The sequence below is a fragment of the Rhinoderma darwinii genome, unplaced genomic scaffold (assembly GCF_050947455.1).
Source record: "Rhinoderma darwinii isolate aRhiDar2 unplaced genomic scaffold, aRhiDar2.hap1 Scaffold_729, whole genome shotgun sequence".
In the NCBI taxonomy this organism is placed as follows: Eukaryota; Metazoa; Chordata; class Amphibia; order Anura; family Rhinodermatidae; genus Rhinoderma; species Rhinoderma darwinii.
In genome coordinates, this window is record NW_027464290.1 from 275,092 (window position 1) to 346,228 (window position 71,137).

The window sequence follows — 71,137 nt, forward strand, 5'->3', positions numbered from 1 at the left end:
GACGGGCACTGCTCCCTCCGTATTATCGGACACCCTGCCATGCGCACAACCTCCCCCTCTAGACCGGCCTTCACGGGCCCAGGGGGGAGAGGCGGGGCCCTTGGGGGACCCACCAGACATGGACCCAGTCGGTCAACCGAGAGAGACCCAGGTGAGGCTGTGCGAGTCTGGGCTCCCCGTGTACGAGGTGAGTGTTGCTGGCTCAGCTCTCAGCGACAGTAGTTCTTCTCCTGCCTCGTCCCTCTTTTCAGTTGAGTCGGATGAGGGCGGGGCCATGAGTTCAAGTGAGGTTTCGGGTATTGCTGGTGGAGGAGCAATCTGATTTTAAGTACGCCTATTATTTATTATTTTAAAATCAGAATTTTGCTTTAACTCTCCACGATGTCTGAGCTCATGGGAATCTCCCTCAACGTGAGGGGCGCCAAGTCAAAAGTGAGAAGGGTTGCTCTCTTCAATTTTTTATCTTGCCTGGCAGCCTCTGTATTTTTCCTGCAGGAGTGCGGCATTCCCCATACAATGAGATATGAAAATTACAAAAAGGATTGGAAGTATGGTCCATCCGTCTGGTCTGGATCCAACGAGTCCAGATCAGCAGGGGTCGCCATTCTTTTTAAGGGAAACGTTTTAATTGATTTTATTCAAGAAATCTTACCAGGACGTATTTTAATGGTTAAAGCTTTTATTGATGGTGTAAAGTGGCAGTTTTTAAATTTTTACGGATCACCAGAAAAGAGCGAGGATGCTGGAGATTTTACCGCTTTTTATCAACACATCTGAGCCTTTTATCCTCGCAGGTGATTTTAATTGTATCCTGAGAGGAGAACGCCGGCTTACCAACAGTACGAGTAGGAACTATGACAAGACCTCTGGACTGCTCAAGGATATCGTGACTGATTTTAAATTAAAAGACATATACAAAGAATGTAACAGGAGCAGTCCAGAGGAAGCCGGCGTTACCTGGAGCAACGCCACCTGTAGCTCCAGGATTGATTTTATCTTTTGTTCTGAAAATTTACTGCCTTTTAATTGTGAAGTTTTAACCAATGTGTTTTCAGATCACAGGCTTTTATCTTTTAAAGTAAAGCATGATCTTAATAATATTGTATGTAAAAAGTCCTGGAAGATGAATGTTTCCCTTTTAGACGATCCACAGGTTTTAGCAGATTTTATTGAATTTTACCAAGAAAGCAGGCGGGTAAGAGACACACGTACTCCCATCAGTGCATGGTGGGAGAAAATGAAAGATTTTTTTATTAAGAAAAGCGTGGCGAAAGCCAAAGAGAAATACGCTTTTTTTAAAATTCTCAATACCCGTCTGCAGACCCTGTACAAAATGCAAGATCATGACATAGACGTTAAAGATGACATCACCAATTTGAAAAAGGAGATAGCCCAGTGCCTGGAGCAGAAAGGTAAAGAGATTATATTCCGTTCAAAAATACAACATGTGGAGGAGAACGAGACCTGCTCCAGGTACTTTTTTAAGAAAATAAATAACAAAAAGGCAATTATCAAAAATATAGAAGGGGTGTCAGATGTACAGGGTCTTTTAAGTAAAGTTCATGAGTTTTACACTGACCTTTTTAATGTTAAGACTGTGGATCATAATTTTATGCGTGACTCACTGAAGGAGATTACTACTGTTTTAGACCCTGTCTCCCAGAATTTTTTATTACAGGAGCTGACGGAGCAGGAGGTTTTAGAAACTGTTAAGAGTTTTAAAACAGGGAAAGTTCCCGGACCGGACGGTATACCCAGTGAGTTTTATGTAAAATTTTATGACATTTTAAAAGAGGATCTTTTTAACCTTTTTTCTGATGTTTTTAATTCCAAGATGCTGCCTAAGTCCTGGCGGAAGGGTGAGGTCTCCCTGCTGTATAAGACGGGTGACATCGCAGTTTTAAAGAATTGGAGACCAATAACCCTTCTAAATAGCGACTATAAAATTATGGCTAAAATATGTGCAAATAGATTAAAAGCCATAATACCCCACATTATACACTCTGACCAGGTGTGTGGGGTGCCAGGCCGCAGCATCTGGGATAATTTAAACCTAATAAAAGACGTGATTGAGGACACGAGGTCTAGAAAAGGTAAATTAGCCATTTTATCTATAGACTTTGAAAAGGCGTTCGACCGTGTCTCTCATTTTTATCTTTTTAAGGTTTTAGAACGTATGGGTATACCTGAAGGATTTTTATTATCTATTAAAGCCTTTTACAGAGAATGCACCAGCAAAATTTTAGTGAATGGTTTTAAGACACAGGACGTATTTTTAAACTCTGGGGTGAAGCAGGGGTGTCCCTTGTCCCCACTGCTTTTTATATGTGCATTGGAGCCTCTGTTATGCGCAATTCGCCGCGATAAGTGTATCCGTGGAGTCCCCCTGCCCGGGGGAGGCGGCGTAGAGGCTAAAGCAGTGGGGTACATGGATGATGTGGCGGTTTTATGTAGGGACGCCCTGTCGCTTCAGAGAACCCTTAGGCAAATCGAGTTTTACTGCTGTGCTTCCGGTTTTAAAGTAAACTTCAGCAAGAGTCATATTTTAAACATAGGAAGCATGGCTCTTAGAGATATACCGGTTCCTGTGTCTGATAATATTAAAATTTTAGGTGTCTCCTTCAGTGAGTACGACAATGGTTTTATCAGTTGGGACATGGTGGCGCAGAAGGTAAATCAAAAAATATGCATGTGGAACATGAGGAAGCTTACCATGGAGGGAAAAATTTTAATAATTAAAATGATAATTTTACCTTTGCTTTTATACTTAAGCATGGTTTTCCCTCCTCCCACGGTTTTATTAAGAAAAATTACTAAAGCTTGTTTTACCTTCTTTTGGAGTTCCAGAATGGAGAAACTTAAACGTGAGACGGTAATGAAAATCAAACCAAAGGGTGGCAAAGACTTTCCAGATTTTAATAGGTTTCTTTTAATCAAGTACTTTTGTTTCTGTCTTAATTCTCTTTTTAAACAACATCATTGGTCTTATTTTCTACGTTTTAATACTGGGTTTTTTATGCGAAGGATGGGGTGGTTTGAAATTGTTTTAACCTCACCTTATGCTTTTAATCTACCAGCAAATTACGTGATTTTAGAGAAAATAGTGGCCTTGTTTAATTTTAAAGGGAAAAATTTTAATGACATGATAAACAGTAAGAAACTTATAAAAGACATAAGAGGAAATGAAGTCGTCACTAATATTGAAAATTTTAATAATGAACGCTGTGCTTTTATCTTCAAAATGGTTAATGTGTTTTATCTTTTTAATACACAGATGGACCTGGCCTGGAGCTGCGTTCATCAATGTCTTCCATGCCGGGCATTCCAATTCAGGAGAGGATTCACGAGGTCTGCTGTCTGTCCGAGGGAAGGCTGCCAGGCTGAGGAGACAGTGCGTCATATTTTTTGGACTTGTGATTTTACAAAACATATTTGGATAAAGATATTCCCTCTAATGAAGAAGATGGCAGACCTAAAGGACTTGAGTTACGAAATGATTTTATATGGACTCTTTGGATGCCCAACCGCGAACCAAAAGACTATTGCATGGAAGACGATGAACTGCGTAAAAGAAGCTCTGTGGAAGGCCAGGAACATCCTGATTTTTAAGCACGATGTTTTATCTGTTGACGATGTTTTAGGTCTTTGTTTTAGCGAGATGTACATTTATTATTTATTAGATAAAAAAAGAAATGCCACCCTTTCAAATAAATGGTTTGTAAAAGAATGGAACTCCAATATATAAGAATTTGCCACCATGTCCCCTTTTATGTGTTTTTATGTAAATTGATTTTATTACTGTAATTCATTGTAAAAAGCTGTAATTTATTGTAAATGTTTTTGAATTTTAAGTAATAAATCATTGACACCCCCGCGAGGGGGTAGCCAACTGAAAAAAAAAATCTGTTCTTATCAGTTTAATATCTGATACGTCCCCTATCTGGGGACCATATATTAAATGGATTTTTAGAACAGGGAGATGGAAATAGAGCTTGCTCTGTCCACTCCACGCATTGACCTGGTATTGCAGTATTTCCAGGACCGGTGCACCCTTTCCTTATGTGTTGACTAAAATCAGATTCCAAAAGTGTTTTTTGTGTTTGCCATTGTTTCTGTCTTTCTGAAGGGATCTCCCCTTTTAATCCCATTATTTCAACACCTGTTGGACAATGCATGAGTGATAATGAGCTAATTGATTAAATGCAATTAATGAATACATTGCCACCTCTTGTTTTGTGTCGTCTGTGTGTCTGTGTTTCCGGCATTTCACATTGGAACAGCTCATTCACCTTCCTTGTCTTCTCTCCGCCCTCCCTTTTAGGTAAGTTAAAGAGCTGCACCTGAGCCAGTAACTGATTGATGCAGCACCACAGTCAAATAGTGGAGTGGAGTAGGGGAACAGCAAACAGCCATTAAAGCCGCCCGCCCGCCACAATGGACCTACCTGTGTACACTAGATGGATGTGATGGAATGTACTGTTGTCCCTACATTTCAAGAAGGAGTAAGAATTGCAGTTGCAACAAAGCCTTGCTTGCCTACAAAGAGAGCAGCAATTTGGATTTGTTACTATGTTACCTAGAAGAATAACAAACTGTGCAAGGATGGAGGTTGTAGGAGCAAGGAGAAGTTGTCTGTAAAGTTGGTGGATGCTTATTTTCCATTTTGCAGTCCCTTGTCTCCCTCTTGTGGCCTCCTGGAGGCAACTAGCTGTGCAAAAAAAGACAGCCTGGCGGCCGGCTGTTGCAGTGTTGCCCTCTCAGGCAACACTGAGTGACTGACTGAGCCGCACCGTCTTATATAAAGTTCAGACGGAACTTTGCACATGTCATAGTGGAGCCCTGAGGAGCCAGAGCCAGCTTTCTGACATCATAATGGGGCCTCAGAGATAAAAGCCTGGGCCCAGGCAGTGTTGGTCAGTGCTGCTCAGCAGGCAGCACTGGACTGGACTGGATTACAGCTGATACAAGGTGTGAAGGAACAAGGGGTGGCTGTGGGCATGCACTTGCTGCCGCTGCCAGTGTTTATCTGCATGGCAGCAGGGCATTTGGCCGTTGCCAGGAAGGCGTTTTTATGTAGATTCCTCCTCTTTCAGCACTGCATTGTGGTGCAAGCAAAAGAAGCAAATCCTGTCTGGCTTCCTCTCCGGCCTTTATTCACCTCCCGTGTAGCTGTGAGTGTGTGAGCCTGCAGGGCCCCATGGAATTGCCTAGAAGTAGGCTGAATCGCTGCAAGGGCTGAACAGCAGTATCGGGCAGGCTCGGGCAACGCGCGGCCCGTTCGGGTTATCGCTTCTCGGCCTTCTGGCTGAGATCAAGTGTAGTTCTGATTACTTGTAGTCAGTGCTGCCTGGTCTTGGTTAGGAGGTGCTCGGGTACCCTCTCTCTCGGCCTCGGGGGATCGTCCAGGATCGGCCTGGACTTCACCCCCGTGCTGCTATTTGGGAGAGAGGCTTAGTCCTGAGCAACGGGTTGCGATCCATATACCCCCGTGTAGGTTTCGGCCGAAAAGGGGAGTTGCGCCTACTACGGAGTAGCGCAACAATACCTTACTCACCATGGACGAGGATCCATGTGAGATACCGGCTTATGCCCGGATTAAAAACACGATTCGTGTAGTTCTATCGGAGGAGAAGGCGACGACCTGCGGCTTAAAATTTGTGGTGGAGACCGTACTTGTTGGTATCTTCAACATCCAGAAGCGAGAAATTTTGGCGGTGCAGGATTACCCAAGAAGGAGGACATACGATGTTACTTTCATACAGAATGGAGTATTCAGAGATCTGCTGGCGGCTTATACGGTAAAAAATGACCCGAGACTGGACGGTGTTGATTTTTATGAGCACGTTATGGACATCACTAAAATGATAGTTATAAAGATGTACTGCCCTTTTGCCGACTTAAAAGAAGTGATGTCCTTTTTATTCCCTTATTTTAAAACTGTGAAATGTATTGGCAAAGTCATGAATGAGGTTGGTGTATGGACCTCAAAGTGGAGATTCAATGTAACATGTTATAAAGATGCCAATTTTACAGGAGGGATAATGTTGCCGCCAGCACGTTTTAAAATAGGTGATATGGCCGGAGACTTTTATTTTTCAGGGATGCCTCCATTCTGTAGGAAGTGCCAAAAGTACGGTCACACCAAGGAGTCTTGCGACAGCACCTGTAGGAACTGCGGCAGCTCTGAGCACGAGACCAAAACTTGCCCTCTGGGGAAAAGGTGCCGTTTTTGCAGCCGAGTTGGTCACCTCTATGCTACTTGTCCCCACAGATCTAAAGAGTTGGAACAACCCGAGGACCGGCCAAGGCGTCCCGAGCGGCCCGCAGGCCAGATCACCCCTGTACAAGGAGAGGAACCCCAAGGAGGCGAGCAAGACGATATGGATACCTCCAGCAGACCCCCCCAAACAGGTGACCCTAAAGAGCAGAGGCGACAAAAACGCAGAGCCAGTGATCAGCGGATGAAAGAGCCCCCCCAGGAGACTGGGGCACAGGGTAGTTCGGATGAAGCTGATCCTACTGGCCTGCAAGAGATGCTGGGTCAGCCTGTACCTGAGGCAGAGGTCCCGGGCGGAGCGGCAGCGCTCACTAAGAGACGTAGGGCGTACTCGGAGGTGGCAGCGGGGGTGCCGATGGGAGTACCTGCCAGGTTGAAGGCAGGGAAACCAGTTGACGTGCCCCCGGAAGCGACAGCTAAAGGTCCCCCCCCTTCTAGACAGTTGGGGGATATAGGGACAGCTGCCTCCGAGGTAAGCGTGGTCCCTGAGACGTCCGGAAGCGCGATTCCTGCCCCTATAGAAGGGGAGGGCGCTGCCAAAGATTACCAAATCTTACCCGTTGAGTCCGTCTGGGACCCATTTTCAAGAAGCGCCTTAGGTATGGGGGGTCAGCTGAGTGATGGGTCTTCCTCTCAAACCTCGTCGATGCGTACATTCGACTCGAGGAAAGATGACGATGAGAACTCGAGTGGGGTGTCTGGCGACGCGGAGGACTGCTGAGGCCTCCTCGGGTAAGATAAAAATAGACTGTCTCTCTCCCTTTTCCTCATGGCTGAGTTATGTGGTCTTTCCCTTAATGTAAGAAGCGTGCACTCACAGACAAGAAGAGCTGCCCTTTTCAACTACCTTTCTGTTTTTACCGCCTCAGTGTTTTTCCTACAGGAATGCTGCATACCTCACCACATGAATTATAAAAAATATGAGGAAGACTGGAGACTCGGACCTTCAGTGTGGTCCGGGTCCAATGAATCCAAAGCCGCAGGTGTCGCCATTTTATTCAAAGGGAACGTTTTAATTGATCGTTTTTATGAAATTTTACCAGGCAGAATTTTAATGGTCAAAGCTTTTATAAACGGTGTTAGATGGCAGTTTTTAAACTTTTATGGTTCTACAGACAAGAAGGAAAGAGCAAAAATGCTAGAAATTTTACCCCTTTTTATCAATGATTCAGAACCACTTATTTTAGCTGGTGATTTTAATTGTATTTTAAAGGGGGAACGCTGGTTCTCGAATTCAGTAAGTCGAAACTATGATAAAACCCCGTCTATTTTAAAAGATATTACAGTGGATTTTAAACTTACTGATGTTTTTAAAAAATGCAATAGGGATCTACCTGAAGAGGACGGCGTCACCTGGAGCAATGTAAACTGCAGCTCCAGGATTGATTTTATTTTTTGCTCTTATCAAATACTGCCTTTTAAATGTGATCTTAATTCTAACGTGTTTTCTGACCATAAACTTTTATATTTTAAAGTTAATTTGAACGATCAAAGGAGAACTCCGAAGAAAGCCTGGAAATTAAACGTATCCCTTTTAGAGGATCCGCAAATTTTATCCGATTTTATCACCTTTTATAAGGGCTGCAGACGGGTAAGACATCCCAATATGCTAATTGTTTCCTGGTGGGAGAAAATGAAAATAAAGATAAGAGATTTTTTTATTAAAGCTGGGATAAAGAAAGCCAAAGAAAAATTTGAATTTTATGCTAATTTAAATACCCGTCTGCAGACCCAATACAAGTTCAGAGAACAGGGTATGCAGGTGGAGAAAGAGATCACCGAAATTAAAAAAGAAATCTCCCAGTGCCTGGAGCAGAGGGGAAAGGAGATAATCTTTCGCTCTAAGGTAAAACATCTTGAAGAAAATGAGACCTGCTCCAGGTACTTCTTCAAGAAAATAAATGATAAGCATACCCTGTTAAATGAGATAGATGGGGAAACAAATACCCAAAACATTTTAAAAAAGGTGCACGGTTTTTATGCGGATCTTTTTAATACAAAACATGTTGATGTTGATTTTATGAACGACTCATTGAAGGAGGTGGATGCTGTTTTAGATCCTGCTTCCCAAGTGTTTTTATTACAGGATATTACGGAACAGGAGATTTTAGAAACTACAAAGAGTTTTAAAACAGGTAAAGTCCCTGGCCCTGACGGTATACCTATAGAATTCTATGTTATATTTTATGGTATTTTAAAAGAGGATCTCCACCCTCTTTTTACCCAAGTTTTTAGAACAAAAGCCCTCCCGGGGTCCTGGAAGAAAGGCGAGGTGTCCCTGCTTTACAAAAAGGGGGACAAAACAGACATTAAAAATTGGAGGCCTATCACTTTGCTAAACTCTGACTACAAAATAATGGCGAAGATATGTGCGAACAGATTAAAAGCAGTGATAGGCCAGATCATACACTTCAATCAGGTCTGTGGGATACCCGGGAGGAGTATATGGGATAATTTAAACCTTTTAAAAGATGTGATCAGTGACACGAAAGAGAGAGGAGGTAAAATGGCAATTTTATCTATAGATTTTGAGAAAGCCTTCGATAGAGTGTCACATTTTTATCTTTTTAAGGTTTTAGAAAAAATTGGGTATACCGGAAGGTTTTTTACAGTCTCTGAAGGCCTTTTATGAAAATTGTACTAGTAAAATTTTAGTAAAGGGTTTTAAGACACAGGATGTCCTTTTAAATTCCGGAGTGAAGCAGGGGTGTCCCTTGTCCCCACTACTTTTTATTTGTGCGATCGAGCCTCTACTCTGCAGGTTAAGAAAGGATAAGCAGATAAGCGGAGTCCCCCTGCCGGGCGGGGGGGGACTAGAGGCTAAAGTGGTGGGGTACATGGACGATGTCGCGGTCCTTTGCAGGGACACCCTGTCATTACAGAAATCCTTTAAACAGATTTACCAATTCTGTTGCTCCTCCGGTTTTTTAGTCAATTTTAATAAAAGTAACATCTTAAATATCGGCAAAATGGTTTTAATGGACATTCCAGTCCCTGTGTCAGAGTCTGTACAAATTTTAGGAGTCTCCTTCAATGAGTCAAATAATGGTTTTACCAGTTGGGACTTGGTGGCACAAAAAGTTAATCAGAAAATTTGCATGTGGAACATGAGAAAGTTAACAATGGAGGGAAAGGTTTTAATTACAAAAATGGTGATTTTACCTATTTTATTATATTTAAGTATGGTATTCCCTCCCCCTGAGATTTTATTGAAAAAAATAATTAAAGCATGTTTCACATTTTTATGGAACTCCAGGATGGAAAAGCTCAGGAGAGAGAAGGTAATATTACCCAAACCAATGGGGGGGAAAGATTTCCCCGATATAAAAGCATTCCTTTTAATAAAATTTTTTACTTTATGTCTTAATGCAGTTTTTAAGGAACATTACTGGTCATATTTTATACGTTTTAACACAGGTTATTTTATGAGGAGGAACGGTTGGTTCTCCACGGTTTTAAGCTCCCCGTATGCTTTTAACCTTTCTGGCCAGTATAAGATTTTAGAAAAAATTGTAAACCTTTTTAACTTAAAAGACAAAAATATTAACGAAGTAAAAAATAGTAAAGGAATTTTAAAAAAGATAAAAGAAAATGTTTTAGTAGCTCCCATCAGTAATTTTAATGAACAAAAATGCAAAGAAATATGGAAGATGGTGAGCGCTAAATATCTTTTTAACCCACAGAAAGATCTGGCCTGGAGCTGTGCCCACGAGTGTCTTCCATGCCGGGCATTCCAGCATCGAAGGGGACTGACCAACTCGGCTGCGTGTCCAAGGGGAGGATGTAGAGATGACGAGACAGTCTACCACCTATTCTGGGAATGTTTTTACGCGAAATCGATATGGACAAGAATCCTCCCCTTGGTACAGAAGATTACAGGACTTCGGAGATACACAAGTGATGGCGTTTTATATGGATGCCTGGAATGCCCAACACAGACTCGAAAAATGATGGCATGGAAGATCACCAACTGCGTAAAAACAGCTCTGTGGGCGGCCAGAAACATTTTATTATTTAAGCATGAAGTTTTAGCTGTGGAATATGTTTTAGCCATTTGTCTTAATGAAATGTACAAATATTTTCTTTTAGATAAAAAACTCTCTCCTGTTTTATGTAGAAAATGGTTTTTAAGTGAATGGAGTTCCATAATATGATGCCACCAAGTGCCCTTTTATAAATTGTTTTTATTTGACAATTTGTATTTATCTGTATTAAAAAACCATGATTGTAAATTTATGTAAATTTTTGTTGAAATGTATTGATTTATTGTAAATTTGTTCAAAATTTTAAATAAACGGTTACCTCCTTTGTTGGGGTAGTCAACTCAAAAAAAAAAAAATCTGTTCTTATCAGTTTAATATCTGATACGTCCCTTATCTGGGGACCATATATTAAATGGATTTTTAGAACAGGGAGATGGAAATAGAGCTTGCTCTGTCCACTCCACGCATTGACCTGGTATTGCAGTATTTCCAGGACCGGTGCACCCTTTCCTTATGTGTTGACTAAAATCAGATTCCAAAAGTGTTTTTTGTGTTTGCCATTGTTTCTGTCTTTCTGAAGGGATCTCCCCTTTTAATCCCATTATTTCAACACCTGTTGGACAATGCATGAGTGATAATGAGCTAATTGATTAAATGCAATTAATGAATACATTGCCACCTCTTGTTTTGTGTCGTCTGTGTGTCTGTGTTTCCGGCATTTCACATTGGAACAGCTCATTCACCTTCCTTGTCTTCTCTCCGCCCTCCCTTTTAGGTAAGTTAAAGAGCTGCACCTGAGACAGCCACTGATTGATGCAGCACCACAGTCAAATAGTGGAGTGGAGTAGGGGAACAGCAAACAGCCATTAAAGCCGCCCGCCCGCCACAATGGACCTACCTGTGTACACTAGATGGATGTGATGGAATGTACTGTCGTCCCTACATTTCAAGAAGGAGTAAGAATTGCAGTTGCAACAAAGCCTTGCTTGCCTACAAAGAGAGCAGCAATTTGGATTTGTTACTATGTTACCTAGAAGAATAACAAACTGTTCAAGGATGGAGGTTGTAGGAGCAAGGAGAAGTTGTCTGTAAGGTTGGTGGATGCTTATTTTCCATTTTGCAGTCCCTTGTCTCCCTCTTGTGGCCTCCTGGAGGCAACTAGCTGTGCAAAAAAAGACAGCCTGGCGGCCGGCTGTTGCAGTGTTGCCCTCTCAGGCAACACTGAGTGACTGACTGAGCCGCACCGTCTTATATAAAGTTCAGACGGAACTTTGCACGTGTCATAGTGGAGCCCTGAGGAGCCAGAGCCAGCTTTCTGACATCATAATGGGGCCTCAGAGATAAAAGCCTGGGCCCAGGCAGTGTTGGTCAGTGCTGCTCAGCAGGCAGCACTGGACTGGACTGGATTACAGCTGATACAAGGTGTGAAGGAACAAGGGGTGGCTGTGGGCATGCACTTGCTGCCGCTGCCAGTGTTTATCTGCATGGCAGCAGGGCATTTGGGCGTTGCCAGGAAGGCGTTTTTATGTAGATTCCTCCTCTTTCAGCACTGCATTGTGGTGCAAGCAAAAGAAGCAAATCCTATCTGGCTTCCTCTCCGGCCTTTATTCACCTCCCGTGTAGCTGTGAGTGTGTGAGCCTGCAGGGCCCCATGGAATTGCCTAGAAGTAGGCTGAATCGCTGCAAGGGCTGAACAGCAGTATCGGGCAGGCTCGGGCAACGCGCGGCCCGTTCGGGTTATCGCTTCTCGGCCTTTTGGCTAAGACCAAGTGTATTTATACAGGAGGTTTTTAGTCAGAAGGTGCTCAGGTACCCTCTCTCTCGGCCTCGGGGGATCGTCCAGGTTCGCCTGGACTTCACCCCCGTGCTGCTATTTGGGAGAGAGGCTTAGTCCTGAGCAACGAGTTGCGATCCCCCCCCCAGCCCTTTGGTGTGTCTCCGGACCCCATAGGGAGCAGCGCAAGCTGCGCGGTTCGACCCGGCTAGGCGATGGCGGGCGAACCAGATGCGGTGCCGGTATATGCCCGGCTGAAAAACTCTGCAAGATTCGTCTTGACAGAGGGTGGAGGCGGTCCACGTGGGATTAAGTTTTTGGTACTCGATATCCTTGAGAAACTACTGGCAGTCCGCAAGCATGAGATTATGGCGATCCAGGACTACCCGAAGCGTGGAGTTTTTGATGTTACATTTATGGGAGAAGGAATCCTCCGTGATGCCATGGAAAAAGCTGAGAGGGAGAAAGCTCAACTCACGTCTTCGGGCGTCAAGGTAATCGAACATGCATTTGAAGTTACCAAACTCGTAGTGATTAAAATGTACTCCCCATACGTAAAGGATCAGGAAGTGGCGGCGTTCTTAGCTGCTTACTTCAGAAACGTTAAACTGTTGGGGAGAGTAATGAACGAGTGCGGAGTGTGGACTGTCAAGTGGAAATTTATTGTGACGCTGATAAAGGACCCCTCCACCCAAAATACGAGATTACCACCGGCTCGTTTTAAAATAGGGAATGTGAATGGCGACCTCTACTTTTCAGGGATGCCAAACTTCTGCAGGACCTGCGGTACCTATGGGCACACCAGTTTTAGCTGCGATGTCACCTGTAGGAACTGTGGAAGTAAAAATCACACCATGAGAGAATGCACAGAAGAAAAGCGATGTAATTTTTGTCAAAAAACTGGTCACCTGTATTTTTCCTGCCCTCATAGGTACCGAGGAGAAGAAGAAGAAGAGCAACCCGAAGCGCCCCCACGTGCTCCGCCAGCAGACCAGGCCCGTCCCCAAGGAGAGGAACAGACCAGCACTCAGATAGAGGAGCGAGGTACCTGGGCTTCCAAGGTGCGAAGTACGGGAGCCAAAGCAGGTACCTCGAGGCCAGCAACCCCAGAGGAAAAAAGGGAGCCCAGTGCAAAGGAAAAGCGGCAGTCAAAGCGGAAGGCCGATATGGAGCAGGCCGGGAAAAAATCGGAGGCGCCCCAGAAGGCTGGTAGCCAGGGGGATGCTGGGCCTGCTCCAAAGCCTGGGTCTCTAACGTCCGACTCGGATGAGGATGATGAGGTACCGGTGGGTCCCCGTAAAAAGGGAAGACAAGGCCGAGTCGGTAGGAGGGAGTCAGGGGAGGAGCAGATGGATATATCAGTGAAGAAAGATGCGGCTCCTCCTAGGACCCCCTCCTCGCCGCGACTGGTGAGGAGGGCGGGCACTGCTCCCTCCGAGAATACTGACACCCCGCCTTGTGCACAACCTCCCCCTCCAGAAAGGCCATCACAGCCCCAGGGGGGAGTGGCGGGGCCCTGGGGGGACCCACCAGACATGGACCTCAGTAGAGCGCCATATGAGACCCAGGTAAGGCTGAATGAGTTTGGGCTCCCTGTGTACGAGGCCGGGGTTGTTGGCAATACCCTCTCTGAAGGTAGTTCCTCTCCCGCGTCATCCCTTCAGACGCTAAGCTTGGATGGGGGCGGGTATATGAGTTCAAGTGAGATATCTGGTGTTGCTGGTGGAGAGACAGTCTGATTTTAATTACCAATATTATTTATAATTTTAAAATCAAGACAATTTTTTCTCCCTATAGTTACAATGTCTGAGATAAAGGGAATCTCCCTCAACGTGAGGGGCGCAAAGACAAAAGTGAGAAGGGTTGCTCTTTTCAATTATTTATCTTGCCTGGCAGCCTCTGTTTTTTTCCTGCAGGAGTGCGGTATCCCCCACACAATGTCTTACCAAAAATACAAAGAGGATTGGAAGTGTGGTCCATCCATCTGGTCTGGATCTAACGAGTCCAGATCAGCAGGGGTCGCCATTCTTTTTAAGGGAAACGTTTTAGTTGATTTTATTCAAGAAATTTTACCAGGACGTATCTTAATGGTTAAAGCTTTTATTGATGGCACAAAATGGCAGTTTTTAAATTTTTACGGATCACCAGAAAAAAATGAAAGAGCGAGGATGTTAGAGATTTTACCACTTTTTATCAATACATCTGAGCCTTTCATCCTCGCAGGTGATTTTAACTGTGTTATGAGAGGAGAGCGCCGGTTGACCAACAGTACGAGCAGAAATTATGATAAGACCTCTGGAATGCTCAAGGATATCGTGAATGATTTTAATTTAAGTGATGTTTATAAAGAAAGTAACAGAAATAGTCCAGAGGAAGCCGGCGTCACCTGGAGCAATGCCACCTGTAGCTCCAGGATTGATTTTATTTTTTGTCCTAAAAATTTACTGCCTTTTAGTTGTGATGTTTTAACCAATGTTTTTTCTGATCATAGGCTTTTATCGTTTTTAATAAAGCATGATCTTAACAACTCGGTTGGTAAAAAGTCCTGGAAGTTTAACGTTTCCCTTTTAGACGATCCACAGGTTTTAGCAGATTTTATTGAATTTTACAGAATGAACAGGCGGGTGAGAGATGTGCGTACTCCCATCAAGGCTTGGTGGGAGAAGATGAAAACAAAAATCAAAGACTTTTTTATTAAAAAGAGCGTGGCGAAAGCCAAGGAGAAAAAAGAGTTTTTTAATACCCTCAACACCCGCCTGCAGACCCTGTACAAAATGAGAGAACATGGAATAGAGGTAAAATCCGACATCATCAGTTTAAAGAAAGAGATAGCCCAGTGCCTGGAGCAGAGAGGTAAAGAGATCATTTTCCGTTCAAAAATGCAACATGTAGAAGAGAACGAGACCTGCTCCAGGTACTTTTTTAAGAAAATCAATAATAAAAAGGCTGTCATTAGAAACATTGATGGGGTGTCGGATGTACAGGGTCTTTTAAGTAAAGTTCATGAGTTTTACACTGACCTTTTTAATGTTAAAACTGTGGATCGTGATTTTATGCGTGACTCACTGAAGGAGATTACTACTGTTTTAGATCCTGTCTCGCAGCAATTTTTATTACAGGAGCTGACGGAGAAGGAGATTTTAGAAACAGTAAAGAGCTTTAAAGCAGGTAAAGTTCCTGGTCCGGATGGGATACCCAGTGAGTTTTATGTAAAATTTTATGACATTTTAAAAGAGGACCTTTTTAGCCTTTTTTCTGATGTTTTTAATTCCAAGATGCTGCCTAAGTCCTGGCAGAAGGGTGAGGTCTCCCTAATATATAAGAAAGGTGACATCGCGGCTTTGGAAAACTGGAGACCAATAACCCTTCTTAACTGCGACTACAAAATTATGGCAAAAATATGTGCAAACCGTCTGAAAGCCATAGTACCCCACATCATACACCCTAACCAGGTGTGTGGGGTGCCAGGCCGCAGCATCTGGGATAATCTAAATCTTATTAAGGACGTAATTGAGAACACGAGGTCTAGAAGATGTAAACTTGCAATTTTATCCATAGACTTTGAAAAGGCGTTTGACCGTGTTTCTCATTTTTATCTTTTTAAGGTTTTAGAGCGGATGGGTATTCCTGAAGGATTTTTATTATCACTTAAAGCCTTTTATAAAAACTGCACTAGCAAAATTTTAGTAAATGGTTTTAAGACACAGGAGGTAATTTTAAACTCGGGGGTGAAGCAGGGGTGTCCCTTGTCCCCACTGCTTTTTATTTGCGCGTTGGAGCCTTTACTGTGTGCGATTCGCCGCGACAAATTAATTTGTGGAGCTCCCCTTCCGGGGGGAGGCGGCATAGAGGCCAAAGCAGTGGGGTACATGGACGATGTTGCGGTTTTATGCAGGGACACCGTGTCGCTTCAGAGAGCCCTCAGACAAATAGAGTTTTATTGCTGTGCTTCCGGTTTTAAGGTGAATTTCAGAAAAAGTAACATTTTAAACATAGGAAGCATGGTTTTTAGAGATATACCGGTACCTGTGTCAGATTCTGTTACTATTTTAGGTATCTCCTTCAGTGAGTGCGACAATGGTTTTATAAGTTGGGACATGGTGGCGCAGAAGGTAAACAAAAAAATATGTATGTGGAATATGAGGAAACTAACCATGGAGGGAAAGGTTTTAATTATCAAAATGGTCATTTTACCCCTTCTTTTATACGTAAGCATGGTGTTTCCTCCCCCAACTGTTTTATTACGTAAAATAATAAAAACGTGTTTTACCTTCTTTTGGAGTTCCAGAATGGAGAAATTGAGACGAGAAACTGTCATGAAATCCAAACCAAAGGGTGGCAAAGATTTTCCTGATTTTAATAGGTTCCTTTTAATAAAGTTCTTTAGTTATTGTTTTAATTCCCTTTTTAAAGAACATCACTGGTCTTATTTCCTACGTTTTAACACTGGTTTTTTTATGAGGAGGCTGGGGTGGTTTGATATTAATTTAACTTCCCCCTATGCTTTTAATTTACCAGCCAACTATGAAATTTTAGAGAAAATAGTGACCTTGTTCAATTTAAGAGGGAAAAGTGTGTCAGAACTTAAAAACAGCAAAAAATTAATAAAGGACCTAAGAGACAAAGAGCTAGTCTGCAGTATTGAACATTTTAGTGAAGAACGTTGTGCTTTTATTTGGAAGTTTATTAATGTGTTTTATCTTTTTAACACACAGATGGACCTGGCCTGGAGCTGCGTTCATCAATGTCTTCCATGCAGGGCATTCCAACACAGACGAGGATTTGCGAGGTCTGCCATCTGCCCGAGGGAAGGCTGCCAGGCGGAAGAGACGGTTCGACACATTTTTTGGACTTGCAACTTTGCACAGGAATTTTGGATAAAAATATTCCCTTTGTTGGTGAAGATGGCGGACCTGAAGGACTTAAGTTATGATAACATTTTATATGGACTTTTTGGATGCCCTACCCCGGATCAAAAAAGTATAGCATGGAAGACGATGAACTGCGCAAAAGAAGCTCTTTGGAAGGCCAGGAACATCCTGATTTTTAAGCATGATGTTTTAGCAATTGATGACGTTTTAGGACTTTGTTTTAGTGATATGTATATGTACTATTTATTAGATAAAAAAAGGAATGCCACCCTTTCAAGAAAATGGTTTGTGAGAGACTGGAACTCCAATATCTAATGTTTCACCACCATGTCCCTTTTATGGATTTTAATGTAAATTGAATTTTTCTTGTTGTTTTTATTCAATGTAAAAAGTGGAAATTATTGTAAACTGTACTTTTTTATAATAAATCATTGACACCCCCGCGAGGGGGTAGCCAACTTAAAAAAAAAATCTGTTCTTATCAGTTTAATATCTGATACGTCCCCTATCTGGGGACCATATATTAAATGGATTTTTAGAACAGGGAGATGGAAATAGAGCTTGCTCTGTCCACTCCACGCATTGACCTGGTATTGCAGTATTTCCAGGACCGGTGCACCCTTTCCTTATGTGTTGACTAAAATCAGATTCCAAAAGTGTTTTTTGTGTTTGCCATTGTTTCTGTCTTTCTGAAGGGATCTCCCCTTTTAATCCCATTATTTCAACACCTGTTGGACAATGCATGAGTGATAATGAGCTAATTGATTAAATGCAATTAATGAATACATTGCCACCTCTTGTTTTGTGTCGTCTGTGTGTCTGTGTTTCCGGCATTTCACATTGGAACAGCTCATTCACCTTCCTTGTCTTCTCTCCGCCCTCCCTTTTAGGTAAGTTAAAGAGCTGCACCTGAGCCAGCCACTGATTGATGCAGCACCACAGTCAAATAGTGGAGTGCAGTAGGGGAACAGCAAACAGCCATTAAAGCCGCCCGCCCGCCCGCCACAATGGACCTACCTGTGTACACTAGATGGATGTGATGGAATGTACTGTCGTCCCTACATTTCAAGAAGTAGTAAGAATTGCAGTTGCAACAAAGCCTTGCTTGCCTACAAAGAGAGCAGCAATTTGGATTTGTTACTATGTTACCTAGAAGAATAACAAACTGTGCAAGGATGGAGGTTGTAGGAGCAAGGAGAAGTTGTCTGTAAAGTTGGTGGATGCTTATTTTCCATTTTGCAGTCCCTTGTCTCCCTCTTGTGGCCTCCTGGAGGCAACTAGCTGTGCAAAAAAAGACAGCCTGGCGGCCGGCTGTTGCAGTGTTGCCCTCTCAGGCAACACTGAGTGACTGACTGAGCCGCACCGTCTTATATAAAGTTCAGACGGAACTTTGCACGTGTCATAGTGGAGCCCTGAGGAGCCAGAGCCAGCTTTCTGACATCATAATGGGGCCTCAGAGATAAAAGCCTGGGCCCAGGCAGTGTTGGTCAGTGCTGCTCAGCAGGCAGCACTGGACTGGACTGGATTACAGCTGATACAAGGTGTGAAGGAACAAGGGGTGGCTGTGGGCATGCACTTGCTGCCGCTGCCAGTGTTTATCTGCATGGCAGCAGGGCATTTGGGCGTTGCCAGGAAGGCGTTTTTATGTAGATTCCTCCTCTTTCAGCACTGCATTGTGGTGCAAGCAAAAGAAGCAAATCCTGTCTGGCTTCCTCTCCGGCCTTTATTCACCTCCCGTGTAGCTGTGAGTGTGTGAGCCTGCAGGGCCCCATGGAATTGCCTAGAAGTAGGCTGAATCGCTGCAAGGGCTGAACAGCAGTATCGGGCAGGCTCGGGCAACGCGCGGCCCGTTCGGGTTATCGCTTCTCGGCCTTTTGGCTAAGACCAAGTGTACTTGTACAGGAGGTTTTTAGTCAGAAGGTGCTCAGGTACCCTCTCTCTCGGCCTCGGGGGATCGTCCAGGTTCGCCTGGACTTCACCCCCGTGCTGCTATTTGGGAGAGAGGCTTAGTCCTGAGCAACGAGTTGCGATCCCCCCCCAGCCCTTTGGTAAGTCTCAGGACCCCATAGGGCGCAGCAATTGCTGTGCGGTTCGGCCTGGCCACGGAAATGGCAGGCGAGCCTGATGCGGTGCCGGTGTATGCCCGGCTAAGGAACTCTGCCCGATTTATCGTGGCAGAGGGTGGAGGCGGTCCACGTGGCGTAAAGTTCTTGGTCCACAAGATCTTGGAAGAACTACTGGCGGTCCACAAGAATGAGATTCTGGCTATCCAGGACTACCCGAAACGAGGAATTTTCGACGTCACCTTTATGGGAGAAGGAATCCTCCATGATGCCATGGACCGAGCTGAGAGGAGAAAAGGTGAACTCGTGGTAGCGGGAGTCCAGGTAGTAGAACATGCCTTCGAAATTACCAAACTCGTTGTGATTAAAATGTACTCCCCATATGTGAAGGATATGGAAGTGGCAGCATTCTTAGCTGCCTACTTCAAGAATGTCAAACTGTTGGGGAGAGTTATGAACGAGTGTGGAGTGTGGACCGTCAAGTGGAAGTTTTTAGTAACATTGATAAAGGACCCCTCCACCCAAGAAACGAGATTACCACCGGCTCGTTTTAAAATTGGAAATGTGAATGGCGACCTCTATTTTTCAGGGATGCCAAACTTCTGCAGGGCCTGCGGTACCTATGGACATACCAGTTTTAACTGCGATGTCACCTGTAGAAACTGTGGAAGCAAAGAGCACAATATGAGAGAATGCTCACAAGAGAAAAAATGTAATTTTTGCCAAAAAACTGGTCATCTGTACTATTCTTGTCCCCATAGGTACCGAGGCGAAGAAAATGAGCAACCCGAGGCGCCCCCACGTGCTCCACCAGCGGACCAGTCCCACCCCCGGGGAGAGGAGCATGCCGGGGCCGCGAAGGAGCAGCGAGGCACCTGGGCTTCAGTGGTGCGGAATAATGGAGCCAAAGCGCGTGCCTCGCAGCCAGCAACCTCTGAGGAAAGGATGGAGCCCAGCGCCAAAGATAAAAGGCAAGCTAAGAGGAAGGCGGAAAAGGAGCAGGCCACCAATGATACTGTGGCATCCCAGAGGGCTGGTTGTCCAGTGGGTGCCGGGCCTGCTCCTGCACCTGGGTCTCAGGAGTCTGACTCCGAGCAGGAGAACTGGGTAGCGGTGGGTCCCCGAAAAAAGGGAAAACAGGAGCGTGCTGGTAGGAGGGAATCAGGGGAGGAGCAGATGGACACGTCCGTGAAGAAAAGTGAGGCTCCTCCTAGGACCACCTCCTCGCCTGACCTGGTGAGGAGGGTGGGCACTGTTCCCTCCCAGATACCGGACACCCCGCCGTGTGCGCAACCTCCCCCTCTAAGACGGCGTCAACAGAGCCTGGGGGGAGAGGCGGGGCCCTTGGGGGACCCACCCGAAATGGACCTACGTGGTCACCCAGTTGAGACCCAGGTGACGCTAAGCGAGAGTGGGCTCCCCTTGTACGAGATAAGAGTTGCTGGCACGGCTCTCAGTGAAGGTAGTTCCTCTCCCTTTTCGTCCCTCTTTGCAGGCGATTCGGACGAGGGTGAGGATATGAGCGCAAACGAGAATTCTGGTAATGCTGGTGGAGGAAATGTCTGATTTTAAGTTCCACGAATATTTATTATTTTAAAATCAAGACGTTATTTTAATCTCCACAATGTCTGAAGTAAAGGGAATCTCCCTCAACGTGAGGGGCGCCAAGTCCAAAGTTAGAAGGGTTGCTCTCTTCAGCTTTTTAGCTGGCCTGGCAGCCTCTGTTTTTTTCCTGCAGGAGTGCGGCATTCCCCATACGATGAAGTACCATAAATACCAAGAGGATTGGAAGTATGGTCCATCAGTCTGGTCTGGATCTAACGAGTCCAGATCAGCAGGGGTCGCCATTCTTTTTAAGGGAAACGTTTTAATCGATTTTATCCAAGAGATTCTTCCAGGACGTATTTTATTGGTTAAGGCTTTTATTGACGGTGTGAAATGGCAGTTTTTAAATTTTTACGGCTCACCAGACAAAAATGAAAGAGCAGAAATGTTAGCGATTTTACCTCTTTTTATTAACACGACTGAGCCTTTTATCCTCGCAGGTGATTTTAATTGTATCCTGAGAGGGGAACGCCGGCTTACCAGCGCTACAAGCAGAAACTATGACAAGACCTCTGGACTGCTCAAAGATATGGTGGGTGATTTTAAATTAAAAGACGTTTATAAAGAATGTAACAGGAGCAGTCCAGAGGAAGCCGGCGTTACCTGGAGCAACGCCACCTGTAGCTCCAGGATAGATTTAATATTTTGTAACGAGAATCTACTGCCTTTTAAATGTGAAGTTTTAACCAATGTTTTTTCCGATCACAAGCTTTTATCATTTTATGTAAAGCGTGATTTTAATAACATTATTAGTAAAAAGTCCTGGAAGTTAAATGTTTCCCTTTTAGATGATCCACAGGTTTTTACAGATTTTATTGAATTTTACAAAGAGAGTAGGCGGGTGAGAGACACACGGGCTCCCATCACTGAATGGTGGGAGAAAATGTAAAGAAAAATAAAAGAATTTTTATTAAAAAAAGTGTGGCAAAAGCCAGAGAGAAGAAAGCTTTTTTTAAAATCCTCAACACCCGCCTACAGACCCTGTACAAGATGAGAGAGCATGAGATAGATGTAAAAGACGACATCACCAACTTAAAAAAAGAGATAGCTCAGTGCCTGGAGCAGAAAGGCAAAGAAATTATTTTTCGTTCCAGGATACAACACGTGGAAGAGAACGAGACCTGCTCCAGGTACTTTTTTAAGAAGATGAACAATAAAAAAGCTATTCTTAAAAACATTGATGGGGTGTCGGATGTACAGGGTCTTTTAAGTAAAGTTCATGAGTTTTATACTGACCTTTTTAATGTGAAAACTGTGGATCGTGATTTTATGCGTGACTCGCTGAAGGAGATTACCACTGTTTTAGACCCTGTCTCCCAGAATTTTTTATTGCAGGAACTGTTGGAGCAGGAGATTTTAGAAACAGTGAAGAGTTTTAAAGCAGGTAAAGTTCCTGGCCCGGACGGTATACCCAGCGAGTTTTATGTCAAATTTTATGACATTTTAAGAGATGATCTCTTAAACCTTTTTACCGAAGTCTTTCATTCCAAGATGCTGCCTAAGTCCTGGCGGAAGGGTGAGGTCTCCTTGCTATACAAGAAAGGTGACATCGCAGTTTTAGAGAATTGGAGACCAATAACCCTTCTGAATAGTGACTACAAAATAATGGCAAAACTATGCGCAAACCGTTTAAAAGCCATAGTACCCCACATCATACACTCTAACCAGGTGTGTGGGGTGCCAGGCCGCAGCATCTGGGATAATATTAATTTAATAAAAGATGCGATTGAAGACACAAAATCTAGAAACGGAAAATTAGCAATTTTATCCATAGATTTTCAAAAAGCTTTCGACCGAGTATCGCACTTTTATCTTTTTAAGGTTTTAGAGCGGATGGGTATACCAGAAGGTTTTTTATTATCTATTAAAGCCTTTTATAAAGATTGCACAAGCAAAGTTTTAGTAAATGGTTTTAAGACACAGGACGTTCATTTAAACTCTGGGGTGAAGCAGGGGTGTCCCTTGTCCCCACTGCTTTTCATATGTGCACTAGAGCCTCTGCTATGCGCAATACGCCGTGATAAACAAATACGTGGAGTCCCCCTGCCAGGGGGAGGCGGCATAGAGGCTAAAGCAGTGGGGTACATGGATGATGTGGCGATACTTTGTAGGGACACCCTGTCGCTTCAGAAAGCCCTAAAACAAATTGAGTTTTATTGCTGTGCTTCCGGTTTTAGAATAAATTTCAGCAAAAGTAATATTTTAAGAATAGGAAGCATGGTTTTTAGAGACGTACCCGTTCCTGTGTCAGATACTATTAAAGTTTTAGGTATCTCCTTCAGTGAGCACGACAATGGTTTTATAAGTTGGGACATGGTGGCGCAGAAGGTAAACAATAAAATTTGTATGTGGAATATGAGGAAACTCACTATGGAGGGAAAAATTTTAATCATAAAAATGGTCATTTTACCCCTTCTTTTATACACAAGCATGGTGTTCCCTCCCCCAACAGTTTTATTACGAAAAATAACAAAAGCATGTTTTACCTTCTTTTGGAGTTCCAGGATGGAGAAATTGAAACGAGAAACGGTAATAAAGTCCAAACCAAAGGGTGGCAAAGATTTTCCTGATTTTAATAGGTTTCTTTTAATTAAGTTCTTTAGTTTCTGTTTTAATTCCCTTTTTAAAGAGCACTATTGGTCTTACTTTTTACGTTTTAATACTGGGTTTTTTATGCGGAGGTTTGGTTGGTTCAACATAATTTTATCCTCACCATACGCTTTTAAATTACCAGCGAATTACGTAATTTTAGAAAAAATAGTGGCTCTCTTCAATTTAAAAGGGAAGACCGTGAACGAACTTAAAAACAGCAAGAAAATAATTAAAGACCTGAGAGAGAGCGAGACGGTCAGCAATGTAGAGAATTTTAATACGCAACGATGTGCTTTTATTTTCAAAATGATTAATGTGTTTTATCTTTTTAATGCACAGATGGACCTGGCCTGGAGCTGCGTTCATCAATGTCTTCCATGCCGGGCATTCCAGTACAGAAGAGGATTCGCGAGGTCTGCCGTCTGCCCGAGGGAAGGCTGCCAGGCCGAGGAAACTATAAGACATATTTTTTGGACATGTGACTTTGCAAAACAATTTTGGAAAAAAATATTCCCTCTTTTGGTGAAGATGGCAGACCTAAAGGACTTAAACTATGAAGATATTTTATATGGACTTTTTGGATGCCCAACCGCGAGTCAGAAGATAATTGCATGGAAGACGATGAATTGCGCCAAAGAAGCTCTATGGAAGGCCAGGAACATCCTCCTTTTTAAGCACGACGTTTTATCGGTTGATGATGTTTTGGGTCTTTGTTTTAGTGAGATGTATATTTATTTTTTACTAGACAAAAAAAGGAATGCCACCCTTCTAAATAAATGGTTTGTGACTGACTGGAACTCCAAATAAATAAAGATTTGCCCCATGTCCCTCTACATAAATTTTATGAAAATTTGATTTTACTATTGTTACAATGTAAAAATTCTTTGTATATTATCTATGGAACTAAAATGTGTTTTATTGTAAAATTGAAATTTTTATAAATAAATCATTGACACCCCCGCGAGGGGGTAGCCAACTGAAAAAAAATCTGTTCTTATCAGTTTAATATCTGATACGTCCCCTATCTGGGGACCATATATTAAATGGATTTTTAGAACAGGGAGATGGAAATAGAGCTTGCTCTGTCCACTCCACGCATTGACCTGGTATTGCAGTATTTCCAGGACCGGTGCACCCTTTCCTTATGTGTTGACTAAAATCAGATTCCAAAAGTGTTTTTTGTGTTTGCCATTGTTTCTGTCTTTCTGAAGGGATCTCCCCTTTTAATCCCATTATTTCAACACCTGTTGGACAATGCATGAGTGATAATGAGCTAATTGATTAAATGCAATTAATGAATACATTGCCACCTCTTGTTTTGTGTCGTCTGTGTGTCTGTGTTTCCGGCATTTCACATTGGAACAGCTCATTCACCTTCCTTGTCTTCTCTCTGCCCTCCCTTTTAGGTAAGTTAAAGAGCTGCACCTGAGCCAGCCACTGATTGATGCAGCACCACAGTCAAATAGTGGAGTGGAGTAGGGGAACAGCAAACAGCCATTAAAGCCGCCCGCCCGCCACAATGGACCTACCTGTGTACACTAGATGGATGTGATGGAATGTACTGTCGTCCCTACATTTCAAGAAGGAGTAAGAATTGCAGTTGCAACAAAGCCTTGCTTGCCTACAAAGAGAGCAGCAATTTGGATTTGTTACTATTTTATCTAGAAGAATAACAAACTGTGCAAGGATGGAGGTTGTAGGAGCAAGGAGAAGTTGTCTGTAAAGTTGGTGGATGCTTATTTTCCATTTTGCAGTCCCTTGTCTCCCTCTTGTGGCCTCCTGGAGGCAACTAGCTGTGCAAAAAAAGACAGCCTGGCGGCCGGCTGTTGCAGTGTTGCCCTCTCAGGCAACACTGAGTGACTGACTGAGCCGCACCGTCTTATATAAAGTTCAGACGGAACTTTGCACGTGTCATAGTGGAGCCCTGAGGAGCCAGAGCCAGCTTTCTGACATCATAATGGGGCCTCAGAGATAAAAGCCTGGGCCCAGGCAGTGTTGGTCAGTGCTGCTCAGCAGGCAGCACTGGACTGGACTGGATTACAGCTGATACAAGGTGTGAAGGAACAAGGGGTGGCTGTGGGCATGCACTTGCTGCCGCTGCCAGTGTTTATCTGCATGGCAACAGGGCATTTGGGCGTTGCCAGGAAGGCGTTTTTATGTAGATTCCTCCTCTTTCAGCACTGCATTGTGGTGCAAGCAAAAGAAGCAAATCCTGTCTGGCTTCCTCTCCGGCCTTTATTCACCTCCCGTGTAGCTGTGAGTGTGTGAGCCTGCAGGGCCCCATGGAATTGCCTAGAAGTAGGCTGAATCGCTGCAAGGGCTGAACAGCAGTATCGGGCAGGCTCGGGCAACGCGCGGCCCGTTCGGGTTATCGCTTCTCGGCCTTTTGGCTAAGACCAAGTGTATTTATACAGGAGGTTTTTAGTCGGAAGGTGCTCAGGTACACTCTCTCTCGGCCTCGGGGGATCGTCCAGGTTCGCCTGGACTTCACCCCCGTGCTGCTATTTGGGAGAGAGGCTTAGTCCTGAGCAACGAGTTGCGATCCCCCCCCCCAGCCCTTTGGTGTGTCTCCTTAAAGCCAAAGGGCGCAGCGCAAGCTGTGCGGTACCGACCTGGCCACGCAAATGGCAGGCGGACCTGATGCGGTGCCGGTATACGCCCGGTTGAGGAATACTGCAAGATTTATCTTGGCAGAGGGTGGAGGCGGTCCTCGTGGTCTCAAGTTCCTTGTCCACGATATTTTGGAAAAGCGGTTGGCGGTCCACAAGAACGAGATTTTGGCGATCCAGGACTACCCAAGGCGTGGAGTGTACGACGTGACTTTTATGGGAGAAGGAATCCTCCGTGATGCCATGGGAAAAGCTGAGAGGCAACAAGGTGAACTCATGGCCTTGGGAGTCCAGGTAATTGAACACGCTTTTGAAGTAACCAAACTCGTAGTGATTAAAATGTATTCCCCATACGTGAAAGATCAGGAAGTGGCGGCGTTTCTTGCTGCATACTTTAAGAACGTTAAGCTGCTGGGGAGAGTTATGAACGAGTGCGGTGTGTGGACCGTCAAATGGAAATTTATTGTTACGCTAATAAAGGACCCCTCCACCCAAGAAACGAAGCTACCACCTGCTCGTTTTAAACTTGGGAATGTGAATGGCGACCTCTATTTCTCAGGAATGCCAAACTTCTGCAGGGCCTGCGGTACCTATGGACATACCAGTTTTAACTGCGATGTCACCTGCAGGAACTGTGGAAGTAAACAACACACAATGAGAGAATGTACAGAAGAGAAAAAATGCAATTTTTGTCAAAAAACTGGTCATCTTTATTATGCTTGTCCACATAGGTACCGAGGCGAAGAAGATGAGCAACCCGAGGTGCCCCCACGTGCTCCACCAGCAGAGCAGTCCCGTCCTCAAGGAGGAGAACAAGCTGTTGCGGCAAAAGAGCAGAGAGGTACCTGGGCTTCAAGAGTACGGCTAGCCGAAGCCAAAACAGGTGCCTCTCAGCCAGCGACCTCAGGGGATAAAAATGAGCCCAGCGCCAAGGAAAAACGGCAGGCCAAGAGGAAGGCAGAAAAGGAGCAGGCCATCGATGAACCTGTGGCATCCCAGACGGCTGGTTGCTCAGGCGGTGCCGGGCCTGCTCCTAATCCTGGGTCTCTAGAGACCGACTCGGAAGGAGAAGACTGGGTACAGGTGGGTCCCCGTAAAAAGGGGAAGCAAGAACGTGCCAGTAGGAGGGAGACAGGGGAGGAGCAGATGGATACGTCCGTGCGGAAAGATGTGGCTCCTCCTGGGACCCCCTCCTCGCCTGCACTGGTGAGGAGGACGGGCACTGCTCCCTCCGTATTATCGGACACCCTGCCATGCGCACAACCTCCCCCTCTAGACCGGCCTTCACGGGCCCAGGGGGGAGAGGCGGGGCCCTTGGGGGACCCACCAGACATGGACCCAGTCGGTCAACCGAGAGAGACCCAGGTGAGGCTGTGCGAGTCTGGGCTCCCCGTGTACGAGGTGAGTGTTGCTGGCTCAGCTCTCAGCGACAGTAGTTCTTCTCCTGCCTCGTCCCTCTTTTCAGTTGAGTCGGATGAGGGCGGGGCCATGAGTTCAAGTGAGGTTTCGGGTATTGCTGGTGGAGGAGCAATCTGATTTTAAGTACGCCTATTATTTATTATTTTAAAATCAGAATTTTGCTTTAACTCTCCACGATGTCTGAGCTCATGGGAATCTCCCTCAACGTGAGGGGCGCCAAGTCAAAAGTGAGAAGGGTTGCTCTCTTCAATTTTTTATCTTGCCTGGCAGCCTCTGTATTTTTCCTGCAGGAGTGCGGCATTCCCCATACAATGAGATATGAAAATTACAAAAAGGATTGGAAGTATGGTCCATCCGTCTGGTCTGGATCCAACGAGTCCAGATCAGCAGGGGTCGCCATTCTTTTTAAGGGAAACGTTTTAATTGATTTTATTCAAGAAATCTTACCAGGACGTATTTTAATGGTTAAAGCTTTTATTGATGGTGTAAAGTGGCAGTTTTTAAATTTTTACGGATCACCAGAAAAGAGCGAGGATGCTGGAGATTTTACCGCTTTTTATCAACACATCTGAGCCTTTTATCCTCGCAGGTGATTTTAATTGTATCCTGAGAGGAGAACGCCGGCTTACCAACAGTACGAGTAGGAACTATGACAAGACCTCTGGACTGCTCAAGGATATCGTGACTGATTTTAAATTAAAAGACATATACAAAGAATGTAACAGGAGCAGTCCAGAGGAAGCCGGCGTTACCTGGAGCAACGCCACCTGTAGCTCCAGGATTGATTTTATCTTTTGTTCTGAAAATTTACTGCCTTTTAATTGTGAAGTTTTAACCAATGTGTTTTCAGATCACAGGCTTTTATCTTTTAAAGTAAAGCATGATCTTAATAATATTGTATGTAAAAAGTCCTGGAAGATGAATGTTTCCCTTTTAGACGATCCACAGGTTTTAGCAGATTTTATTGAATTTTACCAAGAAAGCAGGCGGGTAAGAGACACACGTACTCCCATCAGTGCATGGTGGGAGAAAATGAAAGATTTTTTTATTAAGAAAAGCGTGGCGAAAGCCAAAGAGAAATACGCTTTTTTTAAAATTCTCAATACCCGTCTGCAGACCCTGTACAAAATGCAAGATCATGACATAGACGTTAAAGATGACATCACCAATTTGAAAAAGGAGATAGCCCAGTGCCTGGAGCAGAAAGGTAAAGAGATTATATTCCGTTCAAAAATACAACATGTGGAGGAGAACGAGACCTGCTCCAGGTACTTTTTTAAGAAAATAAATAACAAAAAGGCAATTATCAAAAATATAGAAGGGGTGTCAGATGTACAGGGTCTTTTAAGTAAAGTTCATGAGTTTTACACTGACCTTTTTAATGTTAAGACTGTGGATCATAATTTTATGCGTGACTCACTGAAGGAGATTACTACTGTTTTAGACCCTGTCTCCCAGAATTTTTTATTACAGGAGCTGACGGAGCAGGAGGTTTTAGAAACTGTTAAGAGTTTTAAAACAGGGAAAGTTCCCGGACCGGACGGTATACCCAGTGAGTTTTATGTAAAATTTTATGACATTTTAAAAGAGGATCTTTTTAACCTTTTTTCTGATGTTTTTAATTCCAAGATGCTGCCTAAGTCCTGGCGGAAGGGTGAGGTCTCCCTGCTGTATAAGACGGGTGACATCGCAGTTTTAAAGAATTGGAGACCAATAACCCTTCTAAATAGCGACTATAAAATTATGGCTAAAATATGTGCAAATAGATTAAAAGCCATAATACCCCACATTATACACTCTGACCAGGTGTGTGGGGTGCCAGGCCGCAGCATCTGGGATAATTTAAACCTAATAAAAGACGTGATTGAGGACACGAGGTCTAGAAAAGGTAAATTAGCCATTTTATCTATAGACTTTGAAAAGGCGTTCGACCGTGTCTCTCATTTTTATCTTTTTAAGGTTTTAGAACGTATGGGTATACCTGAAGGATTTTTATTATCTATTAAAGCCTTTTACAGAGAATGCACCAGCAAAATTTTAGTGAATGGTTTTAAGACACAGGACGTATTTTTAAACTCTGGGGTGAAGCAGGGGTGTCCCTTGTCCCCACTGCTTTTTATATGTGCATTGGAGCCTCTGTTATGCGCAATTCGCCGCGATAAGTGTATCCGTGGAGTCCCCCTGCCCGGGGGAGGCGGCGTAGAGGCTAAAGCAGTGGGGTACATGGATGATGTGGCGGTTTTATGTAGGGACGCCCTGTCGCTTCAGAGAACCCTTAGGCAAATCGAGTTTTACTGCTGTGCTTCCGGTTTTAAAGTAAACTTCAGCAAGAGTCATATTTTAAACATAGGAAGCATGGCTCTTAGAGATATACCGGTTCCTGTGTCTGATAATATTAAAATTTTAGGTGTCTCCTTCAGTGAGTACGACAATGGTTTTATCAGTTGGGACATGGTGGCGCAGAAGGTAAATCAAAAAATATGCATGTGGAACATGAGGAAGCTTACCATGGAGGGAAAAATTTTAATAATTAAAATGATAATTTTACCTTTGCTTTTATACTTAAGCATGGTTTTCCCTCCTCCCACGGTTTTATTAAGAAAAATTACTAAAGCTTGTTTTACCTTCTTTTGGAGTTCCAGAATGGAGAAACTTAAACGTGAGACGGTAATGAAAATCAAACCAAAGGGTGGCAAAGACTTTCCAGATTTTAATAGGTTTCTTTTAATCAAGTACTTTTGTTTCTGTCTTAATTCTCTTTTTAAACAACATCATTGGTCTTATTTTCTACGTTTTAATACTGGGTTTTTTATGCGAAGGATGGGGTGGTTTGAAATTGTTTTAACCTCACCTTATGCTTTTAATCTACCAGCAAATTACGTGATTTTAGAGAAAATAGTGGCCTTGTTTAATTTTAAAGGGAAAAATTTTAATGACATGATAAACAGTAAGAAACTTATAAAAGACATAAGAGGAAATGAAGTCGTCACTAATATTGAAAATTTTAATAATGAACGCTGTGCTTTTATCTTCAAAATGGTTAATGTGTTTTATCTTTTTAATACACAGATGGACCTGGCCTGGAGCTGCGTTCATCAATGTCTTCCATGCCGGGCATTCCAATTCAGGAGAGGATTCACGAGGTCTGCTGTCTGTCCGAGGGAAGGCTGCCAGGCTGAGGAGACAGTGCGTCATATTTTTTGGACTTGTGATTTTACAAAACATATTTGGATAAAGATATTCCCTCTAATGAAGAAGATGGCAGACCTAAAGGACTTGAGTTACGAAATGATTTTATATGGACTCTTTGGATGCCCAACCGCGAACCAAAAGACTATTGCATGGAAGACGATGAACTGCGTAAAAGAAGCTCTGTGGAAGGCCAGGAACATCCTGATTTTTAAGCACGATGTTTTATCTGTTGACGATGTTTTAGGTCTTTGTTTTAGCGAGATGTACATTTATTATTTATTAGATAAAAAAAGAAATGCCACCCTTTCAAATAAATGGTTTGTAAAAGAATGGAACTCCAATATATAAGAATTTGCCACCATGTCCCCTTTTATGTGTTTTTATGTAAATTGATTTTATTACTGTAATTCATTGTAAAAAGCTGTAATTTATTGTAAATGTTTTTGAATTTTAAGTAATAAATCATTGACACCCCCGCGAGGGGGTAGCCAACTGAAAAAAAAAATCTGTTCTTATCAGTTTAATATCTGATACGTCCCCTATCTGGGGACCATATATTAAATGGATTTTTAGAACAGGGAGATGGAAATAGAGCTTGCTCTGTCCACTCCACGCATTGACCTGGTATTGCAGTATTTCCAGGACCGGTGCACCCTTTCCTTATGTGTTGACTAAAATCAGATTCCAAAAGTGTTTTTTGTGTTTGCCATTGTTTCTGTCTTTCTGAAGGGATCTCCCCTTTTAATCCCATTATTTCAACACCTGTTGGACAATGCATGAGTGATAATGAGCTAATTGATTAAATGCAATTAATGAATACATTGCCACCTCTTGTTTTGTGTCGTCTGTGTGTCTGTGTTTCCGGCATTTCACATTGGAACAGCTCATTCACCTTCCTTGTCTTCTCTCTGCCCTCCCTTTTAGGTAAGTTAAAGAGCTGCACCTGAGCCAGCCACTGATTGATGCAGCACCACAGTCAAATAGTGGAGTGGAGTAGGGGAACAGCAAACAGCCATTAAAGCCGCCCGCCCGCCACAATGGACCTACCTGTGTACACTAGATGGATGTGATGGAATGTACTGTCGTCCCTACATTTCAAGAAGGAGTAAGAATTGCAGTTGCAACAAAGCCTTGCTTGCCTACAAAGAGAGCAGCAATTTGGATTTGTTACTATTTTACCTAGAAGAATAACAAACTGTGCAAGGATGGAGGTTGTAGGAGCAAGGAGAAGTTGTCTGTAAAGTTGGTGGATGCTTATTTTCCATTTTGCAGTCCCTTGTTCCGTCTGAACTTTATATAAGACGGTGCGGCTCAGTCAGTCACTCAGTGTTGCCTGAGAGGGCAACACTGCAACAGCCGGCCGCCAGGCTGTCTTTTTTTGCACAGCTAGTTGCCTCCAGGAGGCCACAAGAGGGAGACAAGGGACTGCAAAATGGAAAATAAGCATCCACCAACTTTACAGACAACTTCTCCTTGCTCCTACAACCTCTATCCTTGCACAGTTTGTTATTCTTCTAGGTAACATAGTAACAAATCCAAATTGCTGCTCTCTTTGTAGGCAAGCAAGGCTTTGTTGCAACTGCAATTCTTACTCCTTCTTGAAATGTAGGGACGACAGTACATTCCATCACATCCATCTAGTGTACACAGGTAGGTCCATTGTGGCGGGCGGGCGGGCGGGCGGGAGGCTTTAATGGCTGTTTGCTGTTCCCCTACTCCACTCCACTATTTGACTGTGGTGCTGCATCAATCAGTGGCTGGCTCAGGTGCAGCTCTTTAACTTACCTAAAAGGGAGGGCGGAGAGAAGACAAGGAAGGTGAATGAGCTGTTCCAATGTGAAATGCCGGAAACACAGACACACAGACGACACAAAACAAGAGGTGGCAATGTATTCATTAATTGCATTTAATCAATTAGCTCATTATCACTCATGCATTGTCCAACAGGTGTTGAAATAATGGGATTAAAAGGGGAGATCCCTTCAGAAAGACAGAAACAATGGCAAACACAAAAAACACTTTTGGAATCTGATTTTAGTCAACACATAAGGAAAGGGTGCACCGGTCCTGGAAATACTGCAATACCAGGTCAATGCGTGGAGTGGACAGAGCAAGCTCTATTTCCATCTCCCTGTTCTAAAAATCCATTTAATATATGGTCCCCAGATAGGGGACGTATCAGATATTAAACTGATAAGAACAGATTTTTTTCTTTTGAATTTAACTAAGTCTAATCAAACTAATTTCTTAAGAACAAGGTCTAGTATAACATCTTCCAACAACTAAAGTGCCATGTGCTCTGTGCTCTTCTTTTCCCTAAACGTTTCTTGTCTAGCAGGTAATATAAATACAGTTCACTGATTGCTAATTTTATACACTCTTTTTCGCTAATATAATCTCTCTTGAACAATAAAATATTTCTGGTTTTCCATAGTGCGTTTTTTATGCAGTTTATAGTGCACCATAAAACTCTTTCTTTTTCTTTTGGCAGTGTCTCATGAATACCATAAAAAATCACTTCAAAGTTTAAAAAGCTAAGACCAGTTAAGAATTTTAAAAGTTCTCTGCATTCTTTCCAAACAGTCTGTGCAAAATGACAATTCCAGAATATGTGCAAGGTCGTCTCATCATAGCAGCATTGTTGTCTAGGGCAGACACTGAAATTGCTCAATCCCCTTCTGTGCTGGAAAAATCTGGTGGGCAGACAGTCATGAACCATCATCCAGGCAATGTCTTTGTGGCTGTTTGTAAGGTAGGGTGCATTAACTTTTTCCCATATAGCAGCGCTTCTGTTGAAAGAAAAGTTAGAAATGGGTGTCATTGTATCTTTTTTCTTTATTTCTAGGGACAATTTCCTCGGATTTTTCAAAGTCTCCACCTCAAAGGACTCAAGGTTATGTTGTTTTATTACCTTTTCTAAAATAATATATTGCTTAGGTGGAAATATTAAAACTGGACTAGATAATGACATAGAAATCCACTTGCGTCGCCTAAAAATATGTCCTGCAGCATATCGTAAAAAATAGGACCAATTATTACATAAAGACACACTTTTAAAACAGAGGCTAAAAAACTTAGAATATAGAAAAAGTTTTACATTTGGCACATCTTTACCACCTTTACTAAGTGATTTAAACATTGTCTGTCTATTTAGCTTTTCAAATTTCGAACTCCATACGAATTGGAATAGCATTCTTTGAAGTTTTTTAACAGTTAACTCATTCGGTGGAAACACAAAACTCAAGTACAGCATAATCGGAAGCAGAATGGCTTTTATGACAAGAATTTTCCCACTCAAGGTAAGTTTTCTCAACATCCATAAATCTATTTTCTTTTGTAACTTGTTTTTTACGTCTTCCCAGCTTTGCGCACCATTATTTTGTTGATCGAAGATTACGCCTAAAACTTTAATTTGGTCGGTTTGCATTTTTAAGCTAGGCATAAAAAAATCAGTCCAATCTCCAATCGTAAAACAACTACTTTTGTCAATATTAAGTTTAAAAGCAGAGGCTAGGCAAAAAAATTCTGTAATTCTTATCGCTCGCCTAAGGGCAACCTGTGATGAACAGAAGATAGAGATATCGTCCATATAGCCCATGGCTTTAACTTCGTTCCCACCACCTCCGGGTAGGGGAACACCTCTGACAACCTTGTCTTTTCTGATCATTGACAGAAGCGGTTCAATGGCACATATAAATAGTATGGGCGACAAGGGGCACCCCTGTTTAACTCCTGAGTGCAGTTTAACTTCATCTGTTAGCGAGCCGTTGACTAATATTCTGCTAAAAGAGTTTTTGTATAAAAGCGCAATTTGTCGTATAAAAGCATCTGGAAAACACATCTTTTTTAAAACTAACCATAAAAACCTATGAGACACACGATCAAATGCCTTCTGAAAATCTAATGACAAGATGGCTAAATTCTGCTGTCTATCTTGCTGGTACCAAATTACATCTCTGATGGTGTTTAGATGTTCTGTCACACTTCTCCCTGGTACTGCACAAACTTGGTCCATATTTATAACTTGGCTTAAAACCCCTTTAAAACGGTTAACTAAAATTTTGGACATAATTTTGTAATCCACGTTGAGAAGCGTAATTGGTCTCCAGTTTTCTAACCGAGATTTTTCCCCTTTTTTATGAATTAGGGATACGAGTCCACTTCTCCAGGATAGTGGTAGCAGATCACTTTTAAAGGCTTCCTTAATAACAAGATAAAAGTCCACACTTAAAATGTCCCAAAATTCCCTATAAAATTCTACGGGAAGACCGTCAGATCCCGGGGTTTTTCCATATAAAAAGCTTTTGACAGCAGCATGAAGTTCTTCAGAAGTAATGTCCTTACATAACATTTCTTGGTCGGTTTTGGATAAAGTGCAATCTAGAGTGTTAATAGCATCCTCAGTAAAAGACAAGTCTATAGGTTTGTCGTTAAAAAGTTCTTGATAAAAGCTTTGAGCTTTGGCAAGCATGCCGTCTGCTGTTGTTTCGCCTTCCAGCTCCTTGATCATCTCTTTGGCGTTGACGGTTTTTTTGAAGAAATATCTAGAGCATTTCTCATTTTTCTCAAGAATTTCAATTTTTGAGCTGAAGATGATTTCTTTCCCTTTATTCTCAATTTCTTTTGCGATTTGTTCCTTTACATTTATAATTAAGTCTTCCATGTCTATACCAGCACTTCTAAGTTTGTAGTACGTTTGTAGCTTGGTGTTGAGTGTGTTGTGCCACTTCGTCTTCTCTCTTGCTCTCGCAATGCTTTTTTTGACAAAGAATTCTTTGATTTTATTTTTGGCGTATTCCCACCACTCTAGCATGGAAGCGTAATTTTTCTGTTTACTTTTTAAATGGTTATAATGGTTTAAAAAATCTGTCTTTATTGCAGTTTCTTGAAGTAGCGTTGTATTGAGTCTCCAGACTCCTCTGCCTTTGACAAGTCTGGGAACTTCTAATTGTGTCTGAATCATTTTGTGGTCTGAAAAAATATTGGAAATTAACAAAGATGATTTTGGAATAATTTGCTCTGTAACAAAAGTAAAGTCTATTCTGGACTTCGTAACAGCATTTTCCCAGGTGTAGCCCGGGTCAGATTTTTGCAGGTCTCTCCAGGTGTCTTTTAGTTTAAAGTCTATGAGCAGGTCTTTTAACTGTTTCTCTGTTTTGTCTTTTTTTGGCTCTCCAGTGCTACCTTCTCTCTTCTCACCGGATAAGATACAATTAAAGTCGCCAGCTATTATTAGCGGGGATGAACCAGGTAAGTAGCATTGTATATCCTCCAACAACTGCGACCTTTCTTCTTTTACAGGCGAGGCATAAACACAGAGAAGTCTTAAGTCCACCCCATGATGGGTTATATTAGCAAACAGAGCTCTTCCGGGCATAACTTCCTTGAATGCATTGACTTTGAACTCCTTAGACTTAAACAATATTCCAACACCGGTTGATCTGGTTTCATTATCTCCAGACCATATGGAATTGCCCAAAGTCCAATCTTGTCTTAGAGTTGCATAGTTCATGTCAAAATCTATTCCGCATTCCTGTACAAAAAAAATGTCTGAGTCCACTGTAGATAAATACGAAAATAAAGCGGCCCGCCTTGTCGGACCCTTTAGACTCCTCACATTGAGGGAGGAAATTTTAATGCTGTTTGCCATAGATTATTCGGATTAGTGGGCACTACTATCCGAATCTGACATGAAGCCCACTGGGGTGCAGGGGCTAGACACGTCTTCTGAATCAGAAAATTCAATATTGGCAGGATCGGATGGTGGGGGTTTTGCCGGAGGCGGTTTTGCTGGAGGTTGCTTTGCCGGAGGTGTCAGTTTAGCCGGTGTCACTAGGGGCTTATATTGAGGCGTGCTGGACCTTTTAGAGCCAACACTTGATCCCTCTTCCTCAGGTTTTCTTTTCCTCTGCACTTCTAGATCCATGGCTTCTTCCAGACTGTGGCCCTTGGCCTCTGTAGAAGATCTCTCCCCCACTTTGGCTTCGGGTTTCACCTGTCTCATGATCTTAGCCTTCTCTAGATCTTCAGAGTTTTTTGGGCCAAGACCTTTGGCTGCCACAGACGATCTCTCCCCTGCTTTAGCCTCAGGTCTCACAGGATCAGCATTCTCCAATCCATCAGGGCAATCCGACCAGACAGCCGGAGCACCCACGTCAGGTAAGCCTTCTCCTTGCGGAGATTTCGCCGCTGGCCTCTGCGCTGAAGATGTCCCAGCAGCCCCTGGCTGCCCTCTGACTGCATCTGCATAAGAGCCAGTTTTCTTCAAAGGGCAGTCCCGAAAGGCATGCCCTGGTACACGGCAAATGTTGCAGACCATCACATTTGGACAACTGAAAGTTGCGTGGCCCTTCTGGTAACACTTTTTACAAACTGCCACCTCTTCTGGGCAGTTCTCATACGTATGCCCAAAGTCCATACATTTCCGGCAAAACAAAGGCATGTTAGGATAAAACAGACGTCCTCTGTCTCTGCCAATTAAGAATCCTGAAGGGGGGTGATGGTATCCCCCAATTCCTTCTGAGTCTTCCTTCAGCTTGACAAAAAACTTATATTTTCCTGTCCACAGCTTCTCAGAGTTCAGGACTTTGTGGGAAAAGCGCACTGAGGCGCAATGTCTCTGAAGAAAGAAGCTGATGTCATCCAGGAGCACATGGGGATTACTCATATGAACCACCAGAGGCTTTTCTTCAGTGGTAAACAGAATAACAAAGACTAGACCTTTAAGGTCTTCCTCACCCAACTTCAACCTGATGGTCCTGTACAAGCTTTGACAAGCAGCTTCCGACACCAGGGTAAGGGTATAGCGACCTGGAGCATCTTGGAGAGCTAGGATGTCTTCTCTCTTTATCCCAAGGATCTCCAGCAAAACTCGCCTCACGAAGAAACCCAGCTGGAACTTGTCTCTGGCATCATCTCCAACCTCGATCTTGAAGGAATCCTTTATCTTCAGTTCATCGGATCTTGAAAAACGCATAGTAGCCTCCATCCTCGCTTTGTGGGGATCGCCTTCTCCTCGAATTCTCCTCGCAGGTCCTCTCCTTATAGCAGCATAGGGCTTAAGATGGCGAACCACCGATGCCCTATGGCCAAGAGCTCGACAAGCTTTGGAAAGACCTTTCAGTCAGACACGAGATCTTAGCCAAAAGGCTGAGAAGCGATAACCCGAACGGGCCGCGCGTTGCCCGAGCCTGCCCGATACTGCTGTTCAGCCCTTGCAGCGATTCAGCCTACTTCTAGGCAATTCCATGGGGCCCTGCAGGCTCACACACTCACAGCTACACGGGAGGTGAATAAAGGCCGGAGAGGAAGCCAGACAGGATTTGCTTCTTTTGCTTGCACCACAATGCAGTGCTGAAAGAGGAGGAATCTACATAAAAACGCCTTCCTGGCAACGCCCAAATGCCCTGCTGCCATGCAGATAAACACTGGCAGCGGCAGCAAGTGCATGCCCACAGCCACCCCTTGTTCCTTCACACCTTGTATCAGCTGTAATCCAGTCCAGTCCAGTGCTGCCTGCTGAGCAGCACTGACCAACACTGCCTGGGCCCAGGCTTTTATCTCTGAGGCCCCATTATGATGTCAGAAAGCTGGCTCTGGCTCCTCAGGGCTCCACTATGACACGTGCAAAGTTCCGTCTGAACTTTATATAAGACGGTGCGGCTCAGTCAGTCACTCAGTGTTGCCTGAGAGGGCAACACTGCAACAGTCGGCCGCCAGGCTGTCTTTTTTTGCACAGCTAGTTGCCTCCAGGAGGCCACAAGAGGGAGACAAGGGACTGCAAAATGGAAAATAAGCATCCACCAACTTTACAGACAACTTCTCCTTGCTCCTACAACCTCCATCCTTGCACAGTTTGTTATTCTTCTAGGTAACATAGTAACAAATCCAAATTGCTGCTCTCTTTGTAGGCAAGCAAGGCTTTGTTGCAACTGCAATTCTTACTCCTTCTTGAAATGTAGGGACGACAGTACATTCCATCACATCCATCTAGTGTACACAGGTAGGTCCATTGTGGCGGGCGGGCGGCTTTAATGGCTGTTTGCTGTTCCCCTACTCCACTCCACTATTTGACTGTGGTGCTGCATCAATCAGTGGCTGGCTCAGGTGCAGCTCTTTAACTTACCTAAAAGGGAGGGCGGAGAGAAGACAAGGAAGGTGAATGAGCTGTTCCAATGTGAAATGCCGGAAACACAGACACACAGACGACACAAAACTAGAGGTGGCAATGTATTCATTAATTGCATTTAATCAATTAGCTCATTATCACTCATGCATTGTCCAACAGGTGTTGAAATAATGGGATTAAAAGGGGAGATCCCTTCAGAAAGACAGAAACAATGGCAAACACAAAAAACACTTTTGGAATCTGATTTTAGTCAACACATAAGGAAAGGGTGCACCGGTCCTGGAAATACTGCAATACCAGGTCAATGCGTGGAGTGGACAGAGCAAGCTCTATTTCCATCTCCCTGTTCTAAAAATCCATTTAATATATGGTCCCCAGATAGGGGACGTATCAGATATTAAACTGATAAGAACAGATTTTTTTTGAGTTGACTACCCCAACAAAGGAGGTAACCGTTTATTTAAAATTTTTGACAAAAAAGGATTTACAAATTTTTACATTTTTACAATAAATCAATAAATACACAGGGTTTACAACAATGGTATAATAATAAATACAAGTTATCAGATAAAATCACATAACTTATAAAAGGGCACTTGGTGGCATCAAATTATGGAACTCCATTCACTAAAAAACCATTTTCTACATAAAACAGGAGAGAGTTTTTTATCTAAAAGAAAATACTTGTGCATCTCACTTAAACAAATGGCTAAAACATCATCCACAGTTAAAACGTCATGTTTAAATAAAAGAATGTTTCTGGCCGCCCACAGAGCTGCTTTGACGCAGTTAGTGATCTTCCATGCCATCATTTTTCGGGTCTGTGTTGGGCATTCCAGACATCCATAAAAAACGCCATTGCTAGTAAATCTCTGTAGTCCTGTAATCTTCTGTGCCAAGGGGAGGATTCTTGACCACACCAATTGTGCGTAGTAGCACTGCCAGAAAAGGTGGTAGACTGTCTCATCATCTCTGCAACCTCCCCTTGGACACGCAGCCGAGTTGGTCAGTCCCCTTCGATGCTGGAATGCCCGGCATGGAAGACACTCGTGGGCACAACTCCAGGCCAGATCTTTCTGAGGATTAAAAAGATAATTAATATTTACCATTCTCCATATTTGTTTGCACTTTTGTTCACTAAAATTACTAATGGGGGCTACTAAAACATTTTCTTTTATCTTTTTTAAAACACTTTTACTATTTTGCACGTCTTCAATTCTCTTGCCTTTCAAGTTAAAAAGGTTCACAATTTTCTCTAAAATCTTGTACTGGTCAGGGAGGTTAAAAGCATACGGGGAGCTTAAAACCGTGGAGAACCATCCGTTCCTCCTCATAAAATACCCGGTGTTAAAACGGATAAAATATGACCAGTAGTGATCCTTAAAAGCAGCGTTAAGACATGCAGTAAAAAATTTGATTAAAAGAAAGGTCTTTATGTCAGGGAAATCCTTACCACCCATTAGTTTTGGCATCATCACCTTCTCTCTCCTGAGTTTTTCCATTTTGGAGTTCCATAAAAATGTAAAACAAGCTTTATTTATTTTTTTTAATAAAATATCAGGGGGAGGGAAAACCATACTCAAATATAATAAAATCGGTAAAATCACCATTTTGGTAATTAAAACTTTTCCCTCCATGGTCAGCTTTCTCAAATTCCACATACAAATCTTTTTATTAACTTTTTGTGCCACCAAGTCCCAACTGTTAAAACCATTGTTTAACTCATTGAAGGAGACCCCTAAAATCTGCACAGTCTCTGACACAGGGACTGGAATGTCCTGTAAAATCATATTGCCAATGTTTAAAATGTTACTTTTATTAAAATTGACTTTAAAACCGGAGGAGCAACAAAACTTATAGATCTGTCTTAAAGTTGTTTGCAGTGATAGGGTGTCCCTACACAGTACCGCGACATCATCCATGTACCCCACTACCTTTGCCTCTAGTCCCCCCCCGCCCGGCAGGGGGACTCCACGTATCTGTTTGCTTTTCCTCAAGGTGCACAGTAGAGGCTCAATTGCACAAATAAAAAGTAGTGGGGACAAGGGACACCCCTGCTTCACTCCGGAATTTAAAAGGACATCCTGTGTTTTAAAACCTTTGACTAAAATCTTGCTAGTGCAGTTGTCATAAAAGGCCTTCAGAGACTGTATAAAACCTTCCGGTATACCCATTTTCTCTAAAACCTTAAAAAGATAAAAGTGTGACACTCTGTCAAAGGCTTTCTCAAAGTCGATTGTTAAAACTGCCATTTTGCCTTTCCTCTCCTTTGTGTCATTAATAACATCTTTTAAAAGGTTCAGGTTATCCCATATGCTCCTCCCGGGTATCCCACAGACCTGGTTGGAGTGAATTATTTTGTTTACGACTGCTTTTAATCTATTTGCACAAATTTTAGCCATTATCTTGTAGTCGCAATTTAGCAGTGTAATTGGTCTCCAGTTTTTAATGTCGGTTTTGTCCCCCTTTTTGTACAGCAGGGACACCTCACCTTTCTTCCAGGACCCCGGGAGGGCTTTTGTTCTAAAAACTTGTGTAAAAAGAGAGTGGAGATCTTCCTTTAAAACACCGTAAAATAGAACATAAAACTCTATGGGTATACCATCAGGACCAGGGACTTTACCTGTTTTAAAACTCTTGGTAGTTTCTAAAATTTCTTGTTCTGAAATCTCCTGTAATAAAAAGTTTTGGGAGACAGGATCTAAAACAGCATCAACCTCCTTCAATGAGTCATTCATAAAAGCATTGTCAATGTTTTTAACATTAAAAATATCCGCATAAAACCCATGTACCTTTTTTAAAATATTTTGGGTATTTGTTTCACCTTCAATATTATCCAACAGGGTATGCTTATCATTGATTTTCTTAAAAAAATACCTGGAGCAGGTCTCGTTCTCCTCAAGATGTTTTACCTTACAGCGAAATATTATTTCCTTTCCCCTCTGCTCCAGGCACTGGGAGATCTCTTTTTTAATCTCAATGATCTCCTTGTCCACCAGCATACCCTGTTCTCTGAATTTATATTGGGTCTGCAGACGGGTATTTAAATTTGCATAAAATTTGCATTTCTCTTTTGCTTTTCTCATCCCAATCTTAATAAAAAAATCTCTTATTTTAACTTTCATTTTTTCCCACCAGGTGACGATGGGCATATTGGGATGTCTTACCCGTCTGCAGCCTTTGTAAAAGGTAATAAAATCAGCTAAAATTTGCGGATCTTCTAAAAGGGATACGTTTAATTTCCAGGCTTTTTTCGGAGTTCTTCTTTGGTTATCACATTTCACTTTAAAATACAATAACTTATGGTCAGAAAAGACGTTTGGGTTAATATCACATTTAAAAGGCAGTATTTGATAAGAGCAGAAGATAAAATCAATCCTGGAGCTGCAGGTCACGTTGCTCCAGGTAACGCCGGCCTCTTCACATAAATCCCTGTTACATTTTTTAAAAACATCGGTGAGTTTAAAATCAGTAACAATATCTTTTAAAATTGACGAGGTCTTGTCGTAGTTCCTGCTTACTGAATTAGAGAACCGGCGTTCCCCCTTTAAAATACAATTAAAATCACCCGCTAAAACAAGTGGTTCTGAATCATTAATAAAAAGGGGTAAAATCTCTAGCATTCTAGCTCTTTCATTTCTCTCAGGAGAACCATAAAAGTTTAAAAACTGCCATTTAATATCGTCTATAAAAGCTTTGACCATTAAAATTCTGCCTGGTAAAATTTCATAAAAACTGTCAATTAAAACGTTCCCTTTAAATAAAATAGCGACACCTGCGGCTTTAGATTCGTTAGACCCGGACCACACCGAAGGTCCGAGTCTCCAATCTCTTTCATATTTTTTATAGTCCATGCGATGTGGGATGCAGCATTCCTGTAGGAAAAAAACTGACGCGGTAAGAATAGAGAGGTAATCAAACAGGGCAGCTCTTCTTGTCTTAGAATGCACGCTTCTTACATTTAAGGAAAGACCACATAACTCAGCCATGAGGAAAAGGGAGAAAGACAGTCTTTATAATCTTACCCGAGGTGGCCTCAGCAGTCCTCCGCATCGCCAGAGACCCCACTAGGACTCTCATAACCTTCGATTCTGGAGTCCACTGAAAAAATAGAGAAGGTAGGAGAGGAACTCCCATCACTTAGCTGACCCCCCGCCAAACCTGAGGCACTAATCATGAAAGGATCCCATATGGACTCCACGGGCAACATTTCATCTGCTGGAGCTTTTTTGGCAGCGACCTCCCCTTCGATAGGGGCAGGAATTGCGCTCCCTGACGTCTCTGGGACCTCCGTCACCTCGGAGGCAGCTGTCCGTGTATCCCCCAACTGGCTAGAAGGGGGTGGACCTTTAGTCGTCACTTTCGGGGGCACGTCCAGTGGTTTCCCTGCCTTCGCCAATGCAGGTACTTCCATCGGCACCCCCGCTGCCACCTCCGAGTACGCCCTACGTCGCTTGTGTGTCGCTGCCGCTCCGCCCGGGTCCTCTGCCTCAGGTACAGGCTGACCCAGCATCTCTTGCGGACCAGTAGGATCAGCTTCATCCGAACTACCCGTCTCCCCAGTTTCCTGGGGGGGCTTTTTCGTCCGCTGATCACTGGATCGACGCTTGTTCCGTCTCTGCTCTTTTGGGTCACCTGTTTGGGGGGGTCTGCTAGAGGTATCCATCTCATCCTGGCCTTCTCCTTGGGGTTCATCTCCTTCTGGGGGTACGATCTGGCCTGCTGGCTGCTCGGGACGCCTCGGCCGGACCTCGGGTTGTTCCGATCTGTGGGGACAAAATGCAAAAAGGTGACCAACTCGGCTGCAATATCGACACCTTTTCCCCAGAGGGCAAGTTTTGGCCTCGTGCTCAGAGCTGCCACAGTTCCTACAGGTGCTCTCGCAGGACTCATTGGTGTGACCGTACTTTTGGCATTTCCTACAGAATGGAGGCATCCCTGAAAAATAAAAGTCTCCTGCCATATCTCCTAATTTAAAACGTGCTGGCGGCAGCATTATCCCTCCTGTAAAATTGGCATCTCTGTAGCATGTCACTAGAAATCTCCATTTAGAGGTCCAGACCCCAACCTCATTCATGACTTTGCCAATACACTTTACCGTTTTAAAATAGGGGGATAAAAAGGACATCACATCTTTTACGTCAGCAAATGGGCAGTACATCTTAATAACAATCATTTTTGTGATGTCCAAAACATGCTCGTAAAAATCCACTCCGTCCAGTCTCGGGTCCTTTTTTACTGCATATGCCGCCAGCAGATCTTGGAATACTCCATTCTGTATAAATGTGATGTCATAGGTTCTTCTTCTTGGGTAGTCCTGCACTGCCAAAATCTCCCTCTTTTGGACATTGAAAATGCCAACAAGCACGGTCTCCACCACGAATTTCAAGCCGCAAGTCGTCGCCTTCTCCTCCGAAAGAATAACTCGCACGGTATTCTTAATCCGGGCATACGCCGGTATGTCACCTGGATTTTCATCCATAGTGAATCTTTTATTTTTTTGGAATAGTCACGCCACCCGTTGGTGACGTAACGTCTACGCAGCCTCCCCTTTTCGGCCGAAGCCTACACGGGGGTATGTGGATCGCAACTCGTTGCTCAGGACTAAGCCTCTCTCCCAAATAGCAGCACGGGGGTGAAGTCCAGGCGAACCTGGACGATCCCCCGAGGCCGAGAGAGAGGGTACCTGAGCACCTCCTAACCAAGACCAGGCAGCACTGACTACAAGTAATCAGAACTACACTTGATCTCAGCCAGAAGGCCGAGAAGCGATAACCCGAACGGGCCGCGTGTTGCCCGAGCCTGCCCGATACTGCTGTTCAGCCCTTGCAGCGATTCAGCCTACTTCTAGGCAATTCCATGGGGCCCTGCAGGCTCACACACTCACAGCTACACGGGAGGTGAATAAAGGCCGGAGAGGAAGCCAGACAGGATTTGCTTCTTTTGCTTGCACCACAATGCAGTGCTGAAAGAGGAGGAATCTACATAAAAACGCCTTCCTGGCAACGCCCAAATGCCCTGCTGCCATGCAGATAAACACTGGCAGCGGCAGCAAGTGCATGCCCACAGCCACCCCTTGTTCCTTCACACCTTGTATCAGCTGTAATCCAGTCCAGTCCAGTGCTGCCTGCTGAGCAGCACTGACCAACACTGCCTGGGCCCAGGCTTTTATCTCTGAGGCCCCATTATGATGTCAGAAAGCTGGCTCTGGCTCCACTATGACACGTGCAAAGTTCCGTCTGAACTTTATATAAGACGGTGCGGCTCAGTCAGTCACTCAGTGTTGCCTGAGAGGGCAACACTGCAACAGCCGGCCGCCAGGCTGTCTTTTTTTGCACAGCTAGTTGCCTCCAGGAGGCCACAAGAGGGAGACAAGGGACTGCAAAATGGAAAATAAGCATCCACCAACTTTACAGACAACTTCTCCTTGCTCCTACAACCTCCATCCTTGCACAGTTTGTTATTCTTCTAGGTAACATAGTAACAAATCCAAATTGCTGCTCTCTTTGTAGGCAAGCAAGGCTTTGTTGCAACTGCAATTCTTACTCCTTCTTGAAATGTAGGGACGACAGTACATTCCATCACATCCATCTAGTGTACACAGGTAGGTCCATTGTGGCGGGCGGGCGGGCGGCTTTAATGGCTGTTTGCTGTTCCCCTACTCCACTCCACTATTTGACTGTGGTGCTGCATCAATCAGTGGCTGGCTCAGGTGCAGCTCTTTAACTTACCTAAAAGGGAGGGCGGAGAGAAGACAAGGAAGGTGAATGAGCTGTTCCAATGTGAAATGCCGGAAACACAGACACACAGACGACACAAAACAAGAGGTGGCAATGTATTCATTAATTGCATTTAATTAATTAGCTCATTATCACTCATGCATTGTCCAACAGGTGTTGAAATAATGGGATTAAAAGGGGAGATCCCTTCAGAAAGACAGAAACAATGTCAAACACAAAAAACACTTTTGGAATCTGATTTTAGTCAACACATAAGGAAAGGGTGCACCGGTCCTGGAAATACTGCAATACCAGGTCAATGCGTGGAGTGGACAGAGCAAGCTCTATTTCCATCTCCCTGTTCTAAAAATCCATTTAATATATGGTCCCCAGATAGGGGACGTATCAGATATTAAACTGATAAGAACAGATTTTTTTTTAAGTTGACTACCCCAACTTTGGGGGTAACCGTTTATTTAAAATTTTTCAGGTTTTACAATAAATTAACATTTTTCAACATTTCTACAGGGATTCAAATTTTACAACAATGGTTAAAAAATAAATACAAATTGTCAGATTAAAATCATACAATTTATAAAAGGGCACTTGGTGGCATCATATTATAGAATTCCATTCGCTAAAAAACCATTTTCTACTTAAAACAGGAGAGAATTTTTTGTCTAAAAGATAATACTTGTGCATTTCATAAAAACAAATTCCTAAAATATCATTCACAGATAAAATTTCATGTTTGAATAAAAGAATATTCCTGGCCGCCCACAGAGCTGCTTTAACGCAGTTAGTAATCTTCCATGCCATAATTTTCTGAGTCCTTGTTGGGCACTCCAGACATCCGTAAAAAACGCCTTCACTTGTAATTCTCTTTATTCCGGTTATCTTCTTCATCAAGGGGAGGATTTTTGTCCATATGAGTTGTGAAAAATAACATTGCCAAAAGAGATGTAAGACTGTCTCGTCATCGCGGCATCCTCCCCTTGGACACGCAGCCGAGTTGGTCAGTCCCCTTCGATGCTGGAATGCCCGGCATGGAAGACACTCGTGGGCGCAGCTCCAGGCCAGATCCTTCTGTGAATTAAAAATGAATTTAGCATTAACCATGCTCCAGATAATTTTGCATTTGTTTTCATTAAAATTGCTAATGGGGGCTATTAAAACATTTTCTTTTATTTCCTTTAAAACATATTTACTATTTTTTACATCTTCTATTCTTTTGTCTTTTAGGTTAAAAAGGTTCACTATTTTTTCTAAAATCTTATACTGGTCTGGCAGGTTAAAAGCATATGGCGAGCTTAAAACCGTAGAGAACCATCCGTACCTCCTCATAAAATAGCCAGTGTTAAAACGGATAAAATAAGACCAGTAGTGTTCCTTAAAAACAGTATTAAGACACAGTGTAAAAAAATGGATTAAAAGAAATGCTTTTATATTTGGAAAATCTTTACCACCCATTAGCTTTGGTGACATCACTTTTTCTCTCCTGAGCTTCTCCATCCTAGAATTCCATAAAAATGTAAAACATGCCTTGGTAATCTTTTTTAATAAAATATCAGGGGGAGGGAAAACCATACTTAGATATAATAAAATTGGTAAAATCACCATTTTTGTGATTAAAATTTTTCCCTCCATTGTCAGTTTTCTAAGATTCCATAAACAAATTTTCTTATTAACTTTTTGTGCCACCAAGTCCCAACTGATAAAACCATTGTTTGACTCATTGAAGGAGACTCCTAAAATCTGTACAGACTCCGACACAGGGACTGGAATGTCCTGTAAAATCATGTTGCCAATATTTAAAATATTACTTTTATTAAAATTGACTTTAAAACCGGAGGAGCAGCAAAATTGGTATATCTGTTGTAATGCTTTTTGCAGTGACGGGGCGTCCCTGCACAGGACCGCGACATCATCCATGTACCCCACTACTTTTGCCTCTAGTCCCCCCCCGCCCGGCAGGGGGACTCCACATATCTGCCTGTCATTCCTCAATCTGCAGAGTAGAGGCTCGATCGCACATATAAAAAGTAGTGGGGACAAGGGACACCCCTGCTTCACTCCGGAGTTTAAAAGGACATCCTGTGTCTTAAAACCCTTTACTAAAATCTTGCTCGTACAATTTTCATAAAAGGCCTTCAGAGACTGTAAAAAGCCTTCTGGTATACCCATCTTTTCTAAAACCTTAAAAAGATAAAAATGTGATACTCTATCAAAGGCTTTCTCGAAATCTATGGATAAAACCGCCAATCTGCCTTTTCTCTCCTTCGTATCACCAATAGCATCTTTTAAAAGGTTTAAATTGTCCCATATGCTCCTCCCAGGTATCCCACAGACTTGGTTGGAGTGGACGATTTTCTCTATAACAGCCTTTAGCCTATTCGCGCAAATCTTGGCCATTATTTTGTAGTCTGTGTTTAGTAAGGTGATAGGCCTCCAGTTTTTAATATCTGTTTTGTCCCCCTTTTTATAAAGCAGGGACACCTCACCTTTCTTCCAGGACCCCGGGAGGGCTTTTGTTCTAAAAACTTGAGTAAAAAGGGAATAGAGATCCTCTTTTAAAACTCCATAAAATGTGACATAAAACTCTATGGGTATACCATCAGGGCCAGGGACTTTACCTGTTTTAAAACTCTTGATGGTATCTAAAATCTCCTGTTCCGTAATATCCTGTAATAAAAAATCTTTGGAGACAGGATTTAAAACAGCGTCAACCTCCTTCAATGAGTCGTTCATCAAATCAACATTAACAAGCTTTATATTAAAAAGATCCGCATAAAATCTGTGTACCTTTTTTAAAATATTGTCAGTGTTTGTATCTCCATCAACATTGTCTAACAGGGTATGCTTATCGTTAATTTTCTTAAAAAAGTACCTGGAGCAGGTCTCATTTTCCTCGAGGTGTTTCATTTTTGAACGAAAGACAATTTCCTTACCTCTCTGCTCCAGGCACTGGGAGATCTCCTTCCTAATCTCCATAATCTCCTCCTCCACCTGCATACCCTGTTCTCTGAACTTGTATTGGGTCTGCAGACGGGTATTCAAATTAGCAAAAAAATCCTGTTTTTCTTTTGCTTTTCTCCTTCCGATTTTTATGAAAAAGTCTCTTATTTTTATTTTTATTTTCTCCCACCATGAGACTATGGACATATTTGGATGTCTTACCCGTCTGCAGCCCTTATAAAAGGTAATAAAATCAGATAAAATTTGCGGATCATCTAAAAGGGAAACGTTCATTTTCCAGGCTTTTTTGACAGTATTTTTCCCAATATCATTTTTAACTTTAAAATACAATAATTTATGATCAGATAAAACATTGGGATTAAGATCACATTTAAAAGGCAGTACTTGATAAGAGCAGAATATAAAATCGATCCTGGAGCTACAGTTCACATTGCTCCAGGTGACGCCGGCCTCTGCAGATAAATTGCTGTTACATTTCTTAAAAACATCAGTAAGTTTAAAATCAGTAACTATATCTTTTAATAATGAGGAGGTTTTGTCATAATTCCTGCTTACTGAGTTAGAGAACCGGCGTTCCCCCTTTAAAATACAATTAAAATCACCCGCTAAAACAAGTGGCTCTGAATCGTTTAAAAAAAGGGGTAAAATCTCTAGCATTCTAGCTCTTTCATTCTTGTCCGAGGACCCATAAAAATTTAAAAACTGCCATCTAATACCGTCTATAAAAGCTTTGACCAATAAAATTCTACCTGGTAAAATTTCATTAAAACTGTCAATTAAAACGTTCCCTTTAAATAAAATGGCGACACCTGCGGCTCTGGAATCGTTAGACCCGGACCACACTGAAGGTCCGAGTCTCCAGTCTTCCTTATATTTGTTGTAGTTCGTGCGATGTGGGATACAGCATTCCTGTAGGAAAAAAACGGTGGCGGAAAAAATAGAAAGATAGTCAAACAGGGCAGCTCTTCTCGTCTTAGAATGCACGCTCCTAACATTTAAGGAAATGCCACCTAACTCTGCCATGAGGAAAAGGGAAAAGAGACAGTCTTATGTAATCTTACCCGAGGTGGCCTCAGCAGTCCTCGGCGTTACCAGAGACCTCACTCGAACTCTCATCGCCCTCCGACTTCAAACCGACTGTATAAGTTGAGGAGATTGGAGAGGAACTCATGTCAGACAGCTGACCCCCCGCCATACCTGAGGCACTTATCGCAAATGGGTCCCAGATGGACTCCACGGGCAAGGTTTCTGGAGCATTTTGTATGGCAGCCTCCTCCCCTACGATAGGGGCAGGAAACGCACTCGCGGCCGTTTCAGGGACTTCTGTCACCTCAGAGGCAGCTATGCTTGTCTCCCCCAACTGGCGAGAAGGGGGGAGACCTTCAGCTGGTGCTTCCGGGGGCGCGTCAACTGGTTTCCCTGCTTTCGCTCTAGCAGGTACTCCCATCGGCACCCCCGCTGCCACCTCTGAGTACGCCCTACGCCTCTTAGACCTAGCTGCCGCTCCGCCCGGGTCCTCTGCCCCAGGTACAGGCTGACCCAGCATCTCCTGCGGCCCAGGCGGATCAGCTTCATCCGAACTACCCATCTCCTCCGTTACTTGAGGGGGCTTTTTCATCCGCTGATCACTGGCTCTTCTCTTAAACCGCCTTTGCTCCTTTGGGTCACCTGTTTGGGGGGGTCTGCTGGAGGTGTCCATGTCATCTGCCTCTTCACCTCTTGGTTCCTCTCCTTGTGCGGGGGCGATCTGGCCTGCTGGCTGCTCTGGACGCCTCGGCCGGACCTCGGGTTGTTCCGATCTGTGGGGACAAGTAGCATATAGATGACCAACTCGGCTGCAAAAACGACACCTTTTCCCCAGAGGGCAAGTTTTGGCCTCGTGCTCAGAGCTGCCACAGTTCCTACAGGTGCTTTCGCAGAACTCTTTGGTGTGACCGTACTTTTGACATTTTCTACAGAATGGAGGCATTCCTGTATAAAAAAGATCTCCTGCCATATCACCTAATTTAAAGCGTGCTGGCGGCAACATTATCCCCCCTGCTGTATTGGCATCTCTATAACAAGTTACTAAAAATCTCCACTTTGACGTCCAAACTCCAACTTCGTTCATTATTTTGCCAATACATTTTACACTTTTGAAATAGGGGGATAAAAAGGACATCACATCTTTTAAATCAGCAAACGGGCAGTACATTTTTATCACAATCATCTTAGTGATGTCCAACACATGTTCGTAAAATTCAATACCGTCCAGTCTCGGATCGTTTTTTACCATGTATGCCGCCAGCAGATCTTGGAACACTCCATTCTGTACAAAAGTTATGTCGTATGTTCTTCTCCTAGGATAGTCTTGTACCGCCAATATCTCCCGCTTCTGAATGTTGAAAATGCCAACAAGCACGGTCTCCACCAAGAACTTCAGGCCGCAGGTCGTCGCCTTCTCTTCTGATACAATTACACGGATTGTATTCTTTATCCGGGCATACGCCGGTATCTCACCAGGACTTTCGTCCATGGTGAGGGGTTTTCACGGAAAGTTACGCCACCCGTTGGTGACGTAACGTCTACGCAGCTTTCCCCTTTTCGGCCGAAGCCTACACGGGGGATATGTGGATCGCAACTCGTTGCTCAGGACTAAGCCTCTCTCCCAAATAGCAGCACGGGGGTGAAGTCCAGGCGAACCTGGACGATCCCCCGAGGCCGAGAGAGAGGGTACCTGAGCACCTCCTAACCAAGACCAGGCAGCACTGACTACAAGTAATCAGAACTACACTTGATCTCAGCCAGAAGGCCGAGAAGCGATAACCCGAACGGGCCGCGCGTTGCCCGAGCCTGCCCGATACTGCTGTTCAGCCCTTGCAGCGATTCAGCCTACTTCTAGGCAATTCCATGGGGCCCTGCAGGCTTACACACTCACAGCTACACGGGAGGTGAATAAAGGCCGGAGAGGAAGCCAGACAGGATTTGCTTCTTTTGCTTGCACCACAATGCAGTGCTGAAAGAGGAGGAATCTACATAAAAACGCCTTCCTGGCAACGCCCAAATGCCCTGCTGCCATGCAGATAAACACTGGCAGCGGCAGCAAGTGCATGCCCACAGCCACCCCTTGTTCCTTCACACCTTGTATCAGCTGTAATCCAGTCCAGTCCAGTGTTGCCTGCTGAGCAGCACTGACCAACACTGCCTGGGCCCAGGCTTTTATCTCTGAGGCCCCATTATGATGTCAGAAAGCTGGCTCTGGCTCCTCAGGGCTCCACTATGACACGTGCAAAGTTCCGTCTGAACTTTATATAAGTCGGTGCGGCTCAGTCAGTCACTCAGTGTTGCCTGAGAGGGCAACACTGCAACAGCCGGCCGCCAGGCTGTCTTTTTTTGCACAGCTAGTTGCCTCCAGGAGGCCACAAGAGGGAGACAAGGGACTGCAAAATGGAAAATAAGCATCCACCAACTTTACAGACAACTTCTCCTTGCTCCTACAACCTCCATCCTTGCACAGTTTGTTATTCTTCTAGGTAATATAGTAACAAATCCAAATTGCTGCTCTCTTTGTAGGCAAGCAAGGCTTTGTTGCAACTGCAATTCTTACTCCTTCTTGAAATGTAGGGACGACAGTACATTCCATCACATCCATCTAGTGTACACAGGTAGGTCCATTGTGGCGGGCGGGCGGGCGGGCGGCTTTAATGGCTGTTTGCTGTTCCCCTACTCCACTCCACTATTTGACTGTGGTGCTGCATCAATCAGTGGCTGGCTCAGGTGCAGCTCTTTAACTTACCTAAAAGGGAGGGCGGAGAGAAGACAAGGAAGGTGAATGAGCTGTTCCAATGTGAAATGCCGGAAACACAGACACACAGACGACACAAAACAAGAGGCGGCAATGTATTCATTAATTGCATTTAATCAATTAGCTCATTATCACTCATGCATTGTCCAACAGGTGTTGAAATAATGGGATTAAAAGGGGAGATCCCTTCAGAAAGACAGAAACAATGGCAAACACAAAAAACACTTTTGGAATCTGATTTTAGTCAACACATAAGGAAAGGGTGCACCGGTCCTGGAAATACTGCAATACCAGGTCAATGCGTGGAGTGGACAGAGCAAGCTCTATTTCCATCTCCCTGTTCTAAAAATCCATTTAATATATGGTCCCCAGATAGGGGACGTATCACATATTAAACTGATAAGAACAGATTTTTTTGAGTTGACTACCCCAACAAAGGAGGTAACCGTTTATTTAAAATTTTGAACAAATTTACAATAAATCAATACATTTCAACAAAATTTACATAAATTTACAATCATGGTTTTTAATACAGATAAATACAAATTGTCAAATAAAAACAATTTATAAAAGGGCACTTGGTGGCATCATATTATGGAACTCCATTCACTTAAAAACCATTTTCTACATAAAACAGGAGAGAGTTTTTTATCTAAAAGAAAATATTTGTACATTTCATTAAGACAAATGGCTAAAACATCTTCCACAGCTAAAACTTCATGCTTAAATAATAAAATGTTTCTGGCCGCCCACAGAGCTGCTTTAACGCAGTTGGTGATCTTCCATGCCATCATTTTTCGAGTCTGTGTTGGGCATTCCAGGCATCCATATAAAACGCCATCACTTGTGTATCTCCGAAGTCCTGTAATCTTCTGTACCAAGGGGAGGATTCTTGTCCATATTAATTGCGCATAAAAACATTCCCAGAAAAGGTGGTAGACTGTCTCGTCATCTCTACATCCTCCCCTTGGACACGCAGCCGAGTTGGTCAGTCCCCTTCGATGCTGGAATGCCCGGCATGGAAGACACTCGTGGGCACAGCTCCAGGCCAGATCTTTCTGTGGGTTAAAAAGATATTTAGCGTTCACCATCTTCCATATTTCTTTGCATTTTTGTTCATTAAAATTACTGATGGGAGCTACTAAAACATTTTCTTTTATCTTTTTTAAAATTCCTTTACTATTTTTTACTTCGTTAATATTTTTGTCTTTTAAGTTAAAAAGGTTTACAATTTTTTCTAAAATCTTATACTGGCCAGAAAGGTTAAAAGCATACGGGGAGCTTAAAACCGTGGATAACCAACCGTTCCTCCTCATAAAATAACCTGTGTTAAAACGTATAAAATATGACCAGTAATGTTCCTTAAAAACTGCATTAAGACATAAAGTAAAAAATTTTATTAAAAGGAATGCTTTTATATCGGGGAAATCTTTCCCCCCCCATTGGTTTGGGTAATATTACCTTCTCTCTCCTGAGCTTTTCCATCCTGGAGTTCCATAAAAATGTGAAACATGCTTTAATTATTTTTTTCAATAAAATCTCAGGGGGAGGGAATACCATACTTAAATATAATAAAATAGGTAAAATCACCATTTTTGTAATTAAAACCTTTCCCTCCATTGTTAACTTTCTCATGTTCCACATGCAAATTTTCTGATTGACTTTTTGTGCCACCAAGTCCCAACTGGTAAAACCATTATTTGACTCATTGAAGGAGACTCCTAAAATTTGTACAGACTCTGACACAGGGACTGGAATGTCCATTAAAACCATTTTGCCGATATTTAAGATGTTACTTTTGTTAAAATTTACTAAAAAACCGGAGGAGCAACAGAATTGGTAAATCTGTTTAAAGGATTTCTGTAATGACAGGGTGTCCCTGCAAAGGACCGCGACATCGTCCATGTACCCCACCACTTTAGCCTCTAGTCCCCCCCCCGCCCGGCAGGGGGACTCCGCTTATCTGCTTATCCTTTCTTAACCTGCAGAGTAGAGGCTCAATTGCACAAATAAAAAGTAGTGGGGACAAGGGACACCCCTGCTTCACTCCGGAATTTAAAAGGACATCCTGTGTCTTAAAACCCTTTACTAAAATTTTGCTAGTACAATTTTCATAAAAGGCCTTCAAAGACTGTAAAAAACCTTCCGGTATACCCATCTTTTCTAAAACCTTAAAAAGATAAAAATGTGACACTCTATCGAAGGCTTTCTCGAAATCTATAGATAAAATTGCCATTTTACCTCCTCTCTCTTTCGTGTCACTGATCACATCTTTTAAAAGGTTTAAATTATCCCATATACTCCTCCCGGGTATCCCACAGACCTGATTGGAGTGTATGATCTGGCCTATCACTGCTTTTAATCTGGTCGCACATATCTTCGCCATTACTTTGTAGTCAGAGTTTAGCAAAGTGATAGGCCTCCAATTTTTAATGTCTGTTTTGTCCCCCTTTTTGTAAAGCAGGGACACCTCGCCTTTCTTCCAGGACCCCGGGAGGGCTTTTGTTCTAAAAACTTGGGTAAAAAGAGGGTGGATATCCTCTTTTAAAATACCATAAAATATGACATAAAATTCTATAGGTATACCGTCAGGGCCAGGGACTTTACCTGTTTTAAAACTCTTTGTAGTTTCTAAAATCTCCTGTTCCGTAATATTCTGTAATAAAAACACTTGGGAAGCAGGATCTAAAACAGCATCCACCTCCTTCAATGAGTCGTTCATAAAATCAACATCAACATGTTTTGTATTAAAAAGATCCGCATAAAAACCGTGCACCTTTTTTAAAATGTTTTGGGTATTTGTTTCCCCATCTATCTCATTTAACAGGGTATGCTTATCATTTATTTTCTTGAAGAAGTACCTGGAGCAGGTCTCATTTTCTTCAAGATGTTTCACCTTAGAGCGAAAGATTATCTCCTTTCCCCTCTGCTCCAGGCACTGGGAGATTTCTTTTTTAATTTCGGTGATCTCTTTCTCCACATGCATACCCTGTTCTCTGAACTTGTATTGGGTCTGCAGACGGGTATTTAAATTAGCATAAAATTCAAATTTTTCTTTTGCTTTCTTCATCCCAGCTTTAATAAAAAAATCTCTTATCTTTATTTTCATTTTTTCCCACCAGGAAACAATTGGCATATTGGGATGTCTTACCCGTCTGCAGCCCTTATAAAAGGTGATAAAATCGGATAAAATTTGCGGATCCTCTAAAAGGGATACGTTTAATTTCCAGGCTTTCTTCGGAGTTCTCCTTTGATCGTTCAAATTAACTTTAAAATATAAAAGTTTATGGTCAGAAAACACGTTAGAATTAAGATCACATTTAAAAGGCAGTATTTGATAAGAGCAAAAAATAAAATCGATCCTGGAGCTGCAGTTTACATTGCTCCAGGTGACGCCGTCCTCTTCAGGTAGATCCCTATTGCATTTTTTAAAAACATCAGTAAGTTTAAATTCCACTGTAATATCTTTTAAAATAGACGGGGTTTTATCATAATTTCGACTTACTGAATTAGAGAACCGGCGTTCCCCCTTTAAAATACAATTAAAATCACCCGCTAAAACAAGTGGTTCTGAATCATTGATAAAAAGGGGTAAAATTTCCAGCATTTTTGCTCTTTCTTTTTTGTCTGTAGAACCATAAAAGTTTAAAAACTGCCATCTAACACCGTTTATAAAAGCTTTGACCATTAAAATTCTGCCTGGTAAAATTTCATAAAAACGATCAATTAAAACGTTCCCTTTGAATAAAATGGCGACACCTGCGGCTTTTGATTCATTGGACCCGGACCACACTGAAGGTCCGAGTCTCCAGTCTTCCTCATATTTTTTATAATTCATGCGGTGAGGTATGCAGCATTCCTGTAGGAAAAACACTGAGGCGGTAAAAACAGAAAGGTAGTTAAAAAGGGCAGCTCTTCTTGTCTGTGAGTGCACGCTTCTTACATTAAGGGAAAGACCACATAACTCAGCCATGAGGAAAAGGGAGAGAGACAGTCTATTTTTATCTTACCCGAGGAGGCCTCAGCAGTCCTCCGCGTCGCCAGACACCCCACTCGAGCTCTCATCATCATCTTTCCTCGAGTCAAATGTACGCATCGATGAGGTTTGAGAGGAAGACCCGTCACTCAGCTGACCCCCCATACCTAAGGCGCTTCTTGAAAATGGGTCCCAGACGGACTCAACGGGTAAGATTTGGCCATCTTTGGCAGCGTCCTCCCCTTCTATAGGGGCAGGAATCGCGCTTCTGGACGTCTCAGGGACCACGCTTACCTCGGAGGCAGCTGTCCCTATATCCCCCAACTGTCTGGAAGGGGGGGGGGGACCTTTAGCTGTCGCTTCCGGGGGCACGTCAACTGGTTTCCCTGCCTTCAACCTGGCAGGTACTCCCATCGGCACCTCCGAGTACGCCCTACGTCTCTTAGTGAGAGCTGCCGCTCCGCCCGGGACCTCTGCCTCAGGTACAGGCTGACCCAGCATCTCTTGCAGGCCAGTAGGATCAGCTTCATCCGAACTACCCTGTGCCCCAGTCTCCTGGGGGGGCTCTTTCGTCCGCTGATCACTGGCTCTGCGTTTTTGTCGCCTCTGCTCTTTAGGGTCACCTGTTTGGGGGGGTCTGCTGGAGGTATCCATATCATCTTGCTCGCCTCCTTGGGGTTCCTCTCCTTGTACAGGGGTGATCTGGCCTGCGGGCCGCTCGGGACGCCTTGGCCGGTCCTCGGGTTGTTCCAACTCTTTAGATCTGTGGGGACAAGTAGCATACAGGTGACCAACTCGGCTGCAAAAACGGCACCTTTTCCCCAGAGGGCAAGTTTTGGTCTCGTGCTCAGAGCTGCCGCAGTTCCTACAGGTGCTGTCACAAGACTCCTTGGTGTGACCGTACTTTTGGCACTTCCTACAGAATGGAGGCATCCCTGAAAAATAAAAGTCTCCGGCCATATCACCTATTTTAAAACGTGCTGGCGGCAACATTATCCCTCCTGTAAAATTGGCATCTTTATAACATGTTACATTGAATCTCCACTTTGAGGTCCATACACCAACCTCATTCATTACTTTGCCAATACATTTCACAGTTTTAAAATAAGGGAATAAAAAGGACATCACTTCTTTTAAGTCGGCAAAAGGGCAGTACATCTTTATAACTATCATTTTAGTGATGTCCATAACGTGCTCATAAAAATCAACACCGTCCAGTCTCGGGTCATTTTTTACCGTATAAGCCGCCAGCAGATCTCGGAATACTCCATTCTGTATAAAAGTAACGTCGTATGTCCTCCTTCTTGGGTAATCCTGCACCGCCAAAATTTCTCGCTTCTGGATGTTGAAGATACCAACAAGTACGGTCTCCACCACGAATTTTAAGCCGCAGGTCGTCGCCTTCTCCTCCGATAGCACTACACGAATTGTGTTTTTAATCCGGGCATAAGCCGGTATCTCACATGGATCCTCGTCCATGGTGAGTAAGGTATTGTTACGCTACTCCCTAGTAGGCGCAACGTTAGGCGCAACTCCCCTTTTCGGCCGAAACCTACACAGGGGTATATGGATCGCAACCCGTTGCTCAGGACTAAGCCTCTCTCCCAAATAGCAGCACGGGGGTGAAGTCCAGGCGAACCTGGACGATCCCCCGAGGCCGAGAGAGAGGGTACCTGAGCACCTCCTAACCAAGACCAGGCAGCACTGACTACAAGTAATCAGCACTACACTTGATCTCAGCCAGAAGGCCGAGAAGCGATAACCCGAACGGGCCGCGCGTTGCCCGAGCATGCCCGATACTGCTGTTCAGCCCTTGCAGCGATTCAGCCTACTTCTAGGCAATTCCATGGGGCCCTGCAGGCTTACACACTCACAGCTACACGGGAGGTGAATAAAGGCCGGAGAGGAAGCCAGACAGGATTTGCTTCTTTTGCTTGCACCACAATGCAGTGCTGAAAGAGGAGGAATCTACATAAAAACGCCTTCCTGGCAACGCCCAAATGCCCTGCTGCCATGCAGATAAACACTGGCAGCGGCAGCAAGTGCATGCCCACAGCCACCCCTTGTTCCTTCACACCTTGTATCAGCTGTAATCCAGTCCAGTCCAGTGTTGCCTGCTGAGCAGCACTGACCAACACTGCCTGGGCCCAGGCTTTTATCTCTGAGGCCCCATTATGATGTCAGAAAGCTGGCTCTGGCTCCTCAGGGCTCCACTATGACACGTGCAAAGTTCCGTCTGAACTTTATATAAGACGGTGCGGCTCAGTCAGTCACTCAGTGTTGCCTGAGAGGGCAACACTGCAACAGCCGGCCGCCAGGCTGTCTTTTTTTGCACAGCTAGTTGCCTCCAGGAGGCCACAAGAGGGAGACAAGGGACTGCAAAATGGAAAATAAGCATCCACCAACTTTACAGACAACTTCTCCTTGCTCCTACAACCTCCATCCTTGCACAGTTTGTTATTCTTCTAGGTAACATAGTAACAAATCCAAATTGCTGCTCTCTTTGTAGGCAAGCAAGGCTTTGTTGCAACTGCAATTCTTACTCCTTCTTGAAATGTAGGGACGACAGTACATTCCATCACATCCATCTAGTGTACACAGGTAGGTCCATTGTGGCGGGCGGGCTGGCGGGCGGGCGGCTTTAATGGCTGTTTGCTGTTCCCCTACTCCACTCCACTATTTGACTGTGGTGCTGCATCAATCAGTGGCTGGCTCAGGTGCAGCTCTTTAACTTACCTAAAAGGGAGGGCGGAGAGAAGACAAGGAAGGTGAATGAGCTGTTCCAATGTGAAATGCCGGAAACACAGACACACAGACGACACAAAACAAGAGGTGGCAATGTATTCATTAATTGCATTTAATCAATTAGCTCATTATCACTCATGCATTGTCCAACAGGTGTTGAAATAATGGGATTAAAAGGGGAGATCCCTTCAGAAAGACAGAAACAATGGCAAACACAAAAAACACTTTTGGAATCTGATTTTAGTCAACACATAAGGAAAGGGTGCACCGGTCCTGGAAATACTGCAATACCAGGTCAATGCGTGGAGTGGACAGAGCAAGCTCTATTTCCATCTCCCTGTTCTAAAAATCCATTTAATATATGGTCCCCAGATAGGGGACGTATCAGATATTAAACTGATAAGAACAGATTTTTTTTTTTTTTTTTTTTTCAAATTTAAAGACTTGATCATCATTATGAAAAAACCAAATATAATTTTTATTTCTCTCTCTTTTTTTTTTTTTAAAGTAAAATTAATAAAACAAACCGTTTCTTACAGCGATTACACCAAGCATATCCACAAGATGTTCTCGAAGATCTTGACCGTCCCATTCCAAATTTACAATACATGCCAACCAGGTTGGTACTTTATATCTCTCCAGAAAATCTGGTATATTCCCTCTTAAACAGGTTCGTACCCGCCTCCGAACCTTCTCAAAATTAATTTTATCTCTTAATCCCTCCACGTCTTTCACTAGTTTATCTCTTTCTGCTCTATCTTCATCTGAAACTACATTTTGTTCCACAATTTTCCTCCTTTTTGTTTCATCACTTTTTTTAACCTCAACACTTTTCCCCGCTCCTCCCTTTTCCTGTGGTTTATCCTCTTTTTGTGGGGTAACTTTCTCTTCCTTTCTTTTAACGGTCTTCTTACTCTCCTCCTTTGCTTCACTTTTACTTTTTTTTGGACAATTTTTAAACACATGCCCTTCTTCTCTACACATGTTACACACTTTGCCCTTCTCACAATCATTATACTTATGACCTTCCTTAAAACATTTGGTACAAATTATTTTTCCACAATTCTCCTTCTCATGCCCATACTCTTTACAATTGTGGCAAAAAATCCCCATTCCAAAAAAGTAGAGATTCCCACTTGCACTGCCAATTTTAAAGCGTGCTGGAGGAAGCAATAAGTTTCCAGCCTCTCCAACTGCCTTAAACTTACACAGGAATTTCCATTTACCTGTCCAGAATCCAAAGGGATTAAAGACCTTACCCTTCTCCACCACCTCCTCACAGAACTTAGTGAGAAAGCATATTATATCGTCTTTACACACATAGGGGGAAAACATTTTAACAATGACCAACTTTTTGCTAGGAGCAAAGTGCGGTGTTACAATCACACCAACCAGTCTTGGATCCTGCTTCTTCCTCTTTAAAGTGTCCAGAAAATCCAGATAAATGTCCTCTGTACAAAAAGTGACATCGAAACATCCTCTTCTTGGATAGTCCATTACAGACAATATCCATTGTCTCTCCAACTGGAAAAGATCAAGCAAGAGTACCTTCGTTAGGAATTCCAAGTCTCTGCTTTGTCCTCCAGATTCCTCCATCGTAAAACGAACAGCATTCCGAGTACGCATGTAGTCAGGGACTTCCTCCATCCTGCCGCAACAAAAGCCAACGATATCCAAAGAAATCCAAAGATAGTACCTTCAGCACCTAGATGCCAGGCAAGTGATCGCTCCCCGTTGCCCTGGACTAATCCTCCTCCCCAATAGCAGCAGAGGGGTGAAGTCTCTCCTAAGAGAAACGATCCCCCCAGGCCAAGGAAAAGGGTACCAGGGCACCTCCTGACCAAGAAACAAGGCAATACCCTAAAGTACTACACTTGATCTTAGCCAAAAGGCCGAGAAGCGATAACCCGAACGGGCCGCGCGTTGCCCGAGCCTGCCCGATACTGCTGTTCAGCCCTTGCAGCGATTCAGCCTACTTCTAGGCAATTCCATGGGGCCCTGCAGGCTCACACACTCACAGCTACACGGGAGGTGAATAAAGGCCGGAGAGGAAGCCAGACAGGATTTGCTTCTTTTGCTTGCACCACAATGCAGTGCTGAAAGAGGAGGAATCTACATAAAAACGCCTTCCTGGCAACGCCCAAATGCCCTGCTGCCATGCAGATAAACACTGGCAGCGGCAGCAAGTGCATGCCCACAGCCACCCCTTGTTCCTTCACACCTTGTATCAGCTGTAATCCAGTCCAGTCCAGTGCTGCCTCCTGAGCAGCACTGACCAACACTGCCTGGGCCCAGGCTTTTATCTCTGAGGCCCCATTATGATGTCAGAAAGCTGGCTCTGGCTCCTCAGGGCTCCACTATGACACGTGCAAAGTTCCGTCTGAACTTTATATAAGACGGTGCGGCTCAGTCAGTCACTCAGTGTTGCCTGAGAGGGCAACACTGCAACAGCCGGCCGCCAGGCTGTCTTTTTTTGCACAGCTAGTTGCCTCCAGGAGGCCACAAGAGGGAGACAAGGGACTGCAAAATGGAAAATAAGCATCCACCAACTTTACAGACAACTTCTCCTTGCTCCTACAACCTCCATCCTTGCACAGTTTGTTATTCTTCTAGGTAAAATAGTAACAAATCCAAATCGCTGCTCTCTTTGTAGGCAAGCAAGGCTTTGTTGCAACTGCAATTCTTACTCCTTCTTGAAATGTAGGGACGACAGTACATTCCATCACATCCATCTAGTGTACACAGGTAGGTCCATTGTGGCGGGCGGGCGGGCCGGCGGGCGGGCGGGCGGCTTTAATGGCTGTTTGCTGTTCCCCTACTCCACTCCACTATTTGACTGTGGTGCTGCATCAATCAGTGGCTGGCTCAGGTGCAGCTCTTTAACTTACCTAAAAGGGAGGTGTAACGGCAGGGGGTAGGGAGACGGACAAGTGAGCCCTAATCTACCCGCCACTCTGTCCCTGCCTACTTGCAACGACCCGCCCTAGGCGACGGGGTACAACTGGGCGGCGGTCCCTGCGCTCAGTAAGTGCACGACAAACACGACAAACATACAAGGAACACAAGCAAGGAAAAGGGGCCGTTGCCCACGGCAACACCGTGAGCAACCAGAGTGGTGAACGAGCCGAGTCAAGCCAGGAGTGTGCGAGGTACAAAACGAAAAGCAGAAGAGTAGTCGGTAAGCCAGGGTCGGTATGGAGCAGGATCAAAAATAGCAGGAGCTGTAGCTGGGCCAGGAACCACAAGGAAGGAAACAAAAGCAATAACAAGCACCGAGGGACAGGAAGTGCAGGCTTAAATAGACCGAGGGCGGGAGCTAGCTGAGTCTGGCCAGGTTACGATAGGCTCTCCCACTCCTAAGCCTGCCAGCCTGAATGGTGGAAGCAGGAGTCAGTCTCAGGGATGTATTCTCAGGTGCTGACTGATTAGTTCTGGGAGTTAACCCCGCAGTGCCTGGCAGATCCTTTACAGTACCCCCCCTTTTATGAGGGGCCACCGGACCCTTTCTAAGTGGACCTGGCTTACTGGGGAAACGCAGGTGGAACTTCCTGACCAATACCCCAGCGTGAACATCCCGGGCGGGTACCCAAGTCCTCTCCTCGGGCCCGTATCCTCTCCAATGGACCAGGTACTGGAGGGAGCCTTGGACCATCTTGCTGTCCACAATCCTGGCCACCTCGAATTCCACCCCCTCCGGGGTGAGGATGGGAACAGGAGGTCTCCTCGAGGGAGCCAAGGACGGGGAGCAGCGTTTGAGGAGGGAGGCATGAAACACGTCGTGTATCCGAAAAGACGGGGGTAACTCCAGCCGGAAGGAGACAGGATTGAGGACCTCAATGACCTTATACGGCCCAATAAACCGGGGAGCAAACTTCTTGGACGGAACCTTGAGACGCAAGTTCCTAGACGACAACCACACCAGATCCCCGACCATAAACAGGGGGTTAGCAGAACGTTTTTTATCAGCCTGAGTTTTTTGTACGCTCTGGGACACCTCTAGGTTTTTCTGAACCTGGGCCCAGACTGTGCACAGTTCCCGATGAACGACCTCTACCTCAGGATTGTTGGAACTACCAGGTGAAACGGAGGAGAACCGTGGATTAAACCCAAAATTACAAAAAAAAGGAGAGACCCCAGACGAGTTACTGACCCGGTTATTAAGGGAAAATTCGGCGAGGGGAATGAAAGAGACCCAATCAAATTGACAGTCAGAGACAAAACACCTTAAGTATTGTTCTAGAGACTGATTAGTCCTATCCGTTTGGCCATTGGTTTCAGGATGGAAGGCAGAGGAGAAGGACAGATCAATCCCCAACTTCATACAGAAGGCTCTCCAAAACAATGAAACAAATTGTACCCCTCTGTCCGAAACAATATTGACAGGGACCCCATGGAGACGCAGGATGTGTTTGACAAACAAGGTAGCCAACGTTTTGGCGTTGGGTAGTTTCTTGAGGGGCACAAAGTGGCACATCTTACTGAAGCGGTCCACCACCACCCACACCACCGACTTGCCTTGGGATGGAGGCAAATCGGTGATAAAATCCATGGAGATATGTGTCCAAGGTCTCTGGGGAATGGGCAACGAACGCAGTAAGCCCGCTGGTCGGGACCTGGGAGTCTTGGACCTAGCACAAACCTCACAAGCGGCGACGTAGGCCTTAACGTCTTTAGGCAACCCAGGCCACCAATAATTTCTGGTAATGAGGTGTTTGGTACCCAGGATGCCTGGATGGCCAGATAGTGCGCAGTCATGATTTTCCCTAAGTACCCTTAGCCGGAATTGCAGGGGAACAAACAGCTTGTTCTCAGGAAGGTTCCCGGGAGCTGCACCTTGATCAGCAGCAATTTCAGAGACTAAATCAGAATCGATCGAGGAAATGATTATACCTGGAGGCAAAATACAAGCAGGATCTTCCTCCGAAGGAGGGCTGGCCATGAAGCTACGCGACAGTGCATCAGCCTTAATATTTTTAGACCCAGCCCTATAGGTAACCAAAAAATTGAATCTGGTAAAAAATAACGCCCATCGAGCTTGTCTCGGGTTTAGCCTCCGGGCAGATTCTAGGAACACCAGATTCTTGTGGTCGGTAAGGACCGTTACCTGGTGCCTAGCCCCCTCCAGGAAGTGGCGCCACTCTTCAAATGCCCATTTAATGGCTAAGAGTTCGCGGTTGCCAATATCATAGTTACTTTCAGTTGGCGAAAACTTCCTGGAGAAGTAGGCACAGGGGCGGAGATGGGTGAGGGACCTGGTACCCTGGGACAAGACAGCCCCCACTCCCACCTCAGATGCGTCAACTTCCACGATAAATGGCTCCATTTGGTTGGGCTGAACCAGCACCGGGGCCGAGACAAAGCACTTCTTAAGGACCTCAAAAGCCTGGACAGCCTCAGGAGGCCAGTGGAGGAGATCAGCACCTTTGCGAGTGAGGTCCGTAAGGGGCTTAGCGATGACCGAGAAGTTAGCAATAAATCTCCTGTAATAATTAGCAAACCCCAAAAAACACTGTAACGCCTTCAGGGAGGCAGGTTGGACCCATTCCGCCACAGCCTGAACCTTGGCTGGGTCCATGCGGAATTCATGAGGAGTGAGGATTTGACCCAAAAATGGAATCTCCTGTACCCCAAACACACATTTTTCGGTTTTGGCAAACAGTTTATTTTCCCGAAGGACCTGGAGCACCTTCCTGACATGCTCCACGTGGGAGGACCAGTCCTTGGAAAACACCAGTATGTCATCAAGGTACACTACCAGAAAAATCCCCAGGTAATTTCTCAAAATCTCATTTATGAAATTCTGGAAGACCGCAGGGGCATTACACAACCCAAAGGGCATGACGAGGTATTCAAAATGGCCTTCGGGCGTGTTAAACGCAGTCTTCCACTCATCCCCCTCTTTGATGCGAATAAGGTTATACGCCCCCCGTAGATCCAATTTAGAAAACCATTGGGCCCCCTGAACCTGATTAAAGAGATCAGGAATCAAAGGAAGGGGATACTGGTTCCTTACCGTGACCTTATTCAGGCTACGGTAGTCAATGCATGGCCTAAGACCACCATCCTTCTTCCCCACGAAGAAGAAGCCAGCACCTACCGGAGAAGAAGAGGGACGAATGTAACCCTTGGCCAGGGATTCCTGGATATACACTCTCATAGCTTCACGTTCGGGACAAGAAAGATTAAATATCCTACCCTTAGGAAGCTTAGCTCCTGGTACCAATTCGATAGCGCAATCGTATTCTCTATGAGGAGGTAACACTTCGGAGGCCTCCCTAGAGAAAACATCAGCGAAGTCCTGAACAAACTCGGGTAGCGTATTCGCCTCCTTAGGGGGAGAAATAGAATTAACAGAAAAACATGACGTACAACATTCATTACCCCATTTGGTTAGCTCCCCAGTATTCCAGTCAAACGTAGGATTATGCAACTGCAACCAGGGAAGACCTAGCACCAAATCGTACGATAATCCCTGCATCAACAGTACAGAGCATTGCTCCAAATGTATGGAGCCAACAAGGAGTTCAAAAACAGGGGTATGCTGTGTAAAATAACCATTAGCAAGAGGAGTGGCGTCGATACCCACTACCGGGACAGGTTTAGGCAAATCAATAAGAGGCATAGCAAGGGACATAGCAAATTCCACAGACATGATATTAGTAGAGGACCCTGAATCCACGAAAGCACTGCCGGTAGCAGACCTACCACCAAAAGAGACCTGAAAGGGAAGCAAGATCTTAGTACGTTTCATATTTACGGGAAATACCTGTGCGCCCAAGTGACCTCCCCGATGATCACTTAGACGCGGAAGTTCTCTGGCTGCAACCTTACGCTTAGGACAGTTGTTCACTTGATGCTTGTCGTCCCCACAGTAGAAGCAGAGACCATTCTTCCTGCGGAATTCTCTACGTTGTTGGGGGGACACGGAGGCCCCGAGTTGCATAGGTATCTCTGAATCTTTCGGGGAGGAACGAAGCAACGGAGCTTCGGGAGGCATCATGGGGGAGTCGGAGGAGAAAACACATAAACGTTTACGTTGTCGTTCCCTGAGACGTCGGTCAAGTCGTATCGCTAAAGCCATAACCTGGTCTAGGGAGTCAGAAGAGGGATAGCTAACTAGCAGGTCTTTCAGGGCATTCGACAGACCCAACCTAAACTGGCACCTTAAGGCAGGGTCATTCCACCGAGAAGCTACGCACCACTTCCGAAAGTCAGAGCAATACTCCTCAACAGGTCTCTTACCCTGACTTAAGGTCACCAGCTGACTCTCGGCAAAGGCAGTCCTGTCAGTCTCGTCATAAATAAGTCCGAGAGCAGAAAAGAAACAATCAACGGAGGAAAGTTCAGGGGCGTCAGGAGCCAAGGAGAAGGCCCACTCTTGGGGCCCTTCCTGGAGCCGGGACATAATTATACCCACCCGCTGGCTCTCAGAACCTGAGGAATGAGGCTTTAAACGAAAGTAAAGCCTACAACTCTCCCGAAAGGAGAGAAAAGTCCTCCGGTCCCCTGAGAACCGGTCGGGCAACTTGAGGTGGGGTTCAAGAGGTGCGGTGCGGGGAACTACCAGGGTAGCATCAGGCTGGTTGACCCTCTGAGCCAGGGCCTGGACCTGTAGGGAGAGACCCTGCATTTGCTGAGCCAGGGTCTCACGGGGATCCATAGTGGTGTCAGGGACCAGGGGTAGACTAGGTATGGGCTTGTTATTATGTAACGGCAGGGGGTAGGGAGACGGACAAGTGAGCCCTAATCTACCCGCCACTCTGTCCCTGCCTACTTGCAACGACCCGCCCTAGGCGACGGGGTACAACTGGGCGGCGGTCCCTGCGCTCAGTAAGTGCACGACAAACACGACAAACATACAAGGAACACAAGCAAGGAAAAGGGGCCGTTGCCCACGGCAACACCGTGAGCAACCAGAGTGGTGAACGAGCCGAGTCAAGCCAGGAGTGTGCGAGGTACAAAACGAAAAGCAGAAGAGTAGTCGGTAAGCCAGGGTCGGTATGGAGCAGGATCAAAAATAGCAGGAGATGTAGCTGGGCCAGGAACCACAAGGAAGGAAACAAAAGCAATAACAAGCACCGAGGGACAGGAAGTGCAGGCTTAAATAGACCGAGGGCGGGAGCTAGCTGAGTCTGGCCAGGTTACGATAGGCTCTCCCACTCCTAAGCCTGCCAGCCTGAATGGTGGAAGCAGGAGTCAGTCTCAGGGATGTATTCTCAGGTGCTGACTGATTAGTTCTGGGAGTTAACCCCGCAGTGCCTGGCAGATCCTTTACAGGAGGGCAGAGAGAAGACAAGGAAGGTGAATGAGCTGTTCCAATGTGAAATGCCGGAAACACAGACACACAGACGACACAAAACAAGAGGTGGCAATGTATTCATTAATTGCATTTAATCAATTAGCTCATTATCACTCATGCATTGTCCAACAGGTGTTGAAATAATGGGATTAAAAGGGGAGATCCCTTCAGAAAGACAGAAACAATGGCAAACACAAAAAACACTTTTGGAATCTGATTTTAGTCAACACATAAGGAAAGGGTGCACCGGTCCTGGAAATACTGCAATACCAGGTCAATGCGTGGAGTGGACAGAGCAAGCTCTATTTCCATCTCCCTGTTCTAAAAATCCATTTAATATATGGTCCCCAGATAGGGGACGTATCAGATATTAAACTGATAAGAACAGATACTACACTTGATCTTAGCCAAAAGGCCGAGAAGCGATAACCCGAACGGGCCGCGTGTTGCCCGAGCCTGCCCGATACTGCTGTTCAGCCCTTGCAGCGATTCAGCCTACTTCTAGGCAATTCCATGGGGCCCTGCAGGCTCACACACTCACAGCTACACGGGAGGTGAATAAAGGCCGGAGAGGAAGCCAGACAGGATTTGCTTCTTTTGCTTGCACCACAATGCAGTGCTGAAAGAGGAGGAATCTACATAAAAACGCCTTCCTGGCAACGCCCAAATGCCCTGCTGCCATGCAGATAAACACTGGCAGCGGCAGCAAGTGCATGCCCACAGCCACCCCTTGTTCCTTCACACCTTGTATCAGCTGTAATCCAGTCCAGTCCAGTGCTGCCTGCTGAGCAGCACTGACCAACACTGCCTGGGCCCAGGCTTTTATCTCTGAGGCCCCATTATGATGTCAGAAAGCTGGCTCTGGCTCCTCAGGGCTCTACTACGACACGTGCAAAGTTCCGTCTGAACTTTATATAAGACGGTGCGGCTCAGTCAGTCACTCAGTGTTGCCTGAGAGGGCAACACTGCAACAGCCGGCCGCCAGGCTGTCTTTTTTTGCACAGCTAGTTGCCTCCAGGAGGCCACAAGAGGGAGACAAGGGACTGCAAAATGGAAAATAAGCATCCACCAACTTTACAGACAACTTCTCCTTGCTCCTACAACCTCCATCCTTGCACAGTTTGTTATTCTTCTAGGTAACATAGTAACAAATCCAAATTGCTGCTCTCTTTGTAGGCAAGCAAGGCTTTGTTGCAACTGCAATTCTTACTCCTTCTTGAAATGTAGGGACGACAGTACATTCCATCACATCCATCTAGTGTACACAGGTAGGTCCATTGTGGCGGGCGGGCGGGCGGGGCGGGCGGGCGGCTTTAATGGCTGTTTGCTGTTCCCCTACTCCACTCCACTATTTGACTGTGGTGCTGCATCAATCAGTGGCTGGCTCAGGTGCAGCTCTTTAACTTACCTAAAAGGGAGGGCGGAGAGAAGACAAGGAAGGTGAATGAGCTGTTCCAATGTGAAATGCCGGAAACACAGACGACACAAAACAAGAGGTGGCAATGTATTCATTAATTGCATTTAATCAATTAGCTCATTATCACTCATGCATTGTCCAACAGGTGTTGAAATAATGGGATTAAAAGGGGAGATCCCTTCAGAAAGACAGAAACAATGGCAAACACAAAAAACACTTTCTGAACTTTGCTGCCAGCCGCGAAAGCGAAAGTAACCAAGATCGAGCGTCTAGGATTTACTTGTGAATAGCTCGCCTGGGAAACATCCAGATAAGTCAAAGACAGTGCTTCTATACTAATTGCCAGGCGCTGAGACGAATGCCGCCAAGATCAAGCGTCAAAGACTTACGGTTCAAGAATTAGCCTCAGAAACAGTGGGAAACAGTGCTTTTATACTAATTGCCAGGCGCTGAGACGAATGCCGCCAAGATCGAGCGTCTATGACTTACGGTTCAAGAATTAGCCTCAGAAACAGTGGTTTTGAACATGCTGCCAATAGCTCGCCTGGGAAACATCCAGAGAAGTCCAAGATAGTGTTTTTTAGACTGGCTGCCACGAGCTGAAACGAATGCAACCAAGAGCGAGCGTCTGTGACTTACGGTTCAAGAGTTATTCACAGAAACATGGTTCTGAACATTGCTGCCAGCCGCGAAAGCGAAAGTAACCAAGATCGAGCGTCTAGGATTTACTTGTCAATAGCTCGCCTGGGAAACATCCAGAGAAGTCAAAGACAGTGCTTCTATACTAATTGCCAGGCGCTGAGACGAATGCCGCCAAGATCGAGCGTCTAAGACTTACGGTTCAAGAATTAGCCTCAGAAACAGTGGGAAACAGTGTTTCTATACTAATTGCCAGGCGATGAGACGAATGCCGCCAAGATCAAGCGTCAAAGACTTACGGTTCAAGAATTAGCCTCAGAAACAGTGAGAAACAGTGCTTTATACTAATTGCCAGGCGCTGAGATGAATGCCGCCAAGAACGAGCGTCTATGACTTACGGTTCAAGAATTAGCCTCAGAAACAGTGTTTCTGAACATGCTGCCAATAGCTCGCCTGGGAAACATCCAGAGAAGTCCAAGATAGTGTTTTTTTAGACTGGCTGCCACGAGCTGAAACGAATGCAGCCAAGAGCGAGCGACTGTGAGTTACGGTTCAAGAGTTATTCACAGAAACATGGTTCTGAACTTTGCTGCCAGCCGCGAAAGTGAAAGTAACCAAGATCGAGCGTCTAGGATTTACTTGTGAATAGCTCGCCTGGGAAACATCCAGATAAGTCAAAGACAGTGCTTCTATACTAATTGCCAGGCGCTGAGACGAATGCCGCCAAGATCAAGCGTCTAAGACTTACGGTTCAAGAATTAGCCTCAGAAACAGTGGAAACAGTGCTTCTGTACTAATTGCCAGGCGCTGAGACGAATGCCGCCAAGATCGAGCGTCTATGACTTACGGTTCAAGAATTAGCCTCAGAAACAGTGGTTCTGAACATGCTGCCAATAGCTCGCCTGGGAAACATCCAGAGAAGTCCAAGATAGTGTTTTTTTAGACTGGCTGCCACGAGCTGAAACGCATGCAGCCAAGAGCGAGCGTCTGTGACTTACGGTTCAAGAGTTATTCACAGAAACATGGTTCTGAACTTTGCTGCCAGCCGCGAAAGCGAAAGTAACCAAGATCGAGCGTCTAGGATTTACTTGTGAATAGCTCGCCTGGGAAACATCCAGAAAAGTCAAAGACAGTGCTTCTATACTAATTGCCAGGCGCTGAGACGAATGCCGCCAAGATCAAGCGTCTAAGACTTTCGGTTCAAGAATTAGCCTCAGAAACAGTGGGAAACAGTGCTTCTATACTAATTGCCAGGCGCTGAGACGAATGCCGCCAAGATCGAGCGTCTATGACTTACGGTTCAAGAATTAGCCTCAGAAACAGTGGTTCAAAACATGCTGCCAATAGCTCGCCTGGGAAACATCCAGAGAAGTCCAAGATAGTGTTTTTTAGACTGGCTGCCACGAGCTGAAACGAATGCAGCCAAGAGCGAGCGTCTGTGACTTACGGTTCAAGAGTTATTCACAGAAACATGGTTCGGAACTTTGCTGCCAGCCGCGAAAGCGAAAATAACCAAGATCGAGCGTCTAGGATTTACTAGTCAATAGCTCGCCTGGGAAACATCCAGAGAAGTCAAAGACAGTGCTTCTATACTAATTGCCAGGCGCTGAGACGAATGCCGCCAAGATCGAGCGTCTATGACTTACGGTTCAAGAATTAGCCTCAGAAACAGTGGTTCTGAACATGCTGCCAATAGCTCGCCTGGGAAACATCCAGAGAAGTCCAAGATAGTGTTTTTTTTAGACTGGCTGCCACGAGCTGAAACGAATGCAGCCAGAGCGAGCGTCTGTGACTTACGGTTCAAAAGTTATTCACATAAACATGGTTCTGAGCTTTGCTGCCAGCCGCGAAAGCAACCAAGATCGAGCGTCTAGGATTTACTTGTGAATAGCTCGCCTGGAAAACATCCAGAGAAGTCAAAGACAGTGCAGCTATACTAATTGCCAGGCGCTGAGACGAATGCCGCAAGGATCAAGCGTCTAAGACTTACGGTTCAAGAATTAGCCTCAGAAACAGTGGGAAACAGTGCTTCTATACTAATTGCCAGGCGCTGAGACGAATGCCGCCAA

At 44.4% G+C, this 71,137-nt stretch overlaps 9 non-coding genes and 3 pseudogenes across 9 annotated transcripts; 5 read left to right on the forward strand and 7 right to left on the reverse strand.

Annotated features, from left to right (window-relative positions):
- The first annotated feature begins 3,858 nt into the window (after positions 1-3,858).
- Positions 3,859-4,055, forward strand: LOC142729626 (U2 spliceosomal RNA). Its single transcript, XR_012878394.1, has one exon. It is a non-coding gene; the product is annotated as a U2 spliceosomal RNA (small nuclear RNA).
- Positions 4,056-10,577: 6,522 nt separating this feature from the next.
- On the forward strand, positions 10,578-10,769 carry LOC142729614 (U2 spliceosomal RNA). The gene has a single exon (XR_012878388.1). It is a non-coding gene; the product is annotated as a U2 spliceosomal RNA (small nuclear RNA).
- A 6,563-nt stretch (positions 10,770-17,332) lies between these two features.
- Positions 17,333-17,529, forward strand: LOC142729617 (U2 spliceosomal RNA). The gene has a single exon (XR_012878390.1). It is a non-coding gene; the product is annotated as a U2 spliceosomal RNA (small nuclear RNA).
- Positions 17,530-24,110: 6,581 nt separating this feature from the next.
- On the forward strand, positions 24,111-24,305 carry LOC142729625 (U2 spliceosomal RNA). The gene has a single exon (XR_012878393.1). It is a non-coding gene; the product is annotated as a U2 spliceosomal RNA (small nuclear RNA).
- Positions 24,306-30,846: 6,541 nt separating this feature from the next.
- LOC142729627 (U2 spliceosomal RNA) lies at positions 30,847-31,043 on the forward strand. Its single transcript, XR_012878395.1, has one exon. It is a non-coding gene; the product is annotated as a U2 spliceosomal RNA (small nuclear RNA).
- A 1,393-nt stretch (positions 31,044-32,436) lies between these two features.
- On the reverse strand, positions 32,437-32,628 carry LOC142729600 (U2 spliceosomal RNA). The gene has a single exon (XR_012878379.1). It is a non-coding gene; the product is annotated as a U2 spliceosomal RNA (small nuclear RNA).
- A 6,148-nt stretch (positions 32,629-38,776) lies between these two features.
- Positions 38,777-38,965, reverse strand: LOC142729603 (U2 spliceosomal RNA). Its single transcript, XR_012878382.1, has one exon. It is a non-coding gene; the product is annotated as a U2 spliceosomal RNA (small nuclear RNA).
- A 6,545-nt stretch (positions 38,966-45,510) lies between these two features.
- On the reverse strand, positions 45,511-45,679 carry LOC142729621 (U2 spliceosomal RNA; annotated as a pseudogene).
- Positions 45,680-52,249: 6,570 nt separating this feature from the next.
- Positions 52,250-52,437, reverse strand: LOC142729632 (U2 spliceosomal RNA). Its single transcript, XR_012878397.1, has one exon. It is a non-coding gene; the product is annotated as a U2 spliceosomal RNA (small nuclear RNA).
- A 6,533-nt stretch (positions 52,438-58,970) lies between these two features.
- LOC142729612 (U2 spliceosomal RNA) lies at positions 58,971-59,182 on the reverse strand (annotated as a pseudogene).
- Positions 59,183-60,506: 1,324 nt separating this feature from the next.
- LOC142729636 (U2 spliceosomal RNA) lies at positions 60,507-60,617 on the reverse strand (annotated as a pseudogene).
- Positions 60,618-67,248: 6,631 nt separating this feature from the next.
- On the reverse strand, positions 67,249-67,439 carry LOC142729610 (U2 spliceosomal RNA). The gene has a single exon (XR_012878386.1). It is a non-coding gene; the product is annotated as a U2 spliceosomal RNA (small nuclear RNA).
- Between the last annotated feature and the right edge of the window lie 3,698 nt (positions 67,440-71,137).